Below are 72,089 nucleotides of genomic sequence, written 5' to 3'. Positions count from 1 at the left end.
TGGGAATATTAATTTAATGGAATCAGAAGGATATCAGGATTAGAGTATTTTCCAAAAGTCATTTTCATGTTTCCATGTGCAGGGAATTAAACCAAGTGATTTAATTTCCAAAGTTGGCTTCATAAAACGTGTAAAGCATGAATTACAATTGAGCAGATGTTTGAAAATATGCAATAACATGATTGAATATCAAACATTTATGTATTAAAATATGTTAACTTTTTAGTTTATAGTCTAAATAAATATTCATTTTGAATTTGATGGGTTTAAAATCTAATCAAGACTGCGCTGGGCTGATCTATGAAAAATAGAAAATGACTGAAATCAATGCTAAACTATATTTATTTAGAGTACATAATGGGAAAAGAAATTGTGCAGAAATGAAACATTTTTGAGTTTAATTTACATTGGAAAAATACCTTTATTGCCATTGACACTAAACAAAAATGTCTACTGTCTGGCAAAAATGGATTCATGTATGAAATGTGTGGGTTTAATGTAAATCCTTTTTTTATATTTAATATAATTTGGAACAGAAATAATAACACAGGGCAGATATTCACCTCTTGAACTAAGGAAGAATTGTGGACACTTGTACTTCACAAAAGGCTGTTTGAATCAAAGTTTGCAGTTTTATGAATGCTAAAGAAGTGATTTAAGCCAAAGGAAACTTTAACCACATGCTCCATTTTAAAAGAGGGTCTTCTGAGTGAATTATATCTTTGGATCTGTCATTTTAACCATGAGCATTCAGATTTGAATTTAAATTAATACAATTACTATAATGGTTTTAAATAATAGTTATAAGCAAATATTAAGCAATAAATTCTCCGCTCTAGCAAAAGATTATTTGGCGGCACATTTATAAGCATGGTATATTTCAAAATCACTTGACTGCTTGTACATACAAGATTTTTTGCATTTGGTTCAGGCTTTTTTTTAATATCGGATTTTAGTTCAATTGGCTCTGACTGAAATATTTCCCAATGTGCCCTGCTACACTCTTCTAATCTCAAAGAGCAAACAAGAGCATTCCTTTAACATCAGATAGCATTTAATCAGCTGCCTTAATATTTACCAAAATCAAAGACACTAAATGTATCAGAGTCGTGGTATCAGCTGTGTTGTGCGTTATTTTAAATACATTTTCTAAAGAAACTACATTTGTGCTCTGCAGCTTTTCATCCTATCAAGGAAATAGAGAAGGAGATTTTTTTTTAATCAAAAATAAACTCACCTTGCTGTTTTTCACAGGATTCAAAAAGAGGAAGCAGAGTAGGAGAAGAGACACAGAGGGAAAAGGAGCAAAGGAGAGTTTCTTGTGGGAACAAGCTGGAAAATATGGACCTATTCGATATGAGACCTCGGAGTGGACAACCTATCCGAAGAGGGACGCGCCCTAACTGTAACTAACAACTACTTCTGGCAGCCCTTCAACAGCCAAACATATTGTCCTGGATCAGGGCAGAGAACTAGGGCAGCTCCGGCAAGAAATTCACATTCAACGAGAGTACCAATAATGGAATTTAAATGTAGTCAATTAATAACTTTTGTATTAGATTTAGATGTAAACCGTTATTAGGATGTTGCTTATCAAACTCAAAAATAATTTAAAAGGCCACAGAAACACACTAAACCAATATTAGAGACAAGAAGGGGGACACATGAGCAGGTTTTTTATATTTCTACTAAATATAATCCTTTTCTATTATTTTGTATGACATAAATGTTACCCATTTTCTTGTTCTATGACGTTACAAGTTCAAAATTAACCCCAATTAAACTGTTACTCCTTTCACATTACTGTCATAATTTGAATACATTTTCATTTAACCCTTTCTGACACAAAATAAATATAGCAGAAGTAAGCACAGCCATTTTTCATGGGATTTTAATAATAAAGAATGATTTGATAGCAAAATACAATTTCTTCACATGAATCAAAGGTCTCTCATGAAATAGACTAGAGAGATATTTGTACTTGTTGAAAATATTGTATAATTCAAGCAACATAAATAATGAAAATTAAATGGAGTTACCCAAACTTCACTGTAAAACAATATGCAAGACATTCGTGCTGCAGGTACAAATTATCAAAGCTAATTCTCCATTTCTGTCCTATTCACTTGCCTTTGCTTCCACATACCTGAAGTCTCCCTTTGTCCTGAGAGCAGCTACACCTACTGTAAACCGCCTCAGCCATTTTGTTTTAATCTTCCTCAACACTAAACCGGGAGTGCACAGGCCTTGCATTTTAGGCGCCACGTCACAACGCCAGTGCCTGCACTGCAGGGCTGCGCAAGGAGTCCAACAGCCCTGGCACTCAGCAGCTCCCTGCCTCGACAAACAATGTGTGCACATTTGTTGTTTTAAGATAGTCCCTAGCATCCCTGCTTATACCGACAACAGCAAAACATTCAACGAACGCTTTAGAAATGTCATAAACACGCTGTCATCCAGGTCTTCTCTCCACCACAGAGCCACTGAGCCTTCAGCCCCCGCATCACCACCTCAGTAAAGTTAGCTCATTCACACACACACACCAGATCTGATACTCATCCAATTCAGCATTGATTTTTAATGAGGTTGAGAACCGCTTCTACATTTCGGCACAATTATCGGTGTGACTTTTTAAAAGGTAACAGTACTAATATTGATATGAAAGTGACACAGATAAAACACTGATTATGTCAATTCCACTGGGCTGATGAACTGTAATTGATGTGCATAATGTCATGTTGCAGGAAGATATTTATATTATTTTTAAAGATGTGTTGTGTTATTTGTTATACTATGATTATTATTTATTTATATCGATTTTTTTTTATTGGAAGCAAAATAGTATGTGTATTAAACTGTACATTGGAACATCATTTTTATCTTATTTTTTGTATTAATTCTGCTTTTGCTGTGTGTGGTTTTATATATTTTAGAGTATGTAGGCATTGTAAATATAATCTACATACTCTTTAAAATATGCCCCCGCCTTAGGACCCTTCATGGTGCAGTACGGGTTTTGGAGATGAAAACAGCTCGTGGCTTTAGGTGTAAAAATGATTTGGTATGGATACAGTGACTTGTTCTATTATTTTCCATCATGTGTGACCATGTATTAATTGAAATGTATCAAAATCACTTCATAAACTAGTACAATATCCAAATTGCAAGAGGCACAAGATATGTTAAAGGTAAAATATGTGTTGAATAGAATTTAGAATGAAGTATTGTTTGCTGCAGAGATGTCCCATTGTATTCAACAGTCTCTAGAAAAAAAAAAAACACATCTGTTTTTGTTACAGATCTTCTTAAAACATTCCCCTAATCATGTTTTACAATAAAACATAGGAATTATAATGCAAAAAAAGCTGATTCCCGAGATATCATGCATCATATGACAATTGCAATATTAGTGGAAATAATCGCAATTTGATAATCTTTCGAAATTGCTTAGCCCTGCATCAGAGGAGCAATTATAGACACTGAGGAACTCGGTCCTCTAAGGACACGCACATTCTACAAAGTGGTTGTATCTCTAAAAATGAACTGGCTGGTCTGTGTGAATCATACAGAAGTATTTGTCTTCAGGACAGTTGTTTGCTCATCCACCGTTTACTAGATGTTCTTGGCTACTGGGAAACAAATATAAGGAATAATTTATCTTGATATTATTCAAGTTTTTATGTAAATGTGAATTCACTTTTTTGCCTGGAAATATTTCAGGTTGCTTGTTCAACATATATAGTCACTTCAATGCATTTCATAGGGAGTGTGTGATAAAAATAATGTTTATTAATACTACTATAATCATTATAATGATTATTTCTCAAGATAATTGGTGCTAAATGATTAGTTATTTGGTCCTATTATTTCAGTTTCATTGTCCTTCCTTGTATGTAAATTATATGCACTCATCCTCATCATCATCATCATGGCAAAGGTGTGGACAGCGCGAGAGAAACTGCGATACGACAGACGCTGACCTCTCACACCAGCTTAGAGAGGCGTAGGGTCATGCAGAGGACATGGCGGTGGAGGGAGAAGTCAATCTTATCCTTCCGTTCCGCCACAGGCCTGTGTGCAGCGACAGCAAGATGAGCTACAGGGCTTCCCAAAATCCACACTTGTTTGGCTGCGAGCACGGCATCAGGGCCGTGTGTATTTCAAAGGAAATGCTGAGGAAAGCGTTTTTTGTGGCAGCAACCGTGCACTTGACAGTGTGCGTTAGCCTGCCTCAGTGTCTTTGCTCCGTCCCCACCCTTACTCTGTATCCCTCAGTACCAATAACTGTCATCTTTAGGAGCCAAAGTGGCATGCAGCCCATTTGTCTCACAACGGTGGAGAACTCCACCTCGTCTCATCTTGATATGGCTCTCGAGTGTACGTACAATCTTTCGTCATTATCTCCACACATTAGGAATGCCTCCAGCTCTGCTAAGCAGTGTAGGGCCGTGAGGTTAAAAGGCAGGAGGCACCCAAATGAGAAGGAGAGCTCTCGGACTGCTGTCAATTGAGCCTGTGCCTCCATAATGGGGATAACCTGGCACCGAACCAACCACTAATGCCCCTTAAATGTCAAAGACTGCAGCAGAAAGGAAGGGAGGCAGCAGAAACGAGAGCACATTCATATTTCAGTACAGCAGATGCTATAATGCGCGGATGCCTCACACTGAGTGCACACAAGGACACCATGAGAGTGAAAAAGACAAGGCACACATGAAAGAGGAGAAAGGAAAAAAGGGACTTTTCAGCAGTGATGGAAGCAGCCCCATCTGATGGTTGTCTCTATTGGACAAAGTTGAGAGTGGATCTGTCTCACTCACACTCCCTTTATACGCAGACGAAAATCTATCTGGTGGGGGTCGGGGGGGATGGGTTGAGTCTGGTGTTGGGGGTGGGGTTGAATTGCCGGAGAGAGTGATCTTTTTTTCCAGCGGGGTGAAAGGCGGACGGTCATGTGTGCAGAGCTCATGACAAAAGGCCCTTTTATGTGCAGCGTATGCAGATAGAGGAGGCTCCTTTGTGCACAGATGGAGATCCCATGCCTGGGTCTGCCTGCGGCGGAGAGGGAAGGGAGGGAGGAGAGAAGAGTGTTGGTGAAGGGGAAGGGAGGGGAGGGAGGAGTGTATCTGGCACTGAGTGCCATCACTGTGTCTGGTGGGGGGAGGGGGAGCACGGAAAAGGAGAACCAAGCCGTCCTGGTCTTGCCAGGTTCAAATATTAGAGAGGAGGGGCCACAAGGCTCGCTAAGAGGATATCAAAACTGGTAACCCCATAGCGGGATCACAGAAACAGCAGCATCGACTGACCAACAAGTGGACCAGGGGCAAATATTTGTAATGTTTGTTGTAACCGGCTTTGGAAAGCACATACATATACACATATATATATATATATATATATATACACATACATATATATATATACAGTGGGGCAAAAAAGTATTTAGTCAGCCACCAATTGTGCAAGTTCTCCCATTTAAAAAGATGAGAGGCCTGTCATTTTTATCATAGGTATACCTCAACTATGAGAGACAGAATGAGAAAATAAAATCCAGAAAATCACATTGTAGGATTTTTAAAGAATTTATTTTCAAATTATTGTGGAAAATAAGTATTTGGTCAATAACAAAAGTTCATCTCAATACTTTGTTATATACCCTTTGTTGGCAATGACAGAGGTCAAACGTTTTCTGTAAGTCTTCACAAGGTTTTCACACACTGTTGCTCGTATTTTGGCCCATTCCTCCATGCAGATCTCCTCTAAAGCAGTGATGTTTTGGGGCTGTCACTGGGCAACACGGACTTTCAACTCCCTCCAAAGATTTTCTATGGGGTTGAGATCTGGAGACCGGCTAGGCCACTCCAGGACCTTGAAATGCTTCTTACGAAGCCACTCCTTCGTTGCTCTGGCGGTGTGTTTGGGATCATTGTCATGCTGAAAGACCCAGCCACGCTTCATCTTCAGTGCCCTTGCTGATGGAAGGAGGTTTTCACTCAAAATCTCACGATACATGGCCCCATTCATTCTTTCCTTTACACGGATCAGTCGTCCTGGTCCCTTTGCAGAAAAACAGCCCCAAAGCATGATGTTTCCACCCCCATGCTTCACAGTAGGTATGGTGTTCTTTGGATGCAACTCTGCATTCTTTCTCCTCCAAACACGACGAGTTGAGTTTTTACCAAAAAGTTCTATTTTGGTTTCATCTGACCATATGACATTCTCCCAATCCTCTTCTGGATCATCCAAATGCCCTCTAGCAAACTTCAGACGGGCCTGGACATGTACTGGCTTAAGCAGGGGGACACGTCTGGAACTGCAGGATTTATGTCCCTGGCGGCGTAGTGTGTTACTGATGGAAGCCTCTGTTACTTTGGTCCCAGCTCTCTGCAGGTCATTCACTAGGTCCCCCCGTGTGGTTCTGGGATTTTTGCTCACCGTTCTTGTGATCATTTTGACCCCACGGGGTGAGATCTTGCGTGGAGCCCCAGATCGAGGGATATTAGCAGTGGTCTTGTATGTCTTCCATTTTCTAATAATTGCTCCCACAGTTGATTTCTTCACACCAAGCTGCTTACCTATTGCAGATTCAGTTTTCCCAGCCTGGTGCAGGTCTACAATTTTGTCTCTGGTCTCCTTTGACAGCTCTTTGGTCTTGGCCATAGTGGAGTTTGGAGTATGACTGATTGAGGTTGTGGACAGGTGTCTTTTATACTGATAACGAGTTCAAAAAGGTGCCATTAATACAGGTAACGAGTGGAGGATAGAGGAGCCTCTTAAAGAAGAACTTACAGGTCTGTGAGAGCCAGAAATCTTGCTTGTTTGTAGGTGACCAAATACTTATTTTACCGAGGAATTTACCAATTAATTCATTAAAAATCCTACAATGTGATTTCCTGGATTGTTTTTTCTCATTCTGTCTCTCATAGTTGAAGTGTACCTATGATAAAAATTACAGGCCTCTCTCATCTTTTTAAATGGGAGAACTTGCACAATTGGTGGCTCACTAAATACTTTTTTGCCCCACTGTGTGTGTGTGTATATATATATATATATATGTATATATATATATACATATATATATATATATATACACACACACACAGTGGGGCAAAAAAGTATTTAGTCAGCCACCAATTGTGCAAGTTCTCCCATTTAAAAAGATGAGAGAGGCCTGTAATTTTTATCATAGGTACACTTCAACTATGAGAGACAGAATGAGAAAAAAAAATCCAGGAAATCACATTGTAGGATTTTTAATGAATTAATTGGTAAATTCCTCGGTAAAATAAGTATTTGGTCACCTACAAACAAGCAAGATTTCTGGCTCTCACAGACCTGTAAGTTCTTCTTTAAGAGGCTCCTCTGTCCTCCACTCATTACCTGTATTAATGGCACCTTTTTGAACTCGTTATCAGTATAAAAGACACCTGTCCACAACCTCAAACAGTCATACTCCAAACTCCACTATGGCCAAGACCAAAGAGCTGTCAAAGGAGACCAGAGACAACATTGTAGACCTGCACCAGGCTGGGAAAACTGAATCTGCAATAGGTAAGCAGCTTGGTGTGAAGAAATCAACTGTGGGAGCAATTATTAGAAAATGGAAGACATACAAGACCACTGCTAATCTCCCTCGATCTGGGGCTTCACGCAAGATCTCACCCCGTGGGGTCAAAATGATCACAAGAACGGTGAGCAAAAATCCCAGAACCACACGGGGGACCTAGTGAATGACCTGCAGAGAGCTGGGACCAAAGTAACAGAGGCTACCATCAGTAACACACTACGCCGCCAGGGACTTAAATCCTGCAGTTCGAGACGTGTCCCCCTGCTTAAGCCAGTACATGTCCAGGCCCGTCTGAAGTTTGCTAGAGGGCATTTGGATGATCCAGAAGAGGATTGGGAGAATGTCATATGGTCAGATGAAACCAAAATAGAACTTTTTGGTAAAAACTGAACTCGTCGTGTTTGGAGGAGAAAGAATGCAGAGTTGCATCCAAAGAACACCATACCTACTGTGAAGCATGGGGGTGGAAACATCATGCTTTGGGGCTGTTTTTCTGCAAAGGGACCAGGACGACTGATCCGTGTAAAGGAAAGAATGAATGGGGCCATGTATCGTGAGATTTTGAGTGAAAACCTTCTTCCATCAGCAAGGACACTGAAGATGAAGCGTGGCTGGGTCTTTCAGCATGACAATGATCCCAAACACACCGCCAGGGCAACGAAGGAGTGGCTTCGTAAGAAGCATTTCAAGGTCCTGGAGTGGCCTAGCCAGTCTCCAGATCTCAACCCCATAGAAAATCTTTGGAGGGAGTTGAAAGTCTGTGTTGCCCAGCGACAGCCCCAAAACATCACTGCTTTAGAGGAGATCTGCATGGAGGAATGGGCCAAAATACCAGCAACAGTGTGTGAAAACCTTGTGAAGACTTACAGAAAACGTTTGACCTCTGTCATTGCCAACAAAGGGTATATAACAAAGTATTGAGATGAACTTTTGTTATTGACCAAATACTTATTTTCCACAATCATTTGAAAAAAATTCTTTAAAAATCCTACAATGTGATTTTCTGGATTTCTTTTTCTCATTCTGTCTCTCATAGTTGAGGTATACCTATGATCAAAATTACAGGCCTCTGTCATCTTTTTAAATGGGAGAACTTGCACAATTGGTGGCTGACTAAATACTTTTTTGCCCCACTGTATAGTGCCAGAGATGTTATACAATTACAGGAAATCATGTCAAACTTATCCAAACTAAGGATTATTGGGTTAGAGAAGCTTAACCTACTTTTTAATGCCAACTGTCACATGCTTCCAACAGGTTAAACAAACATTTTATAACAAGCACTGTCTCTGACAAGGTAAAAAGGTCAAAACAAGGTATCCAACGCCAAGTTCAGGGTCAATTGCATTCCTGCATAGATAACTCTGTCTGCTATTATGTTTGTGCTGTTGCTTTGACCTTTGTTGAGTTTCTGTTATGCCTGTAATCAATCCATCTCTGGATAAGATTGTCAGCTAACTGTTGAAAGTGTCTCTTCTATCCCCATGCCACCTTTCCCCCGAGAGTCCAGGTGACTCCCACTGACATCCTGTCTGCTGAGAAAACGTCACATCCTATAATTGGCCTCCTCTTCCACTGACCAGGGCATCTTAACACTACAGCCAGACAGATTCTTATCCTGGCAGAGCACATAGTCATATAGTCCTTTTCACCAGTGACAGACGGTGGACCCAACACTAAAATGTGTGCAAACTTCATCACAATGCAATTTCATATCGATAGGAAATTTGCTGATTTCTCAAAGTCTGCTGGGACACAGTTCTGAATCGCTTGCACTCAAGGGCATGCGACTGAGACAATATCACTCACATTTATCACAATTACTTAAGCAACTAAAATATTATTTGACAACTTTATTACTGGTGCCTTCCAGGCTTTTAAATGTAAAACAATATATTATGTTGTATAACAAGAATAACAATATACCTAGTGTCAATGCTGTGTTTATTTTTTTAGGATATGAGTAGACTGTTTTATTACGATAAACACAAATGCAAGTGACTCACATGTATTTGGCATATCCTCATCTCCCTTCCTCTGCTCCTTGCACAAGTCCAACATCCCTGCATACAATTCAGACAGACTTGAAATTAGAAAATGATTAAACACAGTTTTACAGGTGTGAATTTCAGGTATTGAGTATCAGAAATGATGAATTCAGTCTCCATGTAATCATTTCAGAACAGTGGGGCTGTTAAAATAGATGGCGCTTATTCTAATTAGCTACCAATAAGCTACCAACATGCGTTAGCACTCAAGCTAACTAACGCTAAGAAATGTTGCTAGTGGTGAATAAAACGTGTATGTATAATATCATTGCTAGTTTATTTAATAGGTATTATTTACACTAGCATGTTACAAAAATAAGGCCTTTGTCGTATCTAAACCCGGAGGCAGACACTTACAATAAAGCAACCAACACATGCTAACTGTATGCTAACGTTACATGAGGGCCAAAGTGACGTTAAAATATGTGTAAAACAAAGTTAAGGCCAATCAAACAGACCTTAGACACCAGTGCACAATTTACTTACTATCAACAGGTGGTCAGAGAGTTTTCCAAAGGAATCAGCGCCATATTTTTTTTACCAATTAATTATTTATATAAGCGTTCATGATAACCTATTAGCCATAACCACCACGTGTTAGCAATAGAAACACAGCACATGAACTAGTTTCTCATTGCTGGGGGTCTGTGTTCCTGTGTGTCTGCCCCCTGGTGGTCAACACCATTAAATGCATCCTTGCAAGACTTTAAATATACTATAAGCTTCAAAAATAATTAAACTTGGAGTAGTATATAGCCATTATGGTTACAAATATTTAAAGCGAGTAATGCTCTTGCTCTTGAATGCTCTCTCTGCTGGTACTGCAGGTGTAAGTTAAAACATGCAAAATCTCTCTAAAAATACAGTTCAAAATATGTAAACATATATTTGTTTCTTAGATGTTTCAGCTTAATTTAAATTACATTTATTTTTAAAGTTATCATTTAATTAGCCATATTAGCTATGTAGCTATATTTCTGAAACATTAGTATTAGTCGAGGCTTTACTCAGATTTCAACAACCCGAGACTGGACTTGCATGTGACTTTTATGACTCGTGAACCTCTCTCATGTACTAGGCTGTCTCTCTCTATTTCTTACATTCACACATGCTTACAAGCAGGCAAACCTCATGGCAAGCCCAACAAGGTAGGCTTAGGCTAATTAAAGTGAATAGGTGTTTTTGTCTGAGCACTATCTTGGTTTGCTGGCTCAAACCTAACCCATGTCCAGCCTGGTTACAGTCTGCCTGCCAGGAGATCAGGAATGAAAGGCTGGGACTCACCCTTTCCCCTCTCTGTGATTCCCTGTTGTTAGCCTAGATGCCAACAAAGGTATTTCTGCCCCTAATAAACGGACAGGAAGAGAGATATGAAGGCTAGGAAGGGAACAGGGCTTAAATTCATAATAGTATAACATATTATTTTCTAATATTATTGCTCCCTTTTGAGCCAAATCTGCACTTTCAATCATTTAATGGTCATCTCATGACTTGAGTGCATTTACTAAGTGAATTCAATATCGGATGACATCTTCTCTACATTAGATCAGACTATTTCCCATAGAAAGCAGATAGCTTCAGTAAATCAGGACTGACATTACAGCGAAATTAGGAGCAAAAAGAGTCAAAGTGTGTGTGAAACCAACAAAGATTAGGGGATGATGAAGAGTAAAACACTCTTTGGCATGTTTGATATCCGCTTGTCTCAATTGACCTGTAAAATCTTAGAGACTGGAACAAATGCAAATTGTGCTGACTTGCTAGCACCAAAAAAAAATCCCGAAGGCTTTTCAAATGAACTCACTCTCACAATAGTGGGGTGCCCAGAGCGGGGTGAATATACGGTCTGAGTCCTGAATGGCACAATGCGTGAGAGCCAAACAGGGAGCTGTGAAGTGAAGGCTCAGGACCCTCCAGGCCGCCCGCCTCTGCTGAGCTGAGCCTCGGGTGCTTCCAAAGCACAAAGCTGACCACCATCGCTACAGTCCTCTGCTTACCAACGCCATGCTGCACTATAAATCTGAGCTCAAGACGATTCTGATTAAATGTAAATAAGAAATTAAAAATACTAATCCTTTTTACCATACAAGACTTAAGTGGAAATAGCCATGTAGGCGGACACATAACTGCTGCAACATCAGAACACTGTAAATGTAGGACAGCTCTGAAAATACATTCATTACTTTGTCCTCTCTGCTGGATAAATTCAGTGACTCTATGCACAATTATTGAACTATATTAGGTTGAGTTGCTCCTAAAACTGCAAAGGCTTATTTGCAAAATATTTGATTCATGCAACCTGTTGCCCTTGACCAAGACATTGAAATTATGTTCTGCTTATTACTATTATTATTTCAAAAGACTACTTAGCCAAAACCGGATATTCTTTCGGATATCACATAGAAAATTCATGAACATGGTTTTATTTTGTGTCTCTATTTTATCAGTATACTGTACATTGCACCTGTCATCATTGTACAATAAAGGTTTAGTTTAGTAAAGGTTATATTTATTTTCTGATATTGCTTTTTTTGGGGGAATATTTATGGGTTCTTTACAGTATCTATGTAAAACACAATGGTTTAACTGATTGCATAATCTTGAAAATAAGTATTTTATAAGTACTATTGGTATTTTAAAAGCAGTGGTGTCCTGATGATAACATTCAAGTGAAAAATGTTATACACTGCAATATTCTCTTCAAGCACTTTTGAACATCATTGCTAGTATAATGCAAGAGTGAGACATTAAAATACACGTGTACAAGACTTGTCTAGCAATAACTAACTAAGAACTGCAGTTCCAAAAAAGAGATCAGATTCATTGACGTACAGTACGTAGAAACAGCCCCTCACTGTACAGCCGCAGCTCCGTGTCCATGACTGAGGAATGTTTTGTTAATATCTCTTTAAGAGAAGGCCGAGCCTACATCTGTGAGAGCTCCATGCTTTGTTGTTCCTCTTATTTTTACTTTCAAACTTCATTTTCAGCCCGTGCAAAGGTTTTCAGAGCTGCTCTCCGGACTCTGGCAAGCAATCTCACCAGCAGCCAAATTTCCCAGCATGCCTTGAAGCAGGGCTGGCTTTGTTTGCAAAGTTAACTGTGAAGTTACTCTGCTCGACATGAGATGAAGCACAGACCCTGCTTCAGTCTTGCACGATTACGTGAGAAATATAATATACAGTGCTCAATTTTGACATTATTTCTTCTTATTCACCAATATAAAAAAGTTATTTGGAAAATATTTTACGACTTTAATGCATGATGTTAAGTTCAAAGCTGTGGTTAAAAAGAGCCCCACTTGTCTCCAAACACTGGTTGTTTCTGACATATTATTATGTTTTATATCAAATGTCTTCTTTCATTATCCCTCCAAACTCTTGAATTAAACCAAAGGGAATTGAAGACATCTCTTCAATCATAATGCCCTCAGTCTATTTTCTGTAACAGATGCATCATCAAAGATACTTAATAGCCTGAAATGGGACCTATTTACTATGATGCACAACTAAATTACATTTAATCCTAACACCATGGAAACAGTTACAACTCTCTGATCCGAAGTGGATTGCACATCTCCACTGGATAACTTGCAGAGGGACCGTACAGGCGGCCTGCAGCATCTGGTGGACACCTGTAAGACTGCATCTCACTAGATGAATAAGAGAGGCCTTTGTAAATCTGCTAAGTCACCAAAAAACTGGGCCAGAGTGTGCTGACCTTCAGAGCCCCAACCAGCATTCAGCACTACACTTATAGGGTATTTAATCACAGGGTCTGATCACTAAATCCAAGGCAACATAAATAACAGTGACCATTCAGCAAATGGCAATAAAAGTTTCAACACCAATTTGGATCAGCCGGACAAAACCAGGTTCCTGGGGTGGGCAGGAAATCAACTTCTGCCAACATTCTCAGGTGTTTCCAGAGTCACTGACAGAAAAAGCAAGCATGAATGACCTGCACACTTTATATCTTATTTTTTCCAAGTAATTATAGTACGATCTGTAACATCCTGGAATAAAGATCTAAGGAAGAGATATTCAGGACTGCTTGTAAATACCTTCACTTGTAAAAACATGTGAACAGTCCACCATCTCTCATATTTGTAAAGTGATAGGCATGTTTAACAGGAGACACAACAAATAATTAAGGCCATAGTTTGTGTGATTTTCCCTTTCATATTATTATAAATAGTAGTAGAAAATAGTGCTATTATTACTATTATTATTATTATTATTATTATTGTTGTTTTTATTACAATATTATGCCGCATTTGTCCACAGTTCGCAACTCAACAACATTTTTCGCTGATATTATATGTTCGTGTTTGGTTCATTGGGGTCACTTTTTGTGTACTGTATAAATGACTCACTCAGATTGTTTCCATGTCTTTCTTTCCTCTTCCTTTATGAATCTGTTGGGTAAACAGAAAGAAACAACAGTGTCAGTTTGTGATGGAAAAAAGAACAATTGTGACAAAATGTTATGCTCTCGAAGACAAAGACAATGGTTCAACATGTGTTTCAGCTCAAGCCCTTCAGGCCTGTAGGCTATCCGGTGCTCGCCGTTAGCCCTTTCATTTATGAGAGTTAATCTACTACAAGTGAACCAGATCACAAAGGGACAGACACTGACACCAGAGCAATTACGTTGTACAGGTCTAATCCCTTACACAGCACTTAGGACAGTTTTAAAGGCCACCAGGGCACACTGCAGAGATCCCTGAACTGTTAGGGTGCAGTTTGGTCCATTTTACAGCCACTGGGGTACATGCCTGATTGTTAAGACCAGGGAAAGTAATCCCTGGAGTCAGGCTACTAAACCTGCTCCGTCCCTGTAACCATGGCAGCAGACAGGTAGTGTCTGGGTCACAGGGCAAACATGGCAAGGATTCTGCACTGCCCGCTGGTTCATAAAAAACTACACAGTTACAAAATCTCCCACACAGGTTCAGGTGAAAGTGGACCTGAGAACTAATACTAACACAGAGTGGTTCTGGATTTCAGTTAATCAACAGCAGCATTGGATATTTAAGAAGGCTAAACCACCATCACCTTGTGTTACACAATGAGTCACAGTGACAGGTGAGGACCAGAATGTTTGAATGGCTACATTTTGAAACAAAATGTGTTTGCAAAGCAATTCATTTAGTCTTTGAAAAGTTGAATTAGTGACTTCTCATCCACTTTTCAGCCACCAGACCAGTGTGACTGTTTTTAAGCATTTTCTGATTATTTTTATTAATATAAATCTTTACAATACATCTTCCAAAACAATAACAGATGTAAGAGAGCACATGCTGCCATCCCAGGCCAACAAAAAAGTTAAAAAAAGCAAATGAATAATGGCGCTCTGGGTAATGAAGAATCGTCCAGTTTGCTCATTCCTCTTCACAAAATGCCCAAATGATGGTCTGGTATATCTTGCCCTTTTGGAAGAAACACATGATCTCCCCTGGCCTTTTCTCCATTTACCAGCTCTCCTTCTCTCTTTGCAGTTGCTATGAGACACTGCAGCTGAAGCCAAGGCTTCCACAATTCATTACTGGAGGAACAAAAGCCAAAGCACTGGACAAAGCAGGGCAGACCAACTCAAACCAGCTTCCACTTAACACACACATCACACCTCTGAGTGCTCTGCTGACATACAAATGGCCAATTCAAAACCTCTTCTTTTCCCCTTTTTTATTTATTTTTTATAATGCCAGGGCGGTCGATAAAAAAACTGCTCAGGATACACAGTGAGTAGTCAAAAAGATTTGGCACACTCAGTGATTAGTTAATGTTTATAGCATCGAAACATAATGAAAGAATTTAAGGCAATAAAGTATTTATACGACAGAAAAAATAAAGTTATTTTAATGGTGAAACATGCAGCTTTTTAAGGATTTAGTTCCATTGACTGAATAGCCACAAATGCACCATCAGTGCAACATCACCTGTTTCTGGCTTTCCACCAGTTCTGCCTCGCCAAATCATGAAAAATCTCTTTTCCCTCCAACCAATCAGATCCCAATCTCTGGCTGTTCTCATGCAAAGAAAGAAAGGGGAAGGCCAATGAGAAACGGCCCTCCTCCTTCCCCTCGTATCCTACACACACACGACAATCACCGCCTGAGAAATGCCAACGGACGGGCAATCAGTCATTGTAATTAGGCTGGCTGCCATTACCAAGCCTTCATAATTCAGACTGGAGCTGGAGGACATAGGTAGTGAGAGCCCAGCTGCCGGCTGCCTCAGCCCACCCCTGGCTCACCCAAACCTCAACGCAGGCCATTCCCTCTCCCCTCTCCCCTTTTCTCTCCCTCTGATGGGGAGGCCAGCAGAATTATAAGGGGGGCTGGCTGACTGCAAAATTAAAACTCCCCCCAAGCTCCCTCCCTTCCTCCTTGTCTACATCCCAAAACCGCTCCCACTCACACTTTCTCTTCACTGCACAGCAGTTTTGTTTTCCAAACTGCATGAGTGCGAGACCAGACACCTTGTGCTGAGAAAATAGCTTGGGAAGGGCCTTAATCTAAACATATAAAATGGCTCTATAAAAAGTGGGCCCGGCTCATTTTCCCCGAACAATTTTATTTGAAGACTAAAGCCTGCAGAGAGGTATTGTCCACACTGTTTCTAGGATAGAGAACTCTTAATTTACAGCACAGACATGGCTCACTTCTTTCTTTTTGGAAGTCACAGCTAAACAGGAAGCTATGGCAGTGATCTGTAGAAATGTATTTTATTTGCTTAAAGGCCATGGCTGACTCAGAAACTGGCTTTGCCTGTTGTATAGGACCTGAAGTTTTCTTGGCAGTAAAATGAAGAACTGCAAGTTCAGCCAAAATAGACAATAAAGCAGAATGGAGAAACATGCCAAATTGCCAGGGCAATTCAGTCCAGAGGCTCATTTTTCCAAAATGATTCACACTGGAAAGAAAAGCATTTCCCTGTCCTTAGATGAACTCAGTGAGCTCTCGGTCAGCATTTATAAAGGAAGAGGTGGGGGAGGGAGGACAACGTTTGCACACTCAATCACACATACGTGCATGTTGGCGTGTGCACACACATACATACACAAACACACATGCACTACTTGAAAAGACATATTCAAAGTTCACAGGGTATTACCACAGCACGGTACCCAGAATCTGTGTAGGAAAGAACAAAACAAGAAGAGACGATCTGGCTAAGTGCCATTCTGCATGTATTGCACACTGAGCTGTACACTAACAGCTTGTACCAAAACTCAGGAACCAACTGTTTTGTAGGGTGTACTCTTTTTAGTACAACAGCAGCACCGTTGAGGAAGGAAGGAGGACTGAACGCAAGTTTTGCATCAGTCAGCAGTCCTTTTTATTGGCTTGTCTGGCTCAGCCGCCTGACAGTGTTCACCTGTTCGTTCTCCCCACTGCATGATGACAGTCAACGGTCCACTGAATACCTACAGCTGAGCCTTATATCAATAAATACCACAAAATAATAAAATTCTTTTATGACCAAATATATAACATGGCTAAAGAAATGCAGCTGCTCCTGAATGTCAGCATAACATGATATCTAAAGCTTGCAATGGAGGAGAGCAGCTCTCCTCATTAAGCCTCACAGTAAAATTAGATCTTAAGCAAACAATAAGGATTAGGTTACATAGAAAAGATAAAAGCCTCCTGTATGCTTTAGCTGGACGCTTTTATGAATTCATAACTATGCTGCTACTAATGACAATAAATATTTGTGCAGCTGCTTTGCGGTGCATCAGTGATACGCAGCAGATATAAAATTAGATCAAGAAACTGCTCAGTGAAAAGGGAATGGATGATCAAACATTGCACTCACCACAATGTATCGCATAAATGTTATTATATTGTTCTTTTAATGTTACTACAAGCCATTACATTTCACTGTCAGCGATTAGACCCTGCTTACTCAACATATTATGCTCAGAAATCTTTAATAGCAGCTGCAATATACATAAAGATTCACCCAGTGTACCTTATCCACACTGATATTAACTGATGAGCTCTACAAGCAATAGAGAACTGAAAAACAGACTGCATGAACATTAAGACACAGACACACACATCTGGCCAGAGGCATGAATGTGTTTGGACGACGGTTGGAAGGTTTGAAATGAGAATAACCAGGTCGCACACTATTATATAACCTCGAATGATGTTGCAGAAATCACGAAAATACTTAAGTTTCAAAAATATAGGTAAATACATAAAGATACAAACAGTAATCAGTCAAATCGCGAATACGAGTGTATGGAGTCAACTTTAAATTCTGAAAAAAAACATTGATGCAACCGTAAATACAAAAATTGAACCTTTCAATCTTTAGAAACGGCAAGTGAAATTGAAGCTAAACTGCTGAAAAGTATTTGAGCGATGCCCACAATATGTGACCTTAGATCACTATGGAAGTTAGGGACGATAAAGTAAAGAAAAGGTCCCAGTGCTTTAACGTTATCGTATCAGTTTTTATTTCCTTTTCCACAAAATAGGGTTTCAGTTAAGTCCAGTTTTGGGAAGAAAATAGGACTAACACACCAAAGTAGTTGATGTCACAAACTTGACTTTAACCGACTCCAAAATTCCTGATACAAAACATGTCAGGATGAAATGACAACGTTATCAGTATAAAGAGTCTGGATGCGAACAGTCTTCAGCTACAGGTCATTACACTACAGTAGATTTATTTCAGTGCTTCTTGTTTTGTCTTGCCTCACAGGCTACAGCACAAAGTATCTAAGATAAGATAAGATCAGATAAGATAAGATGTACTTTTATTAATCCCAGTGGGGAAATTCAGTGGTTTAAGCAGCAACCGAATAAGAGTGAAAAACAGGACTGTGTGGTTCACACAGGATAATAAAACAAAAGAAAAATATTGTTATAATCTAATGTATAACAATGCAGAAAAGTCACAATTTTATTGTACAGTTTGTATATTTATATATTTATTTACCTCTTAATATAGATGCTATACTTCACGTGTTATTGTACAATCCAAACTGCATAAATATTGTATCTTGTGGCACTTAAGTGTTATCATCATTAAAGTACGTTCAATCTGTACTTTGGGCTGTAATTTGACAATTATTACCATATTGTTTTATGGTTTTAATCATTTCTTATATGCTGCTTTTTCTTTATTGGCCCAATAGTCTAATTTAAATTCAGTAAATAATATGTGTGTATATTTCGGATTAGACCTCTCAGCAGGAGTTCGAACAATTGCTCAATTTGCTGAAGTGAAAATACTGAACTAATAATTTCCTGTTTTTTTTGTTTTTTTACCATGCAGCACTTCATCATCATATTTTCCAGTATCTCTGATATCTCTATTACAGGATTTAAGAGAGAAACTAACTTGTTGCATGGATTTCATGCCTCTGTGCTTTAGTTTTGTACATGTTTGCACTCACCAGCTGCATGAATTACACCGAACATGAACACTGTTCAGTGTGACAGAGTTAAACCAAAGCTTATACTCTACCTCCTTCCCATGACAGTGAACCTGAAACCAATTGCCACCTTCCAACAACTAAGCAACAAATAAACTAAATAAACTACAAAGAGAGGAAGCACAACAGGAATACACTTTAAACAACAGCACGAGAGAACATTTTAAAATAGGTATTGGAAAAGTATCTCAAAGAACACTTATATATTCTATCAATATTTAAATGTTGAAAAAATGATTTTCAGAATAAGCCACACACACATGCATGGTAGGACAAAGAAAAGCTGCAGTGGACTCACCATAATAACGCACCATGTGCTCGTTGCCTGTCAGCTGCAAGTCTCCTCCTAGCGCGTCCACAGTGCAACAGGCGTGAGGGGAAACCAAGAAAAAAAGCGGCATATCAGACACTCTCTCCGGCTGCAGCTGCTGGCTGTGGCGGAGTTTCGGTGCTTCAAGGAAGATGGCAGTTCGAGAACTGTGTATCCCCGCCGCGCTTCACCCAGTCCTAATGCTAATAGTCTAGAAAGTGATCCTCAGCCGAGTTATAATCTACAATGCGGTCTGACGACTGTCGTGAGGACAGGATTACACACATCCCAGGGAAAGCTTTTCATCTGTTTCATCCGATGCGCCTAGCCTACTGTCCCCAATACCCCTGCACGGCTGCAAGGAGAACCTGACTCACTTTCCTGTGCGTGAAGGCTGGACTACGAGTTACTCAGCCAACAGGGGTTTTGACTGGTATCGTTTATGGGAAATAAAATGTTTATTTGCCCTTGTTTCGTCTTTTTCATGTGGGGCATTCAAGTTCTGGACTGGCATTTCTGCTGCAGAACAGAGTTTGAGGTTCATATAGTGGAGTCTTAATGCCCACAGTGCGTGTCAGATGATGTGGCCCACTTTCTGGCATCAGAAAAGATGAAAGTTAATATTTGATGCCATGACTGATCAATACCAAACATCTGCTCTGGTGAAGAAGTTAGAAACTGACCTACACTGCATCATATGTATCCTCTATGAGGCATGGAGTTCATTTACTTTTAATGAATGGAGATCAAGTGCATATGACCCACTTAAAACGTTGGGTATTTCTGTAAAATAGCAGTGAAATTGGTTTTGGAAAATATTCATCTTGGCTGGAGAAGTAGCTGGTGAATGATTAGACATCCTTAGTTTGCATAATATTGATAAGAAAAAATGAACGTTTTGGATCAATCACATCAGAAATAAATACACACATTTAATTTTCATTTATTTGTAAAACAATTTTCATTATATTTGGTAAATTATATTTCTCCTAAATTATTTAGAAATATTTCCATTTCTCAGTTGTCAAGCACAACGTATCATCAGTCTGCTCAGATCACTTAAGCCAGGGGTGTCCAATCTTTTTTCACCAAGGGCTACATACAGAAAAATATACGGAGAGCTGGGCAAGTTATAGAGGTGAATATTGTCTCAAAAGTTAAGTTATAAGTTAGCAAAACAAATCAAATGTAGGTAAATAATGCGCATTACTTGAAAACGCATTCAGATCGTCTTTAGGGTTTCATTTATTTTGTTGGCAGCTCATTCCTTAAAACAGAAGCCCCAGCTTGCTTATAATAAGAGTATGAAGGTTCAATTTCAAGCTTGTTATAGAAATAAGTTATTGGTTTTTTTTTTAGCAACTAAGATTTGTTAGAAAATGTTTTACATTCTAAATGACTGAATTTATTTGAAAATTGGGCTCATTAATATATGTTAACATATATATTTGAGAAGTACAATATAAGACAAGCAAAAGTTTAATTTGTGGGCCATATTGCATTATACTTTTAGAATTTGCAGAGGGTCAAAATGGCGTGCGGGCCACATTTGGCCCCCCGGCCGTAGTTTGGACACCCCTGACTTAAGCAGTTGAGTCAGTTCCTCCCCAATCCTTCAGACTGAGTGGCCTAAGGGATGTTTTAAATGTGATTGGAGTTGTCACTCAGAATAACTCAGTTTTTTATGATGCACCTGTTGCACGAACTGCTCTAAATTACCAGACTTGACAGACAGTAAACACAGGCTGCACTGACTTTTCATCCTGGGCACACAAAGTACTTTTACCCAGCAACATGCTTTGCTCCAAAGCAATGCCACTTAGGCCGCCCGGTAGCATCTATTAATACGAACACCAGCACTCATTGAGGTGACTCATGTTTCTTGGAGGCCTCGCTGAAATTTATGATCATTTAAATCCTGCTGCACTGCCGTGGCCCAAGCAACACAACCCTGTTGACCCCATTCTGCATAGAGACAAGGGTAATGAGATTAGCCGTGCATGTGTGTGAGTTGTTTGTGACGTGTCCTCCACAGATTGTGCGTGCACAGCTTTCAGGCCCTGCAGTTCAAGTGACAAAATCATTGCAGTAAGGAGTGAGGATAACTGGGCGGGGTGAATGGGTTCACAGCACAGCAAGCCCAGGGCAAGAGTAAGGCAAACGAGGCTGTGCCAAAGGAAATGACATAAAATGTTAGGCATTTGTGACTTTCACAAAGAACTTCCAACCTCAAATAATATTTGGTAAGTCTTCTTTGATGCACTGGTAAGAATGGTTCAGCTTTTATTTTGCGTTGGAATCCCAATGATATTTGAATTTCCTTCCGGTTATACTACTTTTAAAGAATGTCTTTTAGCTGACTTTATTAACCACTGTTTTCATCTTTGCAAACTCTGTCTTTTCTTCCATTAGGATTTCCTGCATGTCATGGAATGCTAGACAAAGTACAGAAACCTGTTGCTCCCAATGAAACAAATAATTTGTAAGAGAACATAGGCAGCGTGTCAACTTCTTTACAACAGTGGGGTGTGTCTAACACTCAACATGCAGCATAACATCATTTAAAATGGATCAACAATATAAAATAGGAGGCTTTTATTCTTTCATTCAGTAAAAAGGAATCTTAAGTGACTTCAATATTTTAAAACGCTGGTTGCAACTTCAGTATCTTACAGAGTGCTATTCTAATAGGATTCAGCATTTTAAGGGGATTTGAAGATAAACTCTATTGATTATTCAAAGCAATTTGATTTTTATTTCATGAGGTGGCTCAGGTTTGTTGGCTTGAGTACATGTGAGGACCACTGAGAGAGTCTCTGGGAGCACCACAAGGTTTTGCCCTCAACACTGTCTGGCACTCCAGATACAGACGCAAGGACAAAGACACAACTATTCTGCTGGTTAAATCCAATTATTTTGTCAGCTTGATATTAAACTGTTCGGAGAGGCTTCAGATCATCCTTAATTCTTTGATGTATAACATGTCTACAAATAGATCAGAGCAGTTGTACCAAGTTCAGCTTCATTGTTTTTTTAAATAGTTGGGCCTTTATGCATTCCCTGAGGTAGTGTACTGGTTGAAAAAAGGGCCACGTTTTATGATTAAAAAATGTGTAGATTTAAAATATTTCGAAGCTGAATTTGACGCAGTTTTCCTCCAGTTGTTAAGTCATTGTATTTACTCCCAACAGATGATGTATAGTAATATCCATACAAACAGTTAATCATTAATCATTTGTTTTTTCTCTCCCCAGGTCAGCTGATCTTGGTCTCCTACCCCTCCAACACTACACAAAAAGTCAAAAAGCTAATTTCAGATTTCTGATTTAAACTCTCGGCAACAATCGGAGACAGACCCTGAATGCGTACAGCCGCAGCGTGTTTCTATACTTTACTTCACACAATGAATCTCTTATGCTGCTTGAGTCCAGACAGAACATGCATACAAATGTAAAACCACTTGCTATTTAGATTAAGGATTACGATTTACTTGTCCCATTGCTTCTCCTAGTATTCAATGGAGTTCGCCATCATCCATAAGCATGTGAATTCTAGCTTCGGGGTAAAGCGATGAGGTAGCCTGCGGCAGTGGTGAGACGTTTTGCCTGAATGCTCCTTGACCTCAGAGTGTCTGGAGGCCCTTTGCACGCTAAGCCATGCTTATTTGTAAACAGAATGCTTTACTGAAGTTCTCCATGCTCAGCCACTGAATAAGGCCACCATGCACAAAGAGACCATTCTCTAAGCGGTTTGGGTCCCATTTCTGCTTTCTACACTCTATATTTGTATGACAGGCCTTCATTTGCTTTGGATGGAAGAAATAGGCCTTGTTTTGCATTCATTAATCAGTAAATTGAGCACTGTCAGACTGGAAGGTAAAGCTTGGTATCAGTAGTTCTTTATAGTATCCAGACCACCAACTTCACTGACAATGCACCCCGTAAAGTACGGCATGAAATCAAACAAGATTGTAAACCAAAACTGGCACCAGACCTCAAATTCTTGGCTATCGCTAACTTTCTCACATTTTCCGTTGCGCTAGTCTGTTAACTTTCAGAGCTACGTCCTTCTGGAAAACATGTTCATTAAATTCCCAGCAGGAGTCCCTACGTGGGCTTCACCCTGTCATTGACCGATGCATGAATGACTTAATATGCGTCTGGATTTGTAACCTGCGAGGGCTTAAGAAAAGGCCTGGGAGACAATAGCAACTGAGGCGAAGCTGCAGAGCCTTCAGTCTAAACAAAATCTCATTGTTCCTGTTTTTCACAGTTAGTGGGTCCTCGCCCACCCCCCACCCCATGACACCCTAAGAACCCAAGTCCACTGTCCCACCCTAGTCTCCATATTCCTCCAGCTCTAAGTGCTGTTTGTGGGGCCGGTAATTAAACAGGGCTGCCTCTCAGTTTCTGCAGCTCCATGGGGGGAGTTACTCCATGAAATGCACTCCTCATTCTGAGTCCAGACGGCAGCTGATGAGGGATTATCTGCTGGCTGAGGCATGGCATACTCCCCTCCATAATCTTCAATTAGTTCAGTTCATGGTGATGTGTTTGGTGGACTTGCCACTACCTTTCCCACGGCTTCTTCAAAAACATCACACCAATGTGTTGAAAAACCACTTTGCATTTCGTTCAGGGAGTGTCAGATTGGTAGAAATTACCTTTGAAGGTCATCATTTGTTTAGACCAAAAATAACACCCATACTTACTAGTTTAGGTTTAAAGTATTGATACGTGTCATTTTTCATTACAAAATGTAATTTTTACAAGATCACAATTCAAGTTCTATCATAACATCTTTAATTAAACAACAACCAAATAATTTCTTCTTGGTAATGTTGGTACTTCATGCATCCAACATCACAAAAAAGGGACCAAAACACAAGAAAAACACTAGAAAAAGTTAGTTTGATCCTTTCTTTTGCAGTTCGTCAAGTATTACAATGTCTGAAGCATGAGATTACTGCACTATAAATGCTTGTGTTTCTATTTACCTTAAATAAAGGCCACGATAAAGTTCATCTACACTTTCTTATGCTAACATATATTGAAAAGCTTGTTATGGACTAACATGTGGATGCAGATCTTTTTTGCCACACCTTAATGCCCTTAAATAAGGGTGAAATGAGTCGTTGATATCAGTTACCTTTCGCAGGGTCAAAAAAAACCAGCACCAACTAAAAAAATAAAACAGAGGAAAAAAACTGGACAAAGAACACCCAGATTGATACCATTCTAAGTGGGTGCACCTAAATAACCCTAACTAGATATATCTAATCAAGAACAAAACGAAATATCACATGGAAAAGCCATCACTGGCCCACCAATCTCAGCTAATATGGCTCAAGTTACTTTGAAGCAGCTACCTTATACTCTCTGAGGTAAAGCCATAACAGGCATGCTCTGCAGTCCTCAGCACTCAAAGTCTTGCTTCATTTACAGTTTGAACAACTGAGAATTCAGAAGGTGTGTCTCAAGTTTCAAAAAAAGAAAACCCATTAATTACTTTGGCTCAGGTTGGAGTTTTAAAACACAGTTCGGTGACTTGATGAAATACAATACGTATACACAGAGTTCAAGTGCTGAAACCTTTAGCTGTTTGAATGCACCGTTAATGCATTACACTTCCTTATTTTCTCAAAATGATATAGTATTTCAGATGAAAAAATGTAATTATTGTGCTTTTTCCTTACTTAATCAGCTAATAAACCATCCACTCATGCTATCAGGACAGGCTGATATTTATTAATACTGCAATAATCCGACAAAACCCAGAACTCCATAAACATTTCCATTTGAATAATTTATCTTTCATCAGGGCATCTCAAGTTCTGACAGCATGTATGTTAAAGTGAAACTTGGTCCGTATTAAATGATCAGCACTGTTTAGAGAGGAACACAATATTTCGTTGAACCAGTTCTCAGCACTTTAACATTGCTTGATATAATGGTGAAAAGTATTGGCTCATATACCTAATGTCAATCATAATGGTCTTAACGCCAAGACACTGTTCAACTGTGATGACATATTGGGCCTTTAGGTACATAAAAATAATATGATAGGGATCAATAACTCCTGCTTGTCAGTGCGGAGGTTATCTGATCCGCTCATCAAACAGCAAAATGACAGCCAGATATGTTGGACAAGGAGGTTTTGAAATGAGCCCCTCAGCACTCCCTTCTTTCTTTATAATCAGTTTGTTTTTCCACGAGAAGTAACCAAAAAATGTCTGACTGGAAATCATCTCACAATAAAATGTAATTCCCAGGTGTTTAAAAAAATGGACACTGTCTTCTCAAAAAAACAAATCTCAAAATAAGAGCACTTAAAGTGGAACGTACCAGATTTGTGGTTTAACACTGCACTACTTCCCCAACTTCAGAACACATGAATGGAGCCAGTCTTTTACGTATATTATCTGATGCAACGTTTTTACATACTTTTTTAAATTCTATGTTAAGAAGACAACTGCAGACCCCTACTTTTCACTTATTCATGCTAGACTTGAGGTTGGATATTTATTATATTCTTCCATTGTTAATCAACAGGTTTCATATCTTTTATCAAGAGGGTACAATTTGGTTTATTCCAACTTTGTGAACATTTTAGAGAATATTGTGGGCCTATTTGAATTTATTCAGTGTCTTATGTTGTGCATCTTCACTTGCATTGGCAAATAGTCTCAAATATATTTAAAACAAATGTTTTGCTAAAAAAGCACAAAGACTATATACACTAGAATCCATACCAATGGAGATGAAAGAGTAAAAGACCATTTTTAATTAAATGTGCAATTATTTTTCTTTGACAATATTAACTCTAAAAACTCAAGCACAGACCACATACACAGCTTCAAATTTTGCTATGACAACTTAGAAAAATAAAATAAAGCTCAACTAAAGACATATTTACAGCTTCAGCACAAACCATTGAACTTGTGGTTTACTCTTAGGTGCACAGCAGGTCATGCTTCATTATTATAAGAGGCGTAAAACCTCAGCACCACCCATAAGGTGAGTCACATTCATCTGCACCAGGGTCATCTCAGGTGAATCACTTGCTTTCCCTTGGCAACACGGGTCTGCTACTTTATCCCATTATTGTTGAGAAAAGCTGGCCCATATGCTACTTTTGCATGCACGAAAGTCAGCCTGACACTGACACAAGGCCAGATAGGCTGTTACACAAACAAGTCATGGGATTCCCCTCAATTTACCTGTGACCTGCTATTTAAGGACAAGTCTGAAAGGATGAGCGCACACTCTGCCAAGTGCTTTTGTAGATGTGTGTATATGGGTCTTGTTTGTTTTCCCTCAGAGCACAGTGATAGGCTTAGATAGGTTGGCAGACATGCCTTAACAAGATGTGGGGCAGGCCTTGATAACACACTCAGATGAGCTGTCTATCTTTGGTCATGGGACTATGAACTCGCTCACCCCAGCCGTGCAGATGAAAAACAAAAAACATTTGTCAGCAGATACGGATATCAAAATAAGGCAGGGATCTCGTTTTTTTTTTTACTCTAACAAACACATGCAGCATGAATAAAGTGGTGGCTCATGCAGATTTGTCTCATGCATTCACTTTCGCATTCATTATATGCATATTTTTCTCTGTGCGGTATGTTTGCATGTGTCAGTGCACATGTGATCTTTGCATGTGGCATCTAATGTTTACCTCATGTGGCCTGGCCCTGTCGTTTGTCGGGCATTACCACATCTGATCCCTGTCAGAGCTCTTGGATCGTCTCCATTTGAGGGTTTTATCCCTCCAGCTGACCCAGAGGATCTTTGCCGTTTCAGGCTGTCTGTTGGGCCATCCCCACAGCCCTGCTGCAGTTCTCTTACTCAACATGCCATGTGTTATTCATCACATGTTGTCATGAGCTGTCAAAGCAGCCATGACAAATGCTGCTTTTCTGTTTATGAAACAATCACGTTGGCCTCACACTTCGAACCACCATTATCACTCACAGTTTGATGCTCTGCACTTGCAAAATCTGTTTTGTGGGCAGGCACTGACATAATTCAAAGGCAGGAGGATGTTTCATTTGCTAAGTCAATGGAATACAAATTCTTCATTACATGGCAGTGATTTGGATAAAAAGCTGAAAAAACAACAGGGGAGACATTAGTATAGTTAATGGCCAGACTTGCGGATTTATCACAGAGCAACTTTTCTCCTTTGACAGTAAGTAGACCTACAGCATGGAGCAATACACGCTGGTCACTGCACAATATGATTACTGTATATCTGTTACCACCCCCCCCCCACCCCCCACTGCTCACAAAGATGTCAAACATGCATTGTCCATGTCTCAGGCTGGAACAATCTCTTCCTTTGTGGAGCAACGTTCAAAGGTCAGGCAAGGTCAAGGATCTTTAAGAAGCGGAGTACTGTAAAAAATGCACACATGTGTGGAAAGGAAAATAGGACTAGTTCACAAGGAAGCTATTTATAGAAGCTTTTGCAGTGTATTTTACTGTAAACCCATTACCACCATTTGAAATCAATCTCTTACTTGCGAATCTCTATTTTATTTTTGCTTTTAAAATGCTCACAAATCTGGGAAACCTGTTGAGACAAAGCCTTCCCGCTGTCACAGAGCTGTGCTAAAGATATTTCGGCAGTAGCATGGAGACAGTTTTGTCCCTCTCTGCGTCACTCCTACTTTCCCTTCACCCCTCCTCTCCACTCAGGCTGAATCAGCAACCTGCCCCCCCCCCCCTCTCCCCGGTGTCGCTTCGCAATGGCATCACCACAGATTTGCTTTGGTGAGCCAGCCCATGCATCACGGACAGAGAGCTGTTTCCTCCAATGACAGAGCCAGAAGGGGCCGGGTGGGCGGGAAATGAATTTGAAACAGCCGAGATGACTCAAGAGAAAGAATCACCAACAAGGAAAAAAAAGTTTTGCTCAACTGAGATTTAAGGGGAAACAGGCATAATAAATCAAAAGGAGCTCATGGAGCTTCTCTCTAATGTATTTTTGGCTCTCGTTGTCAATTTAACATTTTAAAGACATCTGTATTCACTTTTTCTGCGTAAAAACCACAGAGTATTTGTCATGATGAACATATGGCCAAAGAGTAAATTCTACTCCTGCGTGATAACTAAACATGAAGCAAAGGAAGGAGATCAGTGTTAATTGGCACACATGTGGAAATTGCTCACTAAACTTCTATCTGACCCGTATGATTAATCGGGAACTTGTTCAGCAGCTTGTACATGTGCAGTTTATAGCTCTGGGATCTGCTCTGTAAAAATGTGCGAATTGCTCTGGACGGAGCAAAGATTGATTGTACATGGGTAGGAAATCTGGTGCACACTAAGTCAATATAATTTACTGGGTCATTGGACACAGATTTCTATCTTTTACAAAACCTTTGGAGCATTTGGGGTAAAGATAATCTCATTAGTAGCCATATATTTTAAAGTGGCTTACGTCAGTATTCCTGCTCACACATGCATAATTACCAGATGGAGAAATCTTTAGTCAACTTTTACAACAAGAGAGTAGTAAATTACATCCAGCAAAAGCAAGTGTGCGGATTATATTGCCATGGATCCGCCATGGTGTAAAAAAAAAAAGTTTCTGTCAATGGAAAACTAAAAGTGCAGACAGCAGCCCAGGGTCCAAAAGCATGAAAACACCCATAGACTGTATGGAAACACCACACAACTCAGCAAACACCATGCAACATGTTGACCTTACTTGATCATTGTAGAACAGTTATTAATGTAACATTCACAGTCGTGTTCATAATCCCCTTAGGGCCAAACCTAGTGTTGGAAGGTCAAAACATGTGTGCATTTTAGCAACTTACGGCATAAGATGAAAAAATGAGCACCGTAACTTACATGATCTGTGTTTGTATGTCATGACAACCTGTTGTTTTGTGAACAGTCTGATGGTGCATTATTTCCTTTCTTTTAATAAAGGATGGTCCATTGTATGCTATGCTAAAGGAGCAAATAAAGAAAAAATTCAAGATCTTTTCATTAGCATTTACAGAATTCAAACAGCTCTTAACCTGGATCCCACTCAGGCACTTCCGGGTCATTGACAGCACCTTTTAAACATTTAGCCCCTCCCACCAGGTTAACCTTTTTATTAAAAAATACAGTGATAAGTTTCTGAAAAAAATGACTTATTTACAGCTTGTAAACCCCCAAAAATATCACACAAAAAAGTTAATCTTTCTATAAAGACTTTACTTCCGACTAAACAGGTGTTTTGCAACACATTCACAAAAAAAACGTTAATTATGTGTCTCACGTGATCTTGAAAGCACGCGAGAACACTATTAAATTGAGGGAAATGATGCACCCCTTTCTTGCCAAGCTGACTTCCAGCTGGGCAGACCGCAACGAATCTGCCGCACTATTCCAAACACGTAAGTGCATACTGTAAAATGCTTGTGTAAATGTTTGTCTAAAATAAAAATAAAACGAAATAATAAAAGACAAATGTGCTCCCGTGTTCGCGCTACTCAAATGGGAAGGACACGAGTGAAAATAGCGATATTTGTGTGTGTGTGTGTGTGTGTGTGTGTGTGTGTGTGTGTGTGTGTGTGTGTGTGTGTGTGTGTGTGTGTGTGTGTGTGTGTGTGTGCGCGCGCGCGCGCGCGCGATGGCTGCAGGTGAAAAAACCTCATGATCTGTCAGTGCAACAGAAAACTTCACAACAACAAACCGAAATTGTAATTCGTTTAAAACCCATCGAGGTTACTTGGTTAAACCCTTGATGAACAAGGATGGTCATATGTTTTATGGTTGTCAGGTAATCTGACAAAAAGATAAACAATGTTTTAGCCCAACTCCTTGCATGCAACTTTATGTCTTTGGTCCTGCATCTCACCAACAAAGAGGATTTAAAATGTCTATTTGATTTTGGGGATTATTTTGATATGCAGAGTTGATGCTCCAGTGACCATTTCATGCAGCAGGAAGATGGTGGTATAGACATATTAAACTCCAAAGCCCATGTTTATATCACAATAGATGGTTTCATTCAGTGCAATAAATAGTGTGGCTTATTTGCATGTCTTCAATGAATGATTGACTTGTATTTTAGCACAAGACATTTCTGAGTTCACAGGCAATAATGGGATCATTTGTTGTGATAGGATCAATTATTTGTTGTTTTTAGTCTTCTCATGGTTGCCAACAGGAAATATATTGAAGAAATATAAAATTACCAGACGTATTCAATTACTGTGTGTGGAGAAATCTGACCGCATCGTCTTTATAAGCTTGAGTTGCTCTTAAGCAGAAGTTCATTTGGAGGAGTGTGGTGACCCGAAGACTGTGGGTGTACCGATGAGGTCACTAAACTAACGCGGGTTACAGATACAAACGTAGCGGCTTTGCATGGTTCCAAAATATTCTTTTACGCAATCATAGCCATGACTGACATTTCCTCACAGGGGAGTAATCAGATCACTCAGTGCGATTGTGATTATTATTCAGTTTGTATAAGTAGCACAAACCACTTTGTATTCCAGATTTTTACCATCATCAATCCATGCGCTATGAGAAGAGACAGTTTTGACGATTCATTCCGGTTGAGATCGGCCTGAGATTGCACCATTTTAAACAAAGTATTTACATACGTTTGATCTTCAGGTGCTTTGTGTTACAAGCTAAATCAGAACCTGGTGCTATAGTGCACTTTGACTTGAAGCAGTGGGCACAATGTCTATCTTTTGATCAAGCTCCTTTTGAATCCTAATAGGGGTACTGTTACTGTACACTGATACGCCTGGTGGGACTTGGAGCGTGAGGTGTCCGAGCCAGACATTGTTTCAATCACAGGGCGAGGCTGGTATTAGAGGAGATGTGTTTCTCTGAATTTAAAAAGTGGTGTGCAATCAAGAGTAAAGAGCCCCCCCCCCCCCCCCCCTACACACTCACTTACACACACACACATACTCACAATCTAGTTGGCAACCCAATCTACTTCAGTGTTGGCTGCAGTCAGGAAGTGCTAATGAAGTTATTAATGATATTCATGTGTGCAGTGGCGTGCAAGCAAGGAATGGGCCTCCATTGGCCAGCTGGTAGATCTGTCTCGACTTTAGTTCATGGTGATTAATAAAGTGTGGAAGAAAGGAGGGAGAGTGAGGTTCAATTTGAGCTTTGTTAAGTCAAAAAGGAGCAGAAAGACTCATGATACAGAACAAAAGTGATGAAAGACAATGTCCATTTCAACAATGCTGCAAGGAGTTAATCTTCTGAAACACACTTTGATTGCAACAGATGTTTATTTTTAATTATTACCTTTTGTTTTAATGAAGGAAAGCCATAATATGTTTAATAAAATTAATGCAGGCACATTTTCTTACACATGATGACTAACAGATACACAGATATGTCACATGTGTTCAACTGATCACAGCCTGGTTTTATCCACAGAGTTAAAACGTTCTGTTATCACAGCACTAATTTTGAGCCGCGAGTCACTTTTGCAAAGATGGCAGCAATTAAGATGGCGGAGGGACTGGGGGGGACAGTCAGACCCTGGCTAAACACAGGCCGGATCCACTGGCTCCATTACCAGGGGCTGTTGAAAGTAAGAACCTCCTTCCCATTGCTGCCTCATTGCTTGTCCAACATCTCCCTCTAGTGGGTGTCCTCATGACTCAGAGACAAGTTTGCTCAGACTTTTAGAAGTTGTATGCTTCGGAAGAGTGTAAGGCCACAATCAGCTCCTCTTTCAAGTATTTTCCTATTGTTTTTTAATCCTAAATGGTTAAATATTAATGACAAATATATAAAAAAATGTATCCTAACGTCACAGATGTCCTGTTCATGTTTGTATTTGTCAGTCAACTGAAGGTGGGAAGACTCAAAATGGCAAAAACTTGAAGTGTTTCGATGCATTCTGCATACTTTGTCTCCATCTACTGGTAAAACTGAACTGTCTTTTTTTTTTGTTGTTCTTCCTGTCTTTCAATAGCAGTTAATAATGTTCACAAAGGCATAACAATGTGGATATTTTACTATAAGAGCACATAAGTTAATTACAGTTTGGGGCACTTTAGGTTTTGCTGATTGTGATGTAAGGGATATTTTACTTTGCAGCATATTTCATGTCAAAACAGACATACATTCTGTACATACACTATTAGATTATAATGTACTTAGCCGATTCCTTGACATATTGCTCTAGTTTATGATACCGCACACATAGGCCGGTGATTCTCACAGACATCATAATTCGAGGCCCTCTTGATGACAGCGGTCAAGTCTGAATTTCATACAGGAGTGCCAGGATCCAACCACCCATTACCACCAATATATCCCTCAATATAACGTATTTAATCGCTTTGCTATGAATGATTTATCTGTCTGACAGAATGCGGCGCCAGCACTGTGCACGTTTGGGACCAATTATTCTGTTCAAGCTAAATGAAGATAAAGAAAGGACACATTTATTGCCCTCATGCACCATTGGTTGAAAAAAGAGGAATTGCATTGTCCACATTTGCTATCTGCCACTTTCTGTGAGCTTTCTTTGCGTCTGCGTCTCTGCCAGTAAGCGTTTGCTACAAATTCCACTAGATTCCAGTAAGTAGTGTCTGACAGCTTTTTTCTGGGTTTAACGGGAAATCTGTCTTTGGGGTGCAAGATTATAACCTCTGCAAACCGCTGGTCAATGGAAAAGTCCTAATCCACTCATAGGCCAACCACTCCCGAGGGTAATATTGGCTCTAGGAGAGATGGAGGTGGCCGATTTGACCAAAAACAAATACATTCTGTGAAGAATTAAACAAATACTCAGAACAGCATGTGGAACTGAAGAACATTTCTGTCTCTGTTTACTTAAAGTCACTTTTGGTTTTGTTACGACTAGGAAATGCTGCTATGAAGATGTGGGCCTGCTTTGTCTCCTGCTATGAACTCCTAAATGTTAAAGCATTTGTTCATTAACTAATTTGAATGTGATGTGGAAATTTCTTCAGAGTCATGCTAACATCTTCCACATAAATGCTTTTTATATTTCGCCACCATTTCACACTGCAGCAGCCTCTCATCAGAAGCTGATAATTACTTTTACTTTTGCACTTGCGGCCTAATTGTTATACGGCAGTCCGAACAAAGGAGACAATCCTTTAATACTCTGAGGGAAAGCATGTAGTAAAAAAAAGTGTTGCACCGCAGCAAAATAAAACCAAATGGTAAGCCTTTCATGTTGCTGCAGTTTGAGTTTACAACAGGGTTTACGCTATGACTGAAAATATCATTGTCATGCTGCTGGCGGCTGAGGTAATGGCTCCCGCTTCAGAGTGGAGGATGGCTCCTCTTCTGTGTCCGCCAGCCGTTGTTGTCATCTCCACCCAAAACCCCGACACCAGACAGAAGGAGTAACTGAGGACGATGTGAAGAAGATGTGCAGAGGAAGAAGAGACAGAAAGGAAAATTCCCTCAGAGCCAAGTCCAATGAAATCCTTAAGTGCCCTTTGACCTCTGCTGTCAAACAACCCAGAATGCTCTCTGATTTCAGTTCCATTGGAGATGATCCTGCCGGCAGGGATCTCTGGTTTTGGCAACACTCGCTGTCACTCTTCTGTCTCCACGGAAATGTCTTCTTCCTCTAACGCGCCAGGGGGAAGCTTGAGGGCAGACACTCAGACCGACAGACAGACAAACCGCAGGCAGCGCAGCGCTCTGGAGTTGAAATAGCAGTCACTTTTCACAGGAAGTCGTTGCTCACTGGGATGCTTCACTGCTCAGACACAACAAAGTGGGCTTTTAAAGACCAAAACACACAGGAAGAAAAGTGTGGGGTTAACCGGAGGACAGGAGCAGGATGAGAGTCGAAATGGAGTGTGTGTTGACTGTGCATGCAAATTGTGTGGGATTCATGTCCTTGAAAAGCTTGGAAAGAGAAGAAGTTCAAGTAAACAACCTTAATAGATAAATGGCCTCAGTTTATCCAAAAGGACTTCATTTCTATTTTGGAAAGAAAGGTTCTTATGATTCTCTGTGCGGTCTGGTTGTCCTTTGCAACACGTATGCAAACTGACAGCCGGTAAACCGTCAGCTTCTTTACACCAATGTCGCCAGGACGACGTCTCGCATATTTGTTTTTCCTGACAATTTAGGTGATTCTGACTGTGACCCTCCTAACCCAGGATAATTTAACTGTCTTTCTAGCATTTCCTCTCCTGTGGCTGTCTCCTTATCCACTGTCCGGCCTCTAGGCACTACAAGAGCCTCCCTGACCCAATTTAGATGTCAGATTACTGTTGTGGAGTCAAACAGGCAAACAAACCGTGTGTGGCTGTGTAACGGATCCATCCAAACATTCCTTTGTGTGTGTGAGGCCCCTGCAAGGTTCAGTGTGTAGCTGACACAACAAAGGGAACCTGTGTTTGTCAAGCAGCCCGAAGCCAGGCCCAACCCGAGACTGCCAGAGAAGCCCGGGACACTCTGAACCCACCTGAGACAGGATGTCCAGCTCATGGACACCAAGCTGACAACTTATTCAGAATGCATTTACATGTTAGGCAGTGATCACTGGCTTTCATTTTTGTTAAAACCGAGGTTTGGAGTTATCTCTTTTGAAGTCTGTAACTCCTTTTCATTGCAGGTATAGTTCGTGAGGATAAATAAATGACTGTGATCAGTTGTTATATTCCAACAGGGAAAGAGAAGTATTTGCAGGGAGAAACTAGAATTGGGCTAAAGACTTCTGAGGTGAAAAAAACCCTTCATATCAGATGATAAAATATGAGAATTATGTGAAGCTTTAATCTTCATGTTGAGATTTGGTATTTTACCACACTGCAACTGGATAATATGTCAGTCTGGAAGTGGACCAGCGGTCATCAGTCATCAGTGTGTCATCATATGAAATATATATGAGTTACTTTTTGGTTTTCATCCATCTACTGGGGGACCTTCTATTAACTGGAAAAACGGAGATGGAGTGGTTTCTTTTTCTTTCTTTTTCAAAAAACTTTTTCTGCAATTTGATCTTAGACATTTTGGACGTTAAGATGCAATGTTACCTGATATGTAAACATACATATTTTCATTATTAATTAAGATTAAGTTTGTACATGACACTAAAAGTAGATTGACAACACAAATATTATTCAGGGTTTACTCACTGTTATATATTTATTAACTCAGTTTCACAAACTTTACTTCTTCATCAGCTGCACCTATACTACTATACATCTAATACCAAAGCAATCTCATTAATGACTTCATTTGCAACTACAGCTGCAACTGAGCTGCAGATGATAACTCTTTTTTATGCATTGGTCAACACAACTCAACAAACTCCCATCTACTAAAAAACAGTGAGATGTAATCGAAAGCTCTAGAAAAAGTTTCTAAGTTGACTGGTCAACGACATAATGGGTGTTACTAGACAGTGGACAGTTCACCAGCTAATGCATGTGTTCTAAACCTGCAGGGATTAATATCACATTGAGAAACAAAACCCTGGCATGCGCCACAATGAGATTTGAAGGATGATTGCTCGAGCTAATTGCTCCCCTATATCAACAGCAAATCAAGCTTGAATATCATCAGCCTGAAAAAGGCTAGACTCTAAGGAAACATTTTTGTGCCATTTCTTCACACCGCAGTCGATCTGGTCGGTATTATTAGGCCACAGATGGCCTTTGCATATTACATACCCAGTGTTTGATGTCAGGATGGTATATGAAAAGACACTGACAGTGCCAAAACAGGAAAACCGCATTGTTATATCCAAACATATCAAACCATTGGTATAGAAACCTCAATCTGCCGAACGAAATGCTGAAGATAAACAGTATGGATGGGTTGAGGGGAATGGCATATGCAGAGATGGAGCAAATCGAGAAAAGCCAAACAGAAGAAAAAACTGAAAACATTTTCGACATTTCGCTGATGCAATCATCTCGAGTTATTTATGTTGAGGTCATCAGCGGAAAAAATAAATTCTGAAAAAGCAAAAACAAACGGATGGTCTGCCCTTTAAAATCTGATTGGACATGAAAAATATTCAAATAATTGTAATAAATGTTATATATGAGGTGATGTATGCCAATAAAAGATATTGGTCTTTGGAAATGTTCTTTGTTCGTTATGTTAAGACAGTCTGGAGTGAATTTACTGTCCAAATGTTTTTATTAACCTGTTTAACTGAGCTGAGAGTGAAAGCGAGGACAACAATCTTCCTCTGGCTTTGTGAACTTTGCGTAACAAAGCTTCTCCTCGACAGCAGGTTTGCCTTTGTGACTGCCATTGTTAAAGTCATGAAACAGTGCACGACTAATATCTCTTTGACCCTGACTGGAATGCCAAAAAATTGCCGGAGGAGAAGGAACAGGGTGAAATGTATCAGGTGCATTTCTGCAATTCACGTAGATTTCTCAATGAACTTGGCCTCTGTTTTCCGAGTGTGACCTGAGGCCAAGCCTTCCGTGTGTGTGTGTGTGTGTGTCTTTACACAAGCCAACTTCAGAGTGCGCTTGAATGGCAAGGGGACGGAAACGAACGCTGTTTGAGCTAGGTGCAGTGCAAACACAGACAGTGCATGGGTCATTGTGTAAGACAGAGAGGAGAACGAAGGACCCACACACACTGCAAACACTCCCAGCTGTTCAGAGCTACGTTTGCATGTGTGGGTGTGTGCGCGTGTGCACGTTGTCCTCGCACTTGTGCCAGTCCATAGCTGCGGTCAGATACAAAAATGGGGCCACACCTTATGTCAAGGCTCTCTGTTTAACTTTCACAGGTATGTAAACTCCAACGCCAAAGCATGCATTTGATGTATCCGCAAAGTTTACCCAAAAGGGGAGGAAAGTTAATACCTAATTCAGTTTTGCAATGATCTCATCCATATTCCCGCCTATTGAAGACACAAATGCTCAGAGCATTCACTTATATCTCTCAGCCAATGAGACCAGTATGCGCTGGAAACAATTTTACAAGATGGTTATTTAAAGAACTATATGTTGGAGTGCTAAGTGGCCTCATAAAATGAACCTCTAACTAACTGTGTTAATTGTTGCTTGTGGAAGTAGGGAACATGTCATGATATAAGTGCTTCAGATTAAATCACATCCAAATTGCCAAATTGACGAGGACCCTGTCTGTTCTCAGACCTTTTTCTCATACCCTCTGGCTTATTAGAGGCCACTTGCTTGTATTTGCTCCACTGCTCACAGTGTCTGCGGCCTTTGCTACAGAGTCAAGCCATATGTCAGTCACATTTTATTGTGAATGTAAATGCCTGGGACCAAGCAGACTGAATGCGGTCTATCAATTATATATTGGAACACCAGCCTTCTGTTTGTTGTGAAATTCATTGTTTCTGCATTCAATGATCCCTGTGGTCAGTTTTGCTTCACATTTTCTATTAAGTCAGAATTTGGTTTATTCATAATACATTTCAAAACAGGAGTTATGCTCCTATCTGCCACCAATGCTCCAAAGTCTTTCAAAGGGATTAAGAGGATGTGTACGCAGATCTATATATTATAATATTGGTTTATATCTACTATGTAATCTTGCAGTGGACATAGTCTAAATGTGGATACAGAAACTAATAATATAATAATCTCTGGAAATATAACTTTAGTCCATTCCCCCAACGTGAACTGAATTTTCTGTCTATTGTTTCTGACATTTGGCTAAAAATATAAACCAAAACATACATTTAAAAAGTCATAATTCAACATCGGATAACATATAATTGTTGCATTGCTAAGTCGTAGTTAACAGACATGTTTTTTCCGGTTTCGGTTCATTGTGCTTCCGGCTTGTTAGCAAATATTAGCCTGTAAAAACAAAAATGCTATAGCGGGAGACCGAAAATCCCCCAAAACAAACCCCCAATTATGTTGTCTTGTGTGGCAAATAGTGCTGATGGTGGCACTAGCATAATTTATTCTTGCTGAACTATCACATTCAGTAATTACTAAGTGTATATTATATTACTTCTGTGCAACATACCAACTACAGTCACACTGGTATACTCGTGAGCCCGGTCTAGACACATGGCACAGTAGCAACAAATCCTAATCTCAGTCATTCTCAGGCCTCTCCAATTTGAAACTGGACTCTTTTTTTTCCCTCTAAGCCATTTCATTCATTTTAGTGAGTGTGCTCCTGAATAAAGGCTACAGCTTTGGCGTTGTGTCCCAGACTGTCAGATTTGGGTAAATTGATCCTGCCTCCCTGTTCTGTCTCAAGGGCCGTGGCCTGATCAGGAAAATACCCATGACAGTTTGGCTAGCAGCCTTGCTAAGAAGTGAGCGCTATTTAAAATTGAAATGTTGGAAATGAGTGTTTGAAGGTTTTAAACATTAGAAAAAACTGTGATTTACCTTTTGAATTTGAATTTACACAAGCTCCCCAAGTGGTATCGGACACTGGTGAGGCCAACCCGTCACAAATCATGCTTTCCATTGGGAGGACATGGTGCAGCATTTCAGCCTGAGCTAATCAGCCCGTAAGATGCAGAATACATGGTGATGCAGCATTGCAGATCTTTTTGCATGCATGTACACACAAGCATGCAAGCTAAAAAAACACCAACAGCTTGATATATCAGCGAGCAGGGTAAGGAATTAATCAGAGCACACCCTGCTTCCTTATCCACAGCTGTGGCCGAACAGAGGAGAGGAAAAGGTCAAACCCATTGGTCAGGAGGGGAGGACATGTAGAGTTGGTTTAACCTCTGACCTCACAGTTAGATGTACGAGGAGACATCTGACATCCAGGACTAAAAGGTCACTTTCCCTCAGCGTACCTCTGTGAATCGTCTTCCTCTGATGGCTGCTTCCTCTCACTACGTCTGACTAAATCTGAGTTTGGCTAATTGACGGAAGTGTAACAATCAAAAGGAAAAGAGTTAGAGGGAGATAACCGATGGACATTGAGAGGGGGGGGGCTTTGCGAGTGCATAATAGCCGTTTCCCCCCCTCTTGCCTGGGGCCCTGTGTAGATGCGGTGGACCCAGCCCCAGACGCCACTCCATGCTTTGGCACACTCTTCATTTCAGCCCTCTCACTGTTTCCAGCTGAACCAGATCCCATGCAAACACACGGGCAACTGGTGGGATTTTTTTAAATTTAGATGTCGGTTAAGACTACTTAATAATATTCAAAAAGACAGTGCGACATATCGTCCCATACTTGCCAAAATATGATCCCCCCCCCCCCCCCCCCCCCCCCCGCTTTCTTCCCAACATTTTGCATGCAGATGAAAAGGAACAGGCACAATAGTGCAATCTTGAAAAAAGTGCATGACAGTTCTTAAAGTAATAGAGCAGGCTGCGAAGAGGGTAAATACGGAGGAAGGAGGACAGCAAACGCCTTTCAGGAGACTGTTCGGGGAAATATTTCAAAGACAATGGCCTATAATGCGGCATAAATCACAAGCAGTGATGTGGCGTATGACTGACTCAGATTGATATGTCCTCGCTGACCCAAAATCTCTCATCCCTGCCTCAGCTTTTTGAAGTTAAATAAACAGTGTGTCACAAGATCTTCCACATACCACCCAAGTGCTATATGTGTGAGAGCCTCCCTGTGTGTCCGCAGCAGTGCTTGTGTCTATGGTTTGATTTGTGAGCATACTCATTGTATGTGTGGACACAGAGAGACAGCTAATGTGTGTCAGCGTGCACAGGCATGTGTGCGGCACCGACGAGCGAGCGTGGATGTGTGCGACACGTCTGTAATGACAATGGCGGGTGAAAAAAATAGCGCTGACGCACACTGTCCTTGGTCTGATCCTGCTTTAATAAAAAAGTGTCAGCTCTTTGAACATTTTAATTAAACTAAACAGGACCATCCCCACCCAGGCCCCGACGATGAGCTATGTACATTTGAAGACAAACAAGACCATCTGTTACGGGGTAGACATCAAATACATGTCTTTTTTATGTCACCCTGGGCCCGCATGTTGACTTTCATTATTTCTAAAATCCATCTGGAATTTTGATGGGCATGTTTTGAAGGAAAAGGCCTTGAAACCACAATGCAGGGATGTCTTGAAACAAAGGTCTCTGCGGTTTTGTCTGTTTCTCGTGGTCAACAACAGCCCGGCAGTCTCTGTGCTCAGATAGCTCATGTCTGTAATTTTAGTTTATGCCATCATTATTATAACACGTTAGACATTTTTCATGCAGTTTCTTGGAAGTTCACTGAATTGATGGTTTATGTGTTCTCTAAAGAAGTCAATCTTAAACCATAAAATTAAGACAGAAGAGAATTGGGTTCATTAGATGATTGACCGTCTAGGTGGAGAGGGGGAAAATATCCGGATGATTGTTGTTTGCTGCAGAGAAACTGACTTTTTCCTGACTTAAGTTGTGTTGATAAAAAAGCTGTGGGGTACAAATCTTACACCCGAGTGGGTTTGTTAAAAACACAAAAAAAACCATCACCTTTAAAATGTTCTCCACAGGTTATTAGATTTTCTACTGACTAACTTACATTTAGTGGAATTCAAATAAAACAATACACTGATCATTTGATGCCATTTGGTTAAATGATTACGGTTATAGTGAACTGCAAAGTCCTGAGACTACACTTAAATATGAGGCCCTTGCCTCCACATATTAAGTGTGTTATTTTGAAGTGTCACTATGAAAGTAAATATCCCAAAATAAGTATAAATAAATACATTCTATCATATAGTTTTGAATATGCATATTACTTAATTTCTCTGCAACACAAAGTAATGCATTTTTATTTTTAATCAGATTAAACCATACACTGTTCTGCAGAGCACCCACTGTATTTCATTCTTGATTTTAAAATAATTCAAAGCAGGAGTTCCCCTACAGTTAAAAGCTAATTTCTATATGTTTAACCAGAGCATTTCAGCATTGTCTTGTTGCCACCAGAGGGAGTCTTCCTAGTCAGATAAAAGCTCCCAAAGGAGTTCACTCTGTTTTTTGAACATCTGCTCAAAATTCACAACATTCCAACTCAAACCCAAACAATATTTATGTTTTGTTTGTAATGTTTTGTTCAAGCATTGCTCTGTAAATCAAAGTGACTGACAGAACTTCCCTGACACATAGTTATCATGACGCCAGTTCATTATTATTAGTCATTATAAGTCATGCAATTGTCATTTGTATTCATGCATCTGGATTCTGGAAAGTCATTCCTCGTCTGTTTGACTTTATGGGTCTTACTGTTGTGGTGGAGCTCATCCGGGGGAGCCCACACTGGTGGGGCAATGCCCAATGTTGCTTAGCCTGGGCCACAGGCCTATAAAAGGCCATTTCACTTGGTTCCTTTTAGTTTTCTGTACAACAACTACACGTGTAGAGCTCAGACTGGAAGCCCGTCCCATCCCTGCATATCCATGCTGGAGGAGGAGGAGGAGGCGTGGAGCCCTTTTGTTACCTGTGTTAGACTACCTGGCTGTTGTAAGTTAGTTACATGGAATGCGTTAAGATGTCTGTAGAGAAAAGGAGGAGTGGGCGATGTAGGAAAGCTCTGAACAAGACAAATTCCACAGGGTCGACAGGGCACTGCGGTAAGAGCAACTAGTTTTTTCTACCTGCATGGCGCAGCAAATGGGAATCGTTAATTAGGCTCTACCGTGAAAGTAAGGACGAATAGGAGGCACTTCCTCCAAGAACTCATTCACCTCTCAAGTCCGACCCTCTCTCAAGTTTCATTTTGGAATTCTTAGCCACCTTTCAGGTCGTCATCAGCATCTCACCTGTACTGCTGGACCATGGATTTCACACGGTCGAAGATTTCAATTGCTCTCCAGCTCCACGTCGCGGGAAATAGGCGGTATACGTGCATCTGGAAGGGTTAGGAAAGCTGCCAATGTGAACGGAAAGCGTGACCACTTTATGTTACAGTGCATGGCCTCTGGACAAAGTGGCAACGATCATGCACAGACCCCTCCGAAAGTGGAGTCTCAACGTGTTCCTGTGTTTCGGCATCATATACCTCAGACTTGGGTGAGTTTTCTTTATCTGTGTTTACCTTCGTGTTCTTTACACGCGCAAACCTGGAAATACATTCATTGCGACACTCGCTCTATTTAACTCCTTACAGGGAAGCTTCGGCTGCCCTCTGACCTCACACTAAACCATGATGTTAAAAATCAGTTTTCAGCTCAAAATAATATGTTAATCATTACATTCAAACACCTGCATCTGAGTGCGTAGTGCGTAGAAAGTGGCAGCTCATGCCTACACACAATATGATCGATACGCATTCAAACAGAGCTAGTATTAAGTTCACCTCATGAGACTCCTGCTTTTTTGTCGCACGAGATAATTTGAGCCGCTGTCATTGCTCCAGATCCAGCTTCACCCTGCATACCTTCATTAATAGAGGCAGACTGAGTTGTATTTCCACATTCCATCGGCCAGACGGAGGGTTTTTACCTGTTTTGCAATACCTCACCTTGATGCATAAAGACAGAAAGGCTCCTATCTATTTCTACTTTGCCGTGCCTACCGCAGTGCCTGATCATATTAGGACCCCCGTGTACACACACATATGTGATCATGACGAATTATGTATTTTAAATCCAGTGTAGGAAGTTTTTGTGTTTCTGTTCACGCTGTGCATGCTGGTTAATGTTTCTCTACTTATGAAATGTGCATGCTGAGTATTGCAAGCATTTCTCCTTCTGATAGTGAGCTGACCTGCCTGGAACTTATACTTACAACTATAATATATAACCAGTGATGGAAGAAATACTCAGATACCTTCTTGAGTAAAAGGAGTACAACCACAGTCTAAAAATAGTCCATTACAAGTACAAGTCCTTAGTTCAAAGTGTAGTAAAAGTACAGAAGTACAATTCTGCTTAAAAGTATTAAAAGTAGAAGTATTCATGGCCCACAATGACTATTTTACACTATTATGTGAAGCAAATGTTTGATACTTTATGTTCTACTGAGTAGATTAGTGTATAAATCATATTTCACATCATGTTACGTATGTCAAAAGTAATTACAAATACATCTAGCAGAGTAGAAAGGAACATATTTCCCTCTAAGATGTATGGAGTAAAGGTAAAATGGAAATATAAAGTAGAAGTACCTCAAACTGATACTTAAGTACAATACTTGAGTAAATCTACTTGGTTACATTCCACTATTGCATATAACTAGTTAATTTGTTTAACTTATAATGGGTGTTAGGGGGCTAAAGCCTTAGTAAAGGAAGAGGAGGAATAAATCAAAGTAGTAAATGCAATAGCCTATTTTTTTTTTTGTTGTAACACTATTGCATGTAATTCATTATAGACACTTTTATGTGGCTCCGTTTTCTTTTTTGAATAACTGTAGCAAACCAGTTGCTTAGAAGTTAACTGAATCATAAGCTGTCTCACAAATACACTGGTTAAGTCCATTCAACCTTAAGGCGCTTTCATAGTGTTTTTGGAGATTCCTGCAGCTACAATGAACCCAACAAAAAAAGAAACAGTGTCAGCCCTCCCTGAGAGGACCTCATGTAAAGTGAAGCGTGTAAATGACTTCAAGTTCCACAGATGCTCATATCACATGACAGTAGCTCCAATAAAGGGGGAAAGTCACCCATCTCCGTGTTTACTGAGCCTGAGCAGTTAGCTCATTCCTGCCATCCTTTTACTCCGGCTAAATCTTTCATTGTACCCTCTTCATTTACAATGACTGGAGCCTGCAGGTGTTGAGTGAGAGTCACGATGCTGAGGGGATAAAAGCTCTGCTCTCACTAAGCTCTGCAGCAAAATCTCCACAAGTATTTTATTTCTCTTCATAGATCCAATCTTTGGAAAGCAGAGTGCTATTTAAAAAAAAAACAGAAAGTTTTTACCTTTAGCAATCCTACGATCTGACAAGATTATTAAGCAATTTTACAGCAGGGTCCCAAAATGAATATCTGAACATTATAGGAGGACTGCCATTACATTGAACCAGACAGGCAGACAGAGCAGACATATTATAGACGCCTATAGGAGTATTATAGTGTTACCACAGGAAATAATAAGGTCCCTGAAAGTCATATTCGAGTACCACAAAAATGCTTTATTTTATGTTTTTAGGGAAATGTTATAGGAAAACTTGTTACAATACACACTGTATATGCCCAAGAATATCATATAATCCAAATATTGTGGGACGTAAGGACATTTCTTGATGGCTAATGCCCTCCAGGCACCCATACAGAAATATTATGAGAATAATTCATGTCATATCATAAGGACTTTATTGCATTTCTATGACACCAACTTGTTGATTCAGAGTGACATCCTGCCAAAGAAATGTGCTGATTTTTTGCACATGGAGCTGTGATGATGGTGTGAGGCTCGAGCAGCCAGCGTCTATGTTTGTTTATTTTTGGCTGGATGGTGGGGTGGGGAGGTGGGGTTGGTGGAGGGGGTGGGGGGATGGGGGGGGTGATGATGAATGAAACCTCCTGCACGTCCAACGGGGATCGGATCAGTGTCACTCTATTGTCCCGTTGTGGCAAAGTGGGCGGATAGCAGTGTCTCTCCCTGCCCAATGGCAGGCACGACTCTCATGAGAGTGGAGAGAGGCACTTTTCTGCCATGCAAAATCCCTAAAACCATCATCATTCCGGCTCGGGAACCCACAGTACTGTGTAACAGCCTCCGCCGCTGAGAGATGACAGAGCCAATATCAGCGCACACACGGCCCTGGGAGCTCGGAGCTGCGTAGAGCCACCGCACCAAAGACAAGCAGACGCACAGCACCTCTTTTTGATTTTGTGCGAAAGGGACTTAACACCGGGAATTATAAGGGAGTTTTCATCCTTCGTCTCACTCAATCCGAACGTGGCCATTTGCTCAATGTCATCATGATCATCTTCTCGTCGCGCAGTGTACTGCTGTCAGTCTATTACCCACAGATCTTCCTGATCCTGACGAGTGGCAGCTACCTGTAAGTCTGAGCCAATTAACGGAGTCCTTAATTAACTTTCAGAGAGTGCGCGCTCATCCTCAGCAACATAGAGACGCACGGGTTTGGTTTTGCTTCCGTGCAGCTTTCCTACCGGACAACGGGTGATCCTTCCTTTTCATTATACACCGGTTCTGATATACATTTCCTGAGTTCTCCTCGTCCACAGATTGGAGATTTATCTGAAGTTGTCTATATATTGTGTCATCAGGATGTCATGGCACAGGGAGCATACGTAGCAAAACTCCAACTTCAACAGTAAATTTGATTTTATTGTAGAATATTTTCACACACTTCCTAATGTTATGCAAGCGTAACTTCAGTAGGGAATATTCATTATTGGTAACATCGCCGGGAGAAGGATCCTTGTGTGAATAAACTAATTAGCTCAAAACCTGAAGGTTCTAATGTGCCGTGTGCAGGCGGATGAACATGTCTTGGAAGTAAGCAGTGATGGCTTGAGTCTAGCTGTCGTATCGCAAATATTTTAGCAAGACCAGAAAACATTTAGGTAACAGCTACATGGATTCATTTTGGCCACAGAGTGGCAGAGATGTTCAAGACAATTGGATGCTGAGATTCGCTCTTTCTTCCTGTGAGGAGAATTTCACACAATATGGGCACTTTTACGCATGCGAGCGCCCATAACCTGTCAGAGCGTGTGACAGATTATCTCGGTGCATTACCTCATCTTTGATGGATTCTCTGCATGTCGATGTTATCTTATCAAACCTCCTGCTTAGAACATATGCCTGCAAAATACATGTGATTGACATTATAATGCGCTGCGGCTTTGCATTAAATGAGAAATACTCTTGCTGGAGAACACTGGCTTTCCTAAAGCTTCCAAAATAATTACTCAGCCATGCTCCCTCGCTCCTTCCTTTACTGCCCGGAGACCCCAAACCTGATGCTGAAATAGATGTGGTTTTTGGTTTTTCTGTTAAAAGTGGGTTACACTGCTAAGTATAGTAATGTATTGCGCTTTAAAACTACACACCATTGTTTGTTTTGATTATGTAAGTATGTTTTCTGTTGAGAATTAAGCAGAAAATAAGTTTGTAAAGAAAAAACATTTATTAATTGAAAATAATGCAATGCCCTTTATTCAATGAAATAGATCTAATGCTTTGGCTTATTAAACTGTACACTTTGTAGAGCTGGGTGGCAAATGAGCTGTAAGGAAAAGGATTTGACCAGCAATCGGGCATTGCACACCTCACACACTCCACTATGAGGAATTCACTTAATGTTCCAATGGCAATAAATAGAGCGTTTCCACTCTTTTTTTGTTAATATCACACTGGCCTAACCGGTGTGATACTTTCTCACAACAGATTAAAACAAGATTCCGTGCACAGATCATTGTATTTGTAAATGAACACCAAACAAGGAAAATCATCAAAACAGATAGATCCTGCTCTTGGAAAAAGAAAGAGCACATTTCCACTTTAACTTATTTAACTTTCAGGTATTTTTGAGAGTGCATTCCTCGGTAGAAGATGCATGCCTGGCAGCTTAATAGTGTGTCAGTTAGGTTCAAAGTACTTGTTTGATGGAGTAGGTGGCTGTAAGCACGCTGCACGCCATGACATAGACTTTCTCTTTATGCCAAACTACCCTGTGATGGAATCTGTAAGCTCCTCACCGGTCTCTCTGCTACTGGTTTTTTCAATCACGTCCTTCAAAACATAATCATTTAGTTTCAGCTCAAAATGACAGCGGCCTCTGTTTCTCTGACATTGAATGTTTTTTGTAATGTGTTTTTCTTTGTGTGACTGTGTTACCCATGTTCTGTTAGGAAAAAAATCTTATGATTAATGATACAGATATGTGCTACCTGTAGGTGTTAGGTCCCTTGTGCAAAACTAGATTAGTGATTAGTTTAATCAATTCAAAATAAAATGTGAAAGAACATATAAGATTAATATGGCTTTACCTTTCAGAGGTTTGGATATGATTTTGGATATGAGCTTAACAGTACCTGTGCAAGGATTAGAGTATTACAGGAATGCATGCCACCTGTTGCTTAGCAATGAACAAAAACAACTAATTCCTCCCTCTATGACAATTGCATCAATGCCAAGTTTTCAATCAACCACTGCATGCTTTGGGTCTATAGATTCACCTCTGACATCTGACATATGAAATCATACTTTAGATTTGCCGTTGGCGTTTTATCTGATGGCAGATCTGTGACCGTGGGTGAGCTTGTCCCCAAGCCGCTGGCGTACACACAAGTATGCGCTAAGCAAACAGAATCGCATTTGTGCACTTTGATGATTTCAGGGATTTAAAAGCTTAGCTGTGGAATTCTCTGTTTGGTGTTGTCTGATGGTTCGGGTTGCCAGTAGTAGTCTGTGATTCTGTGAATTAGCAGGTGAACGACATGAGAAAAAGCCAAGAGGGGAAGTCACTAGGAGGTCTATTCGCAGGATCTAAAAATATCAATGAGCTTTTTAAGTTAAAATACCAGAGTTATACATATTAATTGTATTGCCTTTTGGATTTACATAAACAAACCACTTCTTTTCACTTGTAACGCCCTTTATGCAAGACAGCGTATTTATCCAGTTGCACATTACTTGTGTTAATGAGCCTGCCCTTTTGCTTTGTACCGACTACATGTCAGCGTTGCCATGAACAACCACCTATACAGCAGCAGGTCACAGAGGGTCAGAGGAGTTCAAGCCTGTTTAACAGCAGAGAGAGCGAGGAGCGTTCAGGCCACGGTGTTTTCTGCAGATGCACCTGATGAATTCCTGGTTTTCATTTCGAGTTGTTTCATTTTGATAGCCTTCAGTTGAAAGCGTAAAATAAAAAATAAGTTGCTTATTTTCTGTTTTAGGAAACACATCTTGGTTTGTTTACTGTCATTTAAAAGAGTTAGCTCTGTTGCAAAATCGACTGCCTTGAGAAGACAATGGGCTTAGTCCTCAGTCCAGCAACATTTAACTTGTGTCACTGCAGGGAGATTTATTTTATCTTGTGTGTTAAAAAATCCTATTTGTGTTTTTTCTGTCGTATGGAGAAATAAGGGAACATGGGATCAGAGGGTGAACTTTAATCGACAATCATATCTTTCTTCTTAGTCGGGAGTGTATTGTATCAACAGAAAGCATTGTTTCTCTTCTTTTCTTTTCACTCCTCTTTCGCCGCTGTTTCATTTAGCTGACACACAACTTGCCCACGTTAGTTTGCCCCATTTGTGGTGAAGCCTTTGGAGGCAGACGTCATACTTCAAAGCGGCCGTTTGCCTCCACGCTCGTTTATGGCTCCCAGTCCCTGACATGTTTGAAAAGTATGTATCTACATGGTTTCGACGGCTGTAAACAGAGTTGTGGAGAAAGTCAGCACTTTGTTTAGCTGTAATCTGTTTTGGCTTTCTCAGTGGTTACAAAGCCATCTTTAACATATGTTTTGATATTATCACATGCAGAGATCAGATATGATGACGTCCCCCCCCCCGAGGGGAGTAGAGAAGGGTGTTTGCCATTTGCGATGCAGCACATTAACACCCTGCAAATTAATGCGACCAGTGTTGAAAACAGTACATATTTTCCATGCAAACCAATCTTCCGATGTGGCCAAAGTAAAAGCAGTCTGTCATGAAATTTATAGGCAGTACTTTACACCCTGTATAACTTTCAAACACATAATCACACAAATCATAAAGAATAATATTTTGTGTGACATTTGGTTAAAATTTGAACCCTTCATCTACTTCACAGAAAACTGTTTGATGAAGTGTGTATACTGTTTTTTGCGTAAGAGGCAAGTCTGGCAACTCTTCACTGCAATTTGTTACTTAACAACTTACAAAAACCCCAACTTACTAATGCACCGTCCAAAACACGACCATCTCGAAGGCTGTCAAATCAGCATCTTGTTTTCCATATCAGGGCTGTTATAGCATCTTTAACTGTATATTTTTTAAGCTTTAGTTTTTATTATTTTTAAGGTTTTTGATGAAACTCTAATCCTTTAAATAGAAGCTGGTACAGTGTTCCCTTCACTGTGGAACCTGCATCAATCACTTGTTAAAATGAATTATGTTTTGGAGAGTTTTACATAAATGAGTCAGTATGACCGTCCTCTAAAAGTCCTAACTGTGTGTGTGTGTGTGTGTGTGTGTGTGTGTGTGTGTGTGTGTGTGTGTGTGTGTGTGTGTGTGTGTGTGTGTGTGTGTGTGTGTGTGTGTGTGTGTGTGTGTGTGTCCTTGATGTGTGTGTGTTTGGTGGTGTCTTTCTCTTACTTTTTCAGGGCCCTGTCCTCGGTGGTGGCTCTGGGTGCCAACATCATCTGCAACAAGATTCCCGGGCTGGCACCTCGCCAGCGGGCCATCTGCCAGAGCCGCCCGGACGCCATCATTGTTGTGGGCGAAGGCGCCCAGATGGGCATCAATGAGTGTCAGTACCAGTTCCGGTATGGACGCTGGAACTGTTCGGCGCTGGGAGAAAGGACAGTCTTCGGTCAGGAGCTGCGAGTAGGTCAGTCTGAGTTTTTTCACACATATGAAGGTGCACATTGTGCGCTTGTGTGTGTATTTGTGAATGTGAGAAAAAAAATATGTTGAATTTTGTCCAACCTTTTTTCTTGTTGCTAGATCTAAGATTGAATTTAAAGTTTGTGTCCAATCACACGTTAGTTTTGAGTTATTGCTTTGATTTGGAGTGAACTTCTTCTACCCTGCAAGACTTTTGGGTGGGTAAATCATAATGAAAATGTAGCAGAGCTTTCTCTAAACTCTTGGACATTGCTAGGGGAACCCATACATGTTGACACCTATATCTGTGTGTTAATGAGGGTGTGGGTATTATATCAAACACAGAATTGCTATTCAGGAATTGCCAAAATAAAATAAAATAGTTAAGATCTTTTCACACTATTAAGCTCCATAAAATGAGGAATAATACAGGCCCGATAAACATGCAAGACTATCGGCGTTTTTGGATCTCAAATCATTCAGAACTGTCACTCTTATTAAAGATGAATGCATCTAAAATGTTGTACTGTATTTCACATTTGAAAGGAAAAATGATATCTTGTACTTTAAATCTTCAGTTTGAGCAAAAAAACTGTTTCAATTACCCACTGAAACAAACACCAGCATATATGCTGTGTGAGACGTTGTTGTGCAGTATGGAATAATGTTTGTTTAACTTTGAAGCTGCTTATGGGGTGATTATAGAGGATTATCAAGGTTAATGACCTTAATTTAGAAGTTTGTTTAAGGGATAAAGTCATCCCCTGAGAGTAAGGGATATTGTTAGTGATAGATACACGACTGTGTGTGTGCATGTGCGATGTTCCATCACAATGGATTATTTCATGATGAAGAAACAAAAAAAAAAAGGATCAGAACTTGGATGTTGTGTGTGTGCGGGATGCAACCCAGAGGACATTTTATTTCTGCATGTTAATCATTTGTTGTCATTTGGTAATAATAATCAGGCCAACCATAAGAAAACCAGTCATTTTCTTCCTGAAGTGGGAATAGAAGTTACATAATGCTTGTTTGAAGCCATTCCTATTGTCTCAGTTTTAAGAAACTGTACAAGAGGAGTATGAAATGTGGTACCAGCCCCGACCCTCTGAGCCCCATGAAATATGGCTCCTCACAAGCCAAACCCAAGCTGCACACATCACACAGTCAAAACTCAAACCAGCAACGCGCAGCCTCTTTGACTCTCCATTGTATAACCATCCGCATTGGCATTGCTCAAGAGGACTTCATATACTGCTGAATCTATCCCATTTTTTAGTTGTCCTCTATTCAATCGACAATGTTGTATTTCTCCAGCGCGCTCTGGTTTCTGTTGATGTAGCTTCTGCAATGGGGCTGTCGGTTAGCGGCATGCCGACCATTGCTGGCTTCGGCGAAGTTATGGAAAAGCTACCGAAAGGCACTGCGGCCCTAATGGGGAAAACGTATGGTTGAAAAATGATATCGCAAATGAGGAGACAACTAATGGTGTTATTGCAGAGAGCGCTTGTTGAACCAAAATAGATGGACACATCTGTTGTCAATCGGGCTAAATTGGTTGTGTCCATGCCTGGCGGGACACATACATACAGAAAAAGACCTTAAGCAGACAAACATTTACATTTACGATGCTTTTGTTTGAGAGTCTTGGCTCTCCGCAAACCTCTTTTGCATCGCTTTTGTTTTACAGGGTCTTTTTTATATTTCCTTTCATTTGGAAGATGCTTTGTTGCCATTATGTTGCGGTTGGGCTGTGCATTTAATCCAGTGGCTCTGTTAACAATCATTCCTCTTAAGGAGTAGCTGAATTAGCTCCAGCTCTCGCTCCAAAAGATTTTTTTCTTTGTTTTGAATGTGGCGCTTGCATTTGTAATGGAGCTCATGTTGTTTTCCTCACCACTCAACAGACCCTTTCCTCCTTCTTTTGGTCTGTTCTTTTATGCCCTTCTGTAGGGGGCGGAGATCTAACAATGATTTAAGGCACTAGAGGCATCGATTTGTTTGCGTTTTACAAATTATATTGGTTACCTAAATCACTTTGCAGGATAAAACCTACATTTAGCAATTTAGTTTTTTTTTTTCTCTAATGGGAATTGTAAGCGTTCATTAATGTTTTTGTATTTTATGTCATTCAACCCTATGGGGGCTCTTTCTCCATAATGGCGTCATCTGAATTTCGCTGTTCTTGTTTGGTTTTTAGTGGATCTGCACAAATGTACAACTTAATTTCGCTAAAGGTTCTCATGACAGATTTAGATAACACATTATTATTTTGCATATTGTTGAACATTTACATTTTTGTAGTTATTCTATGTGATAACCAACATGAATCTGTTGGCACATTTGAATCATACATGTGAGTGACATGTGTTAAGATAATCTAATACTTTAGGGTCCATAATAGGGACATTTGCAGGGTTAAATAAGGAAAACGCACTTTAGCTCTGTTTTTGATAGCTTTTTAAAAGACAACAGGAATGATATAGCGCAGGGTTCTTCCTCTCTTCTTTTTATGAATAGATTTCTTCTGTGTTGGCTTATTATGTGAAACCCATGGATGTTCTCAGGCAAACGTTCTGACATGAACATTAGTTACATAAAAGAAACATTTATCAAATTAACTGAATTCAGAAATCATCTCTGAAATAAACCAACATTCATCTGAGCTTTTTTTTTTTTTGTTTCCTGATGATTGAAATATCATATTTTAGTTTGTTCATACAATTGCTGCCCAAAATCTGAAATCAGCAGCATTTATTTCCTTAACAACTTGCTCTTTCTGTGTTCAGGCTTCGTTCTGTGTCTTTGCTCGGAACTTAAAAGAGACCTGTTGGTATATAGATTCATAAAAGTTTTGTTTAACTGGCTTAAAACCATCCCTGTGTCAGCTATGCCACTTACCATCACCATCTTTGCTTACCTGAAATGATAGGTAAAGTGTGGCACCTGCTCCAGTGGATTTAAGTCATTTAAAGTCATCAGTTTTGTACAGTAAACGTAACTGATTTGCTCGTCATCTTCGACTGATTTGCTTTTAAAGCGCTCTTGGAGAGTTCTGCTCATACACAGCTTCACCACTTAACCAACAATTGATGTTTTAAGCCTTTCCTCTCACCATATTCTAAATCATGTATATTGTTAGCATCGAGATACATTTTGTCAAAAACTCTGCTGCTGTTTTCCCTAAACTTTAACCAAGCGGTGAGCTAGTCTGCTGGGTTGTTGGTGTTTGAGGCAGTGGGATGACGCTCTCCACTGCTGTAGATGGGAATGCTGTTGGGTTGGAATCTGCTTGTTCAGTTTAGCAGTGTCCCACTTGGTCATCGTGGGAGACCACAGAAGCCACAGCTCCTGCAGAACTTGACTGCCAAAAGTGGGCGATTTAGCGTTTTTCTCTCAACACCTTATTGTGAAACTGCTCACCGCTTGCCTCGCACACGACAAACTCGCTTCTGATAGTTTCCAGTGTTTGTTGCACACGATTGAAGATGTAACCATGTTTTCTGACCATGTCTGTGTGTATTATGGAATTCTTTAAGATGGCATATGAAATCATGGAATACACCCCTTCAACAAAATGTTCCAATCCCTGCTCCCAATCTGCAAATTCCCACATCATCATAATCAAGCACAGGGGAAAAGCTATTCCCATTCCGCTCCCATTTAAGTTTTTCATTCAAATCCCCCAAATTATGAACACTAAACCTTTCCCCCTGCTCTGTGATCCAGTCTTAGTTTTGGACTGGAGGGAGGAGATGTCGGCATTTTTTCAAGAACCAAAGATCAGCCGACCGCAAGTCTAATGCATTCTCTCTGTGCTGCCTGCTCTTGGAGGCAGTCTCTGTTCTGGAGCTTCTCCATGATATTACATTGGCTTTCCAAGAGAGCACACATTAATAGTTGGTTTATTGAGCATTTGAGAGCGGGAGATATCTTCATTCAGCAAAGGTGATTCTGTTTCAAAGGCTGATCACTTGATATTTATTCCACTCTTCTACTGTAAACAGAAAAAGTGTTTTCAGTTCAGGAGAAAGCTTCTGCTTCGGCTCCATCCCTGTTGCATGACACTGATAAACACAAGACTTGAGGGTAGATGGATTGATGGAAAAACAAAGCATCCCCATTCCTGTTTTGTATTCTGTTCCTTCACGAGCATCTCTGTTTTGCGAAGAGCATTGGCTTTCCTATTAGGCTCTAACTGACAAATTGGAGAACAAAACCATAAACATGCAGTGAGATTGGAAACTGGCAATTTAAGTACGTCTCTGTTTCCTCTGCAAAAGCAGATTTAGCAGTCCTCTCGTGATGCCCTGCTATGGTGTTGGCATGAGATGGTGCTTTGAAATGTGGGATGAATTATCCCTTGCTAACAGAAATGGGTATTATTGAGCGGCTTGTTGCAGTCTATTAAGAAGTAATAATGAAATTATAGACAAATCCATCAGCAAGTCATGAGGAAAGGAGGGTTTAAGCATAAGAATGGCAAACGTGGTCAATCCTCCAGTCTTAATCCTTGGCCTGGTTTCTGGATGAATCATTCTGTTTTAAATATTTCTGTCATGACTGATCCTACGGCTGTGATTTGTTGATGCCGTTTTATTATGCGTATTTAAGTGTGTTCAACCACGCGTGGAGTGCATCGAAAGCTCAATGTGGTTTCGGTTACACATATAACATAATATGTTGACGTGTCTTTGATCCTGCCAGTGATCTTTGCCCCGTACCTCAACTTCTACACTCAAACAGTATTATGTGACAGAGCTTTTTGCGCCTGTTGCAAATATTCTGTTCTATTATTCTTTTTTTAGTAATCAACTCCTTTAATACTGTACTTTTCTCTTTCTTGAATGTTATCTTTTAACTTGACCTAAAAGAAAAAGCCTGATTGTGTCCCAACATCAGACATTCCTTTAGTTAACCACCTGTAATAGAGATACCCTTCTCTTAAAAGACCTGCTTATGAACACCTTGCAGCTTTGTTCAAATTGCACTGCACTTGATGTCGGCGTTTAGGGCTTGAAAACGGACACCTTTCAACGGCTACACTCAGCATCAAAGGCCAACACTGGCCCCCTTGTCATAAAATGGCCTGCTCTGGTTACTCTCTGTTTGACTTTCCAGCCAGTTTGTCACCGTCCTGATTCATGCGTTTCATCTGAAAGAGGTTTCTTGTTGTCCCGGCAGTGAAATATTACAAAAGTTCAATCATTCTGCCTCGGGCCCGTTGCACAAGAATAGATGCAGCACTTGAGCAGGTGAGCTGGTTTAACTGCAGAGGGAAGAGTGATGTTTTTTCCTTTTTTCTGCAGGGCCAAAAAACAAGGTCAAAATGAATCTGTTCCTAAGGAGGACAAGATAAAAATCTCTACGTATAATTGGCAACTTTATAACAAAGAAGGCTTTTTAGGAAAGACTTAAGGAACAGTCTGGTTTGCTCTGATACCTACATCATACCTCTTTTCCTTTCACTTCTCCACAAAGTACTGTCTATTACTCCCTTTCTGTCTCTTTCTTTTTTATACTGTATACATCTGAGGCACTAGGCTGTTGCTCCGAGCTGTGTGTCATGACAATAAACTGAGAACAGGGAAACCTGATAAAAAATGTCTGTATGAGGCAAACAAATGCAAGTATGATAAAATGTGCAGGCTTAGTCTGAAGGTAGGAAAGAAGAGGGTGTGTTCGTGTCTGTATTTTCCCATCCTGCTTTATAGTATGACCTCCCAGCCAGTCACACCCACCCTCCTCCCTTGTTTACCCATCTCCCCGTGGAAGCACAGAGTGTGGTGAAGGCAGGGGGCGATCCACCTGCCAGGACTGCAGAGCTGCAGGGGCCAAACCAGCGTCAAGTCAGATAAAGGATGTTTAAGTCAGCAGGTTCATTGAAAACCACTTGTGTGGAAAGAACTCCCGGACAGGCACGTACTTGATCGGGAGCTGGAGATGTAGGACCGCTCCGAGCAGAGCGCCCTGTGAGAGGAGGGGAAAGGTCACTCACACACAGATAGAGCCAGACATAACTCAGGGTTGAGGTGGGTACTTTGTTTAGTGGAGGAGGACAAGTACAAAGAGGATGTGGTTGATAGAAGTTATTGGATTTTTGGTTTACACTCCATGCCCTTTTAAAAAAAGCTTCTTTTTTTTTACATTGTTATAGTTGAAATTACCCCACATTCTTAAATGAGAAAGATTGATGGTGGCTTTGGCTCTTATTTAAGAATCCTTGTGGTGTCCATTACTGATGATTTAAGTTGTATTTAGCATTTCATCATCTAAACTAATGCTGTAACCAGATTGTTATCCCCTAGAAAAACAAGAACTAAGTAATAAAGGTTTCAATTCACAAGGTTAACCACAGTTAAAACTGCTACTGGTTTATCACAAGGGCTTGAGCCATTGACAGTTGACCTTCTCAGTCTTTTTTTTAGGATTAGGTATGAGGATTTGTAGGTTGTACAGAAGACGGCCTCAGAGCAGATTTCTTGGGAAAAAAACAACTCTCAGTTATTTGATACATAGAATCAGATGGAATATAAATAAACTACAGTGCCAGTCGTAGTCAATCAATACAATTATGTGGCCTAAAATAGCCATACATTTATTTATCCAGCATTTCTCCTCTCATACGCTGCACTACAAGATTTAAGGACAACAAAATACTTGCAGATTATAAATGCATTGGCTGAGATCCTTCTCCTTCTCGGAATCAGTCGATGGTCATTTGTGGTGAAATCGTATCCCTGCAGAATGCAAGTACAACATCGCAGCCCAACCTAAGGCTAATAATGAACGGACAAGAAAATCTATTCAAACGACCATGTGGTTCCATTCGTGCTTTGTTTTCTCGTTTTGACGGAGTTAAAGGAAATGCAAGTTGAAATATTAATTTCGACCAGCTGAACTTTTCAACAAACTCCTCTTAAATTATGTGATTCGGCCTCAAAAACAGACGTTGAAGTTAAATATCAACTACAGGATAAACATTCTTTCCTTGAAAGCAAGTAAGTCAGTCTTACTCTGAAACCAAACCCACAAACACCGACAACCTGGTGCTTATTCAAATAACTTGAAGGAGAAAGAATGAATCTTAAAAACGTAACACATTTCTTTGCCTCATATTTTAAAGACTGTCTTCATGAGGGAGTTAAATTCTTCCTTGTAAAAAGTACCAAGTTATCCCGTTTGACATATGAGCTTAGTGAGTTGGCTATACCCAGGCCTCGTGTACTAAAGCGTCAAAAACTCATTCTTCAAAACTGGCTTTTTTTTTCCACGAGCACACAATTGGGTACTTTGACACTGGTGAACTCCCCTAAAGAACCATCAATCATCTCACTGCCGCAGAGGTTTTTCCCTTTGTGGGATTAGTTTCGTGTTGGTTGTACAGCCTTGGGGCACATTGTGGTTATCCGCTCAGATATGTAATCATTCACACAATTCTGTTATCCTGTAAAAAGATAAAAATATGTTGCCGTTATCATGAAAAATGCTTTATTGTGGCTGCTATCGTGGAACCAGATCAAATATCTCTGATGCATCGAAGTGCGGAGCGCCCAGCAAATCTGCAGATTCACTTCCAGGCAACCAAGTGCTTGATGCTATGCGGATAACAGTGTGCAAATGATGCGTGCATTGTGTTATGGTGGAACGGTGGTGGATAAAAGGCCTATTTTTCAGCCCATCAGCATGTGGGTAGCCGTAATCCTCTCTGCCCTCCTCCATGTGAGTCCAGGGAAACAGAGCAGTCGTATACATGTGTGTGTGTTCCAATGTGTAGGATGTTTCCCCTCACTTTTATCAGATAGGGGAGTCAGATGTGTTGTTGTTCTACAGTGTGTGGGCTGTGGTCATCGCGGCTTGTTAAAGGTCATCTCTTACTCTTTTTCTCCCAATTTCTCGCCTCACATCCCCTGCCCACAACATGTGTCTGTATCTAGGGTGGGGCCTCTCGTCCTACGCAGCCAAACAGCGCTATCATCGCCAGGCCCCTTGTTCATTCATCAGCTATGTCTCTGTCTCAGACTGTGTGGGTGTGTCGGGAGCTGGGGACCCTCTCCTTTCCCTCACCCTGTTTCTCTCTCCTGCCCACCCACTGTCTGTCTGCTGACGTGGCCCGGGGTCGTTTTGGACCCTGGCCCTCGGGCCCCTGCGCTTGTATACATGTGAGTTGTTCGCCCCTCCCCTCCCCGCGGTGCTGTGTTATCGGTGGGATCTGCGTCTGTCTGTGTCTGCCAGGGCCGCTAGACGCAGGAGGAAACAGGATGCGAGAGGATCAACTGTAATCTCACAGTGCGCTTTGTTCCACACAATCCCAGGCCGATCACTGTATTCTCTACACGCAGGCCGCCACTGGACATTTACATGTGCCAACAATCACACCGCTACTGGCCCACTTAGGTGAGAGCGAGAGCCAGTGGGTTTGAGGCATAGAGACGCTGGTAGGAGGAAGAGGATGTGAAGAGACCTGGGCTTTATTTGAGGGTTTGATGAACATCAGCGAATATGGAAATGTTAGGTCTGGAGGTTTCTTTTGTAATGAAGAAAGGAAACATGTCATCAGTGGCATATTTGACTCGCTGATTATAGTGATGAGGATAATGATGTCTACAATGATATGATGTGGGATTGATATATATCTCAGTAAATATGTTTCCATTGAAGATGAAACCAAGTCAAATGGGATAGAAATTGAGGAAAATCCTCAACTCTGTCCTCAAATGAACCTGATGATTACCGTGTTGGGCACATACAGGCCTACATTTCCAGATCTGAGCAGGTGAGATCCTGATTCGGTCTCATTATTAGGATGAAAGGGTGGGAAGCAGGATTTGTGCCTGTTTTAGCAAGTCTCGGTATTCAGTCAAAAAGCTTTATCTCCACCTCAGGGAGATCAGGGAAGAAAAAGGATGCTTTTGAGATGTTTTCTGCCAGCCCAATTTTCTATGCCTGGGAGGCAGCTTACTTAAATTCTTAGCATTTAATACCGGCAACGTTAAATACTTTCATAATTGTTTTAGCTTTACAGCTCAAAGCCCTCCTTATTATATGAATCAAACTCGGGACCCTACAGTAAGCGGCTGTGCCAAAGCGTGTCACTTCCCCAGCTCCATGATGTGAGTACACTGAGAATGTGGAGCCTAGTTCTGGTAAAACAATATTATTTTATTGTACAGGAACAAGACTGTGCTAATTCCTCAAGCTGCAAACCTCACAGACCACAAGCGTTTTCTATAATTTGCTGGGAGCATATGTTCATAGCAACGGTACATAAAGCGGAACGGAAAACAGTAGTAGAGTGCGCATTAGTCAGTTCTAGTGATTGGTATACAAAGCAAGGGGTTTTCCTCCAATTTTCTTCCCCTTCCATGGGGCCCTGGAGACACTGTTCAAGCGCCGGCAAGGCATTGGTTAGAGCTTGTTTTTCAGTGTTCTGGGTGTCATAACTTTATTATATATGTACAGTGTGGAAACATATCTTTATTTGAATCATTTTCAAGTACTTATACATACAATTAGTGCTACAAAACGTCTCAAATTATCTCAGATTTTATTTGATTCCATTTTTGCTGACGTTTCTTTTTTTCATATTTAGCATTTATCTTGCTTTATAAAGTTGTGTTTTTCTTTTGTTTGAGAGCAGTGACTTTTTTGGCTTTAGGTTTTTCACTTTATCAGGAGAGTGGAAGTGCAACAAGGTAGAAAGAGTATCCAGAATAAGTAGGAAAAACAACTTTTAAGAAGATTAGTTTGAAGTCAGTGAAGCTCCAGAAACAGTCATCTTAACAACTACCTCCCTATCCACCTTAAAACATACTGAGTGGGTAATTGGGGTGTTGAATTTGGGGAATTAACAACTGCTCTTTGCTCTAGAAAAAAAAAGAAAAAAGTTAATCAGTCAACATCACCACAAGTGTAAAGCCCCCCAGCCACCAGCAGGTGACACTTTCCCCTTTGTTCACTGTAGTGCCATTTGTCCGTGACAGGATGCCTTTGTGCTTAATGGATATGAAGCTCTGAAACTTCAGTTTATCGTTGAGTTGTTGAGATGTCATTTCTTATGCAATCCAGCCCTCCGCTGTCCCCGGGGTGTGAGTGCATGTCCGGGATGAGGGGGCCTTTAAAAAGCTTTCCCCTTCACTGCTCCACCAACAGGCTTGGCTTGTGTGGAGAGGCCATTCAACTGCACTGCTGGTATCTGCCTCTCTAAATGTGTGTGTGTGTGTGTGTGTGTGTGTGTGTGTGTGTGTGTGTGTGTGTGTGTGTGTGTGTGTGTGTCTGTGTCTGTGTGTGTGTGTGTGTGTGTGTGTGTGTGTGTGTGTGTGTGTGTGTGTGTGTGTGTGTGTGTGTGCGCATATGTGTGTTTTCCTGTTGCTTGGCAAGACCCCCACCAGTATTCCAGCCTAAACTACTTCTCTCAAGCCCTTTTCATCAGCTGAATTTCTTCTCTTACCCTCTTACTGTATCCGGCCCCCCTCACCTTTGCCGAAATAAAGTTTTATCTGTGCTGAATTGCTAATCATCAGCTTTCTTCAGGGCATCTTGTGGCTAAGTATACTGACACAAAGAAGGAATATGAATCTGGTTGTCAGTAGCTTTCTCAGTGTCAGATGCTAAACATTAGCATACAACATTGAACAATTGCTAAACAAGCACCACAGATACAATAGCGTCTCTGAACAGGTGAGTTTGGTCATCATAGTAACCAAAGAAATACTAAATTGTACTCTGAAATGTAGTACAAGATGTAATAGGGTGCTGTTTGCTGTATATGTGCTAAAAAACTAAATTGACTTTGTGTTTGTTTTTTGGACAGAGCAGTGGCCTCCACAGCCTCGTGTTTAGGTCTCTACAATATGTCTTTTCCCTTTCCTCTCTTGTCAGCAACATAGCCTAACCATGTCCTGTTGAGGTCAGAGACAGTGTTACTACATCAGCTAGCCTTTGCTATACCAGCAATGCCCATAAAGTATCATCGGTTGTAAATCTCCTGTGCTGTGTCATGTTAAATTGTCTAGCGGTGTGCCTGCCTCCGGCTATAAACACAGATTGCCATTTTAGCGGCAAGCCACTACATGCAGAAATTTCTTTTTGAGTCCCAGTTTCAGCTGAGGGTCAAAAGACACAACGATGTCCAAAGTGGTTTTGGTTATTTAGTGTGAAGGCCAAGGCATTCTGAGCCAGTAGCTTTCATTAAATCTCTGGTTTAAGTCCCTTACAGGATGCTTGTTTTTTAAAGCTTGTACCTTTTTAAGTGTAGCTGGGCTGATCTTCTTCCTCCCTACTTTCTTGGATAGTGTAGCAGACACTTGCCACTAAACTCCATTAGACATCTGGTTTAATATTCCTCCATTCTTCTCCTCTGGATGTTTCCAAGTTCATTGAGGTTTTTTGGTCACTCCAATTTTCCACTGGCAGCTAGCGAGGCTATCCCAGGGTGGTTCCTCCTGGAGGGCTGTCAGGACTCTGGGGCCAGGCTCTGCAGGGCTTTCAGTGGCTGTGATGGGTGCTTTTTCTCCTCCACATTTCATCAACCACACAGCCTTTTTCCTGAAGGCACGGGGTGTAAAACGATGCTGCACGCACAACATCCGACACAACAGCGCATTGTTTCCTTGTTGTGGTTGTATTTATGAATTTGTTTTGTTCAGTGAACTCGGAACCTTTGAGCCTTGAAGAAGTTTGACTGAAGTTCAAGCATAATGCTGCATTTGTATGGAGGGAAAGTTTTGATTGTAGTTTATATGTTTTTGATATTAAGATTCGTCACACATAATGTGATTGAATAGGCAAGAGGGAGGTTGAATGCTCCATTCACATGGATATATATACTGAGCGGACAACATATTTAGAAAATCTGATTTCCGATGTTCTTTGGTTCATTGCACAATGAAAAAAAGAGGGTCTTGATCGCCACAGTTCCATGCCTTGTGTAATTGGCTTTCATTATGGCCATGCAGAGCCTCGACATTGCCAGACCCACCAGGGGGTGACAACCAGTACAAGCCCCGTCATCATCATTTTCCCCATGAGCAGCACAACTCAATGGGCCCAGAAATGGGCGAGCATCTACGGCTCAGGGAACCACCCTTTCTCTGGAAACTGCCTTTATCCTGTTTTAAACATTATAGTGACGCTCTGTTTGTGCAAATGTGTTTTTAACAGTGTATGTGTGTGAGGGTGGAGGGCGGTGTGAGTGTTTTGTGTATTTTTATTATGTGGCCGGTCACCGAGGATTTCCATGCATATGAATGCATGTGAATGCATTTACATTATGGTTGCGCGCCTCCATCTGTGCATGTGTGTGAGGTGGGGGCAGCAGATTGTTACCACAAGCTGGTGGGGCACAGTTCTGCTGCTAACCAAAGGAGCAAGTGGTTGTGAGTCAGTCCCCACCAGGCAAACCTGTGGCCGTGGTATTAGCTCTGCAGCATCAGTGCCAAGATAGGAAATTAACAGTGGCTTTGGGTGAAAACGTCTGTGAAAGTTCACAAAAAGCCCCTGAGACTAGAATAAGAGGTGCAAAAAAAATCCCTTGGAAGAAGAAAAGGAAATGAAATATAAAAGCTGCAAATGACCGCACATAAGCAAGGAATATGTAGTGCAAGAAGAGCAATACAATTAGGCAATAGGCAAATATAAACCCAAACAGATAAGTACATTTTACTATTTTGCTTAATGCAAAGCATTCACACCAAGGCAAGGCTCCAGCTAGTGCTAGCCGCCTTGACTCTATCTGACCGCACTGTCTGGGCCCATTAACTTAGTTAAAATAAGCAAAGATTTTACGTCTAGTAACTTTATAAAATTGTTAAAAGTTTATTTGGTCAGGGAAAATTACGCAGGCCATACTGAGGCATTTTTGTTTTTTATTTCCTTATAATTTCCACTTTATTGATGTACTTTGCCGCTGCAGATGTAAACATTTCTCCATTTGCTCATTTTGGGATATTATTTTGGTTTTTGGTGGACATGAATGTGGGTGTGCCTGCAGTGTCTGACGGTTTATTTATTGTAGGTACTGAATGTTTTGCAGCTCCCTTATGCACTCAGAAAGTTTTGTATATTTGTTTAAACACAATTCATTTAAAAATGTAAATATGTCTCATAGGACAGGATTCAGCACGTTACAGCCAAATAGTTCAATACAGTGGAATATGATTTAACTCATCATAATTCATCACATTTTATTACAGCTTGTCGTACTACATGTTACAAGAATTACAAACAACTTATCTAATAAGGTTTGAAATATCCTTTGCTTTTCACACCCAAATAGTCTGCAGCGTGCGGTGACATCAGGTTATAATGTCCAGAACACTGTTACTGTTTGGATCTGACGTAATAAAGTGATGTTTGTTTGCCAAACTGTTCTGACAAGCTCCTTGGCTGTTTCTGTGAAAGCAAGTGAGGAAATGATAAATCATCAAGGAGCTTTAGGCTGTCTGAAGTGCAGAAAAATGCATTTTACCTAGAGAGTTCCAAATAATTGCAACAGAGTACATTACACAACATACATCAAAAGACATTCCTCTCTGCTCTGCGGTTAGCCTTGTTTCTGCTGCTCGGCCACTTCCAGATTACTGCCAGTTGAAGGAAGACTGAGGTTGTAATAGCCCACAGTCTGTTTTAGACCAGGGGAGGCATTTTAAGCAGGCCTCTGCAGCCATTAGGAGAGAAGTAGAGAACTCTGAGATATTTAGAAGGAGAAACGACTGGTATGGCATTGGGTACTGTCATAGACCTTTTGGCTAAATGTGTACCGTCGTCCTTGTGTTGTCCACTTTTTTATTTATTTTGAATCCATCATTGTTATTCCAAACAACTTTTATTTGACAAAATGATTCCATGACAAAAACGTGGTTTCTCCATGTGGTGAAAAATAAAGTTGATCAACAGGGGAAAAAATCAACAACAATTTGAAAAGCTAATTGATTTTTTAGTTCATTTATTAGGGTGAATCTGGTTCATCAAAATATGAGAATGTGAAGCTTTATATAATTAATTTGTTTGAAGACATCACATTTGTCCTTCGGGTTGTTTTTGCAATGTGAATGTTGCATTGTACCGGTTGCATAAGTGACAGCAGTTTACATTTTTCTAATTCCTATTTTACTTCATCATCACATAATCTGATGACAGAAAAGAAAGAAAAAGACCTAAAATAGTTTAATGACAATTTAACACACCGGTTCTTAGGTATAACACAAAGCACAGGTCAAATGATATCCCCCGTTTAGGTTTAGCTGCCGATCCTGTCTCGTGCAGTCTTGGTTCTGGCCCTGAGATAGTCTCCCTTCTCATCAGTGAGCAGTGTGCATGAAGCAGGCAGACCTGCAGCCCCCAGCTGTGTGCAGTGTGGGCAGCAGTACAAGGTGCTCTTGTGGAGGAATTCAGCACTTTGGACAGCACCTAGACCAGCTCTCCCCACGCTGGAATTCCAACACTGCACTCTTGCAGGCTGGGCCCAAGGACTTTGCGGTCAGAAATGTGACCACATTTCCACCAAGGTGCAGGAGGAAAGCTCTTTAGGAGAGGGAAGGAGACGTTGGTAGCTTATCTAGAGGATGGACTTGGAATTTCTCTACTGTTTATCAAGGTCAACATTTTCTGCTTCAACTCATGTTGAAGTGCTGCGTTTCTGTACTGAAGTTGACCGTGATCTACCTCAATAAGGACTTTTATGTTTACAATATTATTAAAACATGCTAAGACTTTCCCTTAAACATGGAAGCTTTTTTGATTTGATATACACAATTTGTCTGGGTTTAAGGTTCACAAAACCACGTAGGATGGATAGCTGTGATGTGTTTAAATGTGTCTTAGGCATTAGATTAAGAATAAGAAGTTCCTATTTGTCTCACAGCAGAGAAAGTCACACTGTTACAGCAGTGGGGGACAGTACAGATGAAAAAGGGCTGAATACAATAAGTAGCCTAACATATCAAATAAAGAGGCAAGCAAAGTAAGTGCACTTACAAGGTAAAAAAATCAGCATTATTAAAGTAACTAAACAAATACTTAGAAAGAGGGAATGTGTACAAGGTTTTGTGTTTTTTTAAAGAAATACAAAAGCTTAATTGTGGCATTTAAAAAAAAAAATCATGCTTATTGCTTCTATCTTATTTAATTCCATTACTGCTTCAAAATAAGTCCTTTTTGTCCTCTTTCAGGCAGTCGGGAAGCAGCGTTTACCTACGCTATCACAGCGGCGGGGGTGGCCCACGCCATCACGGCAGCTTGCAGCCAGGGCAACCTGAGCCAGTGCGGCTGCGACCGGGAGAAGCAGGGCTACAACAATCAGGAGGAAGGCTGGAAGTGGGGAGGCTGCTCGGCCGACATCAAGTACGGGATCGAGTTCTCTCGCCGCTTCGTGGATGCCCGCGAGATTAAAAAGACGCCGCGCCGCCTGATGAACTTGCATAACAATGAGGCAGGAAGAAAGGTAAAGAGGTTTTTGTCATCCCAGATGGTTAAACAGAAAGCAACAGCAGAGCCCTTTTAATATTATATTTTGAACTAGAGCAACTCATTCAATCTTTTGGGTATTTCTGATGTTTTATTACATTTGGATCACATTTGAAGGTAACTGCTGGAATCTAGGAATGTGTTTGGATCAGATAGTAGTTGGGCAAAAAGAAAGTTATTGAACTTTCCGTTAAAAACATCCATCAAAGTGTACAGTCAGACTTTCAAGTGCTTCTTGCAGATTTCCTGTGAATCCCTCTTTTTTTTGAGGCGAGCTCCATCTAGTTTCCATTTAAAAATGGAGTTGTCTAGATGACCTTGTTTGTTTACAGGTTGGCAGATGGTTTTACTTTCTTCACTTAGTCTTACCAATGTTGCTGGACTCCTCATCATTGCTTTAGTGGTTGCCTCACATAGTGAGCGATGGAAATGATGGCTAAAGTAATGGAAATTAGATCCAAGATGTAATAAAGCAAAATGATCCTTAACATGAGTCCTTGATGAGTTGAACAATTCTTCCTTCATAAATGTGCATGAGTTCAAGCACTGATGCTTACATGCTAGTGTGTTCCTTTGCAGAAGAGCAAACAGTCCCAGATAAAGAGCTAAGTCACACAGTCATGTGACAAAGCACTGTGATTGAATAATTTGCTGGCTGCTCGATCACCCAGTTCAGCAGCTTGCTTTGCTTCAGCCAATTATTTACATATCTGAGAGGGCGTCTTTTATTTCTGGGCGAGTGCATTGGCAAACCTCTTCATGGACTTGTTTGTTTTCTATTAGTCATCCATGAACAGTCATGAAGGGAGGAAAATAGAGAAAGTGTAAGAGGTAAATAAAAAAGAAAAGATGATGCTATGTTGACAAATGGATCTAATTAATAACTTGGGCTTTATCGTGTCCACTGGGAAAATGGGGCCTGGGCAACTGTTGCCAGATGGAAAGCCGCCATCCCCTTTTTCCTTTTCATGGAATTATGAAGTGTAAAGGGAACAGGATATTATTGCAGTTCTCTGCACAGTACCAAAACATGTCACTGCCATTTGACTGCGTCTATTCAGGGTGTGAAAGCAGGCCGACAATGCCGGTGTTAACACAGCAGACTGATAGGGTCTGTGCTGCATGCCAGGGTGCTGGCAATGTTGGACTGTCAGGGTTTGAGTTGGCACTGTTGCTGTTCTGACTTTGGGGCTCGGAAACTCGGATTCTAGGAGGATGTGTAAAAGTCTGATTTCCTCTTTACTGAGACAGTATAAAGCCGAAATCTCTCTTAGACTGGAAGAGGTTATTAGGGATGCAGAGGTCTGAGCTCATAGTCCATAAATATGATTCACATGTGCATTTAGCATCTCTTCATTATTGCTTTCTGTTAACAGAAGTGCACAAGTTAGTGTTTTTCTCACGTTCTTGGCAGATACCAAACAGCTTCTGGTGGATTACCACCAGGCTTTGGACTGGAGTTCAGACTGGGATTTGCATGTAGTCTAGACCTTGACAGATCGGCATCAGATTTTGGCCGACAGACGCAGCACCTCCCATTCTGCTGGGCTATCTTTACTGTGAATAGTTTTGGTGTAGTTGTGTAGATTGTGTTTGTTTTCCATGTCCACTGCAGGTCATTGCTGTTCATTTATGTATCATGTGACAGCAAGTAGGATGGAAATTTGTACAAAGAGTCAGTAATAGAAAAAACAAGCTCATAAAAATGATCCTGATGAGGAAGGAAGTGGTTCCGCCAATGGGATCCAGCTGAGATTGTTTTTTGTAATCACTGATAAGAAGCATTGTTGAAACAGAAACCATTATTGCAAAGAAATTCAGTGACTAACCAGAATGTAAAAGAACACCCAGTGAATCAACAGATTCCTTTCATCTTGCACCGGCGACATGTCTTGGACAAGTGATCTTTAGATGGGAATCTGGTCATATTGAACTAATTAGTGACCGATCGGAGGCTTTGATGGACACAGTTTAAGTAAATGTTTCCATGCATCTGTCAGTCTCCTTATGCTAGGCATTCCTTGTGGTTTTTTGCACTGTACATTTTTGGAAATCCTCATTCTGAATCAACATGCAAGTCGTGATTGACAGCTGACCCCGGCTTTTATGTACTGCAGTTGGCGGAGCTCATGTTTTTTCAATCAAATGGCCTGAAATTGGGAACATGTGACCACATGAATCCACAGACAAGAAAAGACATAGATATTGAACAACTCATATGTACATTTCGTAAGTGTCTGATAGAAATGATGAGTTGTTCTTCTGGCGAGGCGACGTGCCAGGAAAAAGCTGCACTGGAAAAATGCCCTGCCAACCAAACTTACATCTTATACAACAAAGCCAAACACTTCGTTCAAGCGAGTGGGGGGGATTCCTGATTTGGGTAAAAGAGTCATGTCAGGACTACTACTTGAGCAGAGTTCTGCAGAAAATGAAGAGGGTACATTTTTACATATTACATTCTTACATATTTGGAGGGTTCTTTTTTGCTTTCTGAGTCCCACCGGGCAAAGGATTGACACTTAAACACTGACGACAGCGCACAATATTTCCCATATGCTGCAGGATTAGGCCTCGAGGAGAAGACATTCTGCCCTGTGTACCATATGTTGGACATAACCTCAAAGAGAAATTAAGTCCAAGTCTGAGTAAGGGAATAACCTAAAAAATGTAACATTATTGCATTTAAAATGACTCTTTGACTAAAAGCATCTGAATCTATAACTGTGATCCACTTTCATGCATGTGGGGACATTGCTTTCTTCTATTCATCACATTGTTGAAGCGGTCAAATAAACCTCAAGTTTCTCGTCCAGCTGTAAACAATTGATTGAGTTTGTTTTGTCCTGCATGTGCAACAATTATTGACTAAATCATCTAGATTCTAATTATGCAGGATGATTGATAGTTTTATAAGAGCCATGTTTATTTTTCTTCATCTTTGATGTGGTGTATGGAAGGTAGACAAAATTACAGGATGGAATATTACGAGTATGTGCAATTTTCCCTCCCTCGGGGCAAGAAACTACAAGTCATCCATGGCAGAGGATTCAGATACGCTTGGATTTGCCTACTTCTCAGAGATATGTCTCGCTCTGACCTCAAGCCAAATTTTGATTTGATTTAAGTACCTTTGGCATAAATGAATTAACAGTATGTGCTGCCAGCACAATCACTGCATACTAGAAGAATGGATGCAGATAAGCAATGCCCCATTGGCACAGTTTTAACACACCAAAAAGATCTAATAAACATCTGATGGAAGTTTTTAGTGGATTTTAATATAAGTAACCCACAGAAGTTAATTCCCATGTTTACCACAATTATTTCACTATCCATAAACAGCTTGTATTTGTGTCTCTTTAAGTCATATCCATGAAAATACATAGCAATTTGCAAATATGCATAACTGGGTTAACATGTGTTGTATTCTACATACACATATAAAAGTTATATTTATACATGTCCTGTCAACTTGTCTCTTTGTGGGCTATGTCAAATTGGGACTTTTTTGTCCAATTTGTTCAACTAACCAATCAACAAATCCACAAACATGAGTTACTGGCTATACCAACAGGTGGTAATGTTTTTGGGGAGAGTCTAAACTGATTTGATTGATTTACATCGGTGTGTCTATACTCCTATCCGATCTTAATGGTACTACAAACTATCCACAAACAGGTGGAAAGACTCAGCAGCTCACATTTTAGTTCCAATATTCCAAAGCTAGCCTACCTTGTCGGAACAAACCTGTGAACTAAGCACCAAGGACATTGTTTCTGTAAATACAAATTTCACTTTCATGTTCTTTTCCCCAGAAAATACTTGGGTTAGGGTTGGTCTATATTTTCTGCAGTTCTACAAATGTTTTGTTTCTTCTCCTTCTCTTCAGGTACTAGAAGAAAGGATGAAGCTAGAGTGCAAGTGCCACGGCGTCTCGGGCTCCTGCACCACCAAAACGTGTTGGACTACCCTTCCCAAGTTCCGAGAGATTGGCTACATACTTAAGGACAAATACAACGAAGCCGTGCATGTGGAGGTAGTCCGGGCTAGCCGACTGCGCCAGCCCACCCACCTCAAGGTGAAGCAGACTCAGGGCTACCGCAAGCCCATGGAGACAGACCTCGTCTACATCGAGAGGTCGCCCAACTACTGCGAGGAGGACGCAGCCACGGGGAGCGTGGGCACCCAGGGACGCCTGTGCAACCGCACCTCGCCACATACAGATGGCTGCGACCTTATGTGCTGCGGGCGGGGCTACAATACACACCAGTACACCAAAGTGTGGCAGTGCAACTGTAAGTTCCAATGGTGCTGCTTTGTCAAGTGCAACACGTGCAGTGAGAGGACGGAGGTGTTTACCTGCAAATAAGGACACGAGGAACTCAGTGCCAGGAAGTGAGGCGCCAAGGACTAGCTGAATGACGAAGACTCGAGCGAACGAGATACAAGTGTGACGTGGACCAGTGAGAGATTTTAAAATAAAGGAATGGAATTTACACTACCAGCTCTTCATGGCATCGTTTTGCACAGCAGAATCTATCTTATTTTTTTTCAGAAAGTAAATGCTAAATATCCGTAGGTAACACCCCAGAACTTTACTGTTGCATAGAGATTGTGCTCATGTACTGATGTATCCACAGTGAAGTTGGGACTACAGGTAATGAATGAGGCCGGTGTGAACTCTGGGATTTGTAATTGTTAAATTCATAGGAGACTCGTGCATGGAGAGGAAACACAGTAACCTGGGAGTTGATCAAAATGACAGCAGCTGATGAGGGGTGACTGGGAGATATTTGTCAAGTCCTTGATTGAAAATATTTTAAGGGTTTTTGTCGTATTTTCAAAAAAAGTGAATCTTGACACGAATGAATCCCCAAAATTGGCTGGGGCTTATGTTGGAGGTTTTGTAGACATGAAGAACATTTTGTAAGTATGGTGCGTTGGGGTGCGCCAAAATCTGAGTGGAGAACTCTGTTAAACCCTCTGCTGCCAACTGGAATATGGTGGAGTATGTTAGTTTTCCAGTCACACTGGAACTGTCTGTTCTGAACACTGAAAATAAATTGTTTATTTATGTTATAGTATCTTAAAACGAAGCACTAACGGGTAGAGATGTCTTTTTTTGTACTAAGTGTAAAGAAAAATACTTTTTAGAAACTCTGACTGAAAATGTGTGTCTATTAGAAAATGACCCCCCATCCCTAAAACACTTTATCTTTTCTTTAGAAAAAAGAAAGAAAAAAGGTTTCATTGCTACTGGTGTGTTGTCAACAAAAACGTCATTACAGTGTGTTTCACATTCAAAAACCTTGGTTCTTTTTTACTGTAGCAAACTTTGTTTGTGCTGCTTTCCCCCCAAGCAGTAATATATATTTGGATGCTTTTGCAATTTCAGTTGATAGACAGTAGCAAGAAAACTCATTTAACTGCAGAGATCCTTCCTCAATTTATTAAACACAAAGCTGACATGTTGCTGGATGTGTTGTTGAGTGCTGCACTGATATTTTCTACTCAGATACGACTCATGACAACTAAATAAACTCCCATTTGACTCAGTTTGGCAGTTTATTGATAAAATATCGGTTTGGAGTTGAACCAGTCTGCCGTCAACTTAAAGGGATATTCGGATATCAAAGTGTGATCAGTTGAATGATAATTAATTACAACAATCCACCCATGCATATTATAGCTGTGATATATACAAACATAAAGGTGTTGAGTCTGCTATGCTGCCGGAAGAGCTTTTATAGTTTAAAGTATCCACTTTTTCTCTTAACACAAGGCTTGGTCTCATATTAGTTCTGCTCAAAAAGATAATTCCACTTTATTACAACTTTTTAACAACATTTTAGACCGTATATCCATCAGTTAGCCCATACTCAACAAAGTACTTCTATATCTGGGAATATGGTGATACAACAATGTAGGTTTCACCACGAAAGAATGTAGGCTACAGTGGGTCAAAGCTGAAGCACTCAACTGTTGCCTTTGTTTCCTCTTCGAAATTACTTTAGGAACCTCCTTTTCAGGGATGTCTCAGCTGTCCCTGATCATTGCTTTTAACTTTGGAGTACAATGTTATCCTAATGGATTGGAATGAGGGCCAAACCAATAAAAACTAAACAGCTAGCTGCACCAATTATTTCCTGATAGACAACAGGCCCTGTGTGAAGTGTCTCCGCTGGTTGCTGGTTATGACAAGGCTCCAGAAGATCAGCGCTCCTTGATGCTGTATTCTGAGGCATATAACTCCCTGTCAAATCACAAATCATTATTCATTTGAATTTTGGGGAATTGTCAAGCTGGCTCTTTCACAAGGCTAAGCTAAGCTAAGCTAACTGTCTTGTGACTCTAGCTCCAAACTTGACACACAGACTTGAGAGTGGTATCAATCCTTTAAATGAAGGTAAATAATGGATTTCACAATAGTTCATAATGATTCCTTTAATAAATGCCGTATAAAAGAGGCTTAATAAACCATAGTCTTTGGGCTGTGTATTGTTTAGTGCTTTATAATGACTTTTTGTTTTGTTGACAAATTAATGTTGTTCTATTCAGCTTTAATCTATATTACTATATTTGTCAAGGTCATGTGAGGTTGATGGACTAAACATGCCAGTTTATCTCTGGGTTAACATTTTATTAATGTGTTTAGATATGTTTTATAACCTTTGCACATTCATAATTACCAGATATTTTAGAGGTTTAGCGACAGATGTCTTGCATTTTGCATGATTAGCATCAGTCTTTAACTTATTTTATTTTAGTGCAGGCATTACTCAGATGGATCAAACACCGTTTTCATATATAGATTTACATATTTACTCAGTAACTTATTAATATAAC

The 72,089-nt window shown here is 40.5% G+C and overlaps 1 protein-coding gene and 1 long non-coding RNA gene across 3 annotated transcripts in view; both read left to right on the top strand.

Annotated features, from left to right (window-relative positions):
• The window catches only part of LOC134858834 (uncharacterized), a 6,252-nt gene extending 3,091 nt beyond the window's left edge, over positions 1-3,161 (top strand). Inside the window, exon 2 of the long non-coding RNA XR_010165002.1 lies at positions 1,255-3,161. This is a non-coding gene — a long non-coding RNA (uncharacterized LOC134858834). The remainder of the gene's footprint in view (positions 1-1,254) is intronic.
• Positions 3,162-41,810: 38,649 nt separating this feature from the next.
• On the top strand, positions 41,811-71,372 carry wnt7bb (wingless-type MMTV integration site family, member 7Bb). Of its 2 annotated transcripts, none has more exons than XM_063912584.1 (4): positions 41,811-42,331; positions 49,553-49,779; positions 64,946-65,217; positions 69,133-71,372. In XM_063912584.1, exons 1-4 carry the CDS (start codon positions 42,261-42,263, stop codon positions 69,610-69,612), a joined length of 1,050 nt encoding a protein of 349 aa, XP_063768654.1. In that variant the 5' UTR covers positions 41,811-42,260; the 3' UTR covers positions 69,613-71,372. The 2 variants fall into 2 exon arrangements, with proteins under 2 accessions (XP_063768654.1, XP_063768646.1); XM_063912576.1 differs by lacking the exon at positions 41,811-42,331 and adding an exon at positions 44,887-45,271.
• The last annotated feature ends 717 nt before the right edge of the window (positions 71,373-72,089 follow it).

Source organism: Eleginops maclovinus, chromosome 2 (assembly GCF_036324505.1).
Source record: "Eleginops maclovinus isolate JMC-PN-2008 ecotype Puerto Natales chromosome 2, JC_Emac_rtc_rv5, whole genome shotgun sequence".
NCBI classification, from domain to species: Eukaryota; Metazoa; Chordata; class Actinopteri; order Perciformes; family Eleginopidae; genus Eleginops; species Eleginops maclovinus.
The sequence above is the reverse complement of the archived record's forward strand: the minus strand, read 5'-3'. Positions and strand labels throughout refer to the sequence as shown.

Coding starts and splice junctions, on each gene's coding strand:
- wnt7bb (XM_063912576.1), top strand. CDS start 45,189: ATGATCATCTTCTCGTCGCGCAGTGTACTGCTGTCAGTCTATTACCCA. Junction 49,780..64,945: donor CGGTCAGGAGCTGCGAGTAG/GTCAGTCTGAGT, acceptor GTCCTCTTTCAG/GCAGTCGGGAAGCAGCGTTT. Junction 65,218..69,132: donor ACAATGAGGCAGGAAGAAAG/GTAAAGAGGTTT, acceptor CCTTCTCTTCAG/GTACTAGAAGAAAGGATGAA.